Source organism: Molothrus aeneus, chromosome Z (assembly GCF_037042795.1).
Source record: "Molothrus aeneus isolate 106 chromosome Z, BPBGC_Maene_1.0, whole genome shotgun sequence".
Lineage (NCBI taxonomy): Eukaryota > Metazoa > Chordata > Aves > Passeriformes > Icteridae > Molothrus > Molothrus aeneus.
Window position 1 is genome coordinate 56,733,533 of NC_089680.1, and position 71,349 is coordinate 56,804,881.

Sequence of the window (71,349 nt, forward strand, 5' to 3'; positions counted from 1 at the left end):
GCCCTTAAGGACAGAGACTTTGACACTGCTGCAGAAATCTTTGTGGCCCCCGTGCAATTCACCCTGAGGGGGGAAAATCCACAATGGGAGCCCCTAGATCATTCGGAAATTAAGGAACTGCGCCGTACGTACCGCTGCAGAATGGGCTGGGGTCCCCCTACTTCAGTAATTTGTTAAGAGCAAGCTTTACTATTCACCTCATGACTCCTCATGATGGTAAATTTTTTGCACATCTGTTACTCACACCGACACAATATGCTATATTTATGCCGCAATGGAAAAAAGGACTGGAAAATTTAATTGCAACATATGCAGGGCATGCAAGCCAAGCCCTGGCTGCCTTAACTGTTGACCACCTTGCGGGGGAGGGGGCGCATACCAGCCCTAATGGCCAAGGCACCTTACAGAGAGAAGCCCTACAGGGTATTAGGGCAGCTCACCTGGCATTCCTTAAGGTTCCTGATGCCAAAACTCCGCAACAGTTCCTTCATGAATATCAAACAAGGTCCACAAGAGCCTTACGTGCAGTTTGTGGACAAATGGAAACAAATATTGGAGAGACAAATCGATAGCGAGCAAGCCAGGGAGATTATACTCCTCAAGCTGGCCGTCGAGAACACCAACCTGGACTGTAAGCAGCTTTTAAAATCTTTACCCCCTGAACCTGAACCCACTTTACTCCAAATGATACAAGCGTGCAACCGCTTGGGGACATTACAACACACCACAGCAGTCACAAATCAAGCTGTGGGGCAAGGCATAGTGGATGCTTTTGCCACCATGAAATTAACCCCTGGGAAACAGCTGGCTTGTTTTGGCTGCGGGGAATGTGGACATATCCGCAGAGACTGCCAAAGAACGCAGAAACCTAAAGCTCCGGGCGTATGCCCTTGCTGCTGGAAAGGCCCTCCCCTTGCTAATAGATGTCGCTCCAAGTTCCACCAGAATGGCCAGCCTTTGCAGGGAAACTTCTCTCGCCGCGCGGGACGGCGACGCCCGAGGACACAAATTCCGCAGCCGACCAGCAGCTGGGAGCAACCGTGAACTTCCAATCGGCCCTGCCCCTGCCCGCCGAGCAACTGTGGCTGACTCACAACCAGCCACCCCAGGCAGCGCAGGAACGGACCTGGCAACCTCCGACACAGTAACATTGCTTGATTCATCTGTCCATTTGCTTCCCACAGGAGTTTTCAGACCGTCAGGATAGAATATGCACACTTTGATTATAGGCAGATCTTCCACCTCGATAACGATAACAGGGTTGTTTGTTCTCCCTGGGGCTATAGACTCTGATTCCCTTGGGGAAATAAAGATCATGGCTTGGACCCCCCCCCATCCGCCCTGTGTAGGAGCAATATAGCTCAACTTAAACCCTTTCCTGCGGCACCCCTGCCTGCACCCCTGGTAGCTGAATAAAGGGAGGGGGGTTTCGGTTCTACAGGGGTCCCACAGATTTTAGGGGCACAATGTATTACCTCTGAGCGTCCAACATGCCAATGCAAAGTGACTCTGAAAGGTAAAGACATAGTCCTGGCAGGACTCATTGATACAGGAGCCAATGTGATTGTTATCTCAAAAAGCCACTGATGTGAGTAGCCACTGATGGCTGTGCCTCAGATACTTTAGGGCGTGGGTGGGAACCATTAAAGTGAGCAGAGCCAACACTTAGTGCAGATAGCAGGGCCTGATAAGCAGATAGCCACAGTAAAACCTTTTGTGCTTTCTGTTCCTCTGGTTTTGTGGGGAAGGGATGTCTTAACACAGTGGGGGATTTTTATGCATTCAAATTTTCATATAGGGGTTATTGGGATGTGGGACACCCCCAAACTGACTTGGAAGACTTCTGATCCTGTGTGGGTGAACCAGTGGCTCCTGTCATTAGACAAACTGTGCATATTACAAGAACTTGTACAAATACAGCTGGAAAACGGACATATGGTCCCGTCTAATAGCACTTGGAATTCCCCTGTGTTTGTGATTAGAAAGCGATTTGGGGGGTGGAGGCTGTTGCATGACTGGCAGAAAATAAATGAAGTAATAGAAGAAATGGGAGCCCTCCAGCCGGGGGTCCCTTCCCCTCCCATGATCCCCAGAAACTGGCATTTGACAGTGATTGATTTAAAAACTTGTTTCTTTGATATTCCACTGCATCCAGACGATGCGCCAAAATTCATCTTTTCTGTGCCAACCATTAATATGCAGGAGCCACTAATTCGATATCATTGGACAGTATTACTGCAAGGCGTGCGCAACAGCCCCACTATTTGCCAACGTTATGTTACAAGGACCCTATGTCCGATCTGGGAACGTATGCCCGATGTTCTGTTGTACATTACATGGATGATATTTTGATCTCTGCAGAAACTGTGATTGGAATTGAAGAAGCTGTGCTGACTGTCAGCCAGGCTGTCACATTGCCAGGTCTGACCATTGCTTCTGGAAAGGTTAAAAAGACCTGTTATAAATGATCAAATCGGTAGCCACATTTATGAAAAATTTAACAAAGATTTATGAGATAAATAACAAAAATAGAAATTTCAAAAAAAAAGGAAAAATTACCACAGCCAAGACAGCGTCAGTCCCGGGAACAGCGCTGGGTGACCTAGGGTTCCGGCTGACAGAGAGACAGCGTTTCCCCAGAGGTACACCCCGAGTGCTTCCAATGGCCAGCTTATATACAGTTTATTCTGCCTGGGGCAGGGATGACCACATATTTCTTTGTGTTCCTTCTTAGGTATAGTTGAATCCATACAGATGTAGAAACAGACAGAGGCGAGCTCAGAGATGCAGAGGAATGTCTGAGTGTCCAGGCAGAAGATGCATTCACATGTACTAGTTTCTGAGTACTGCGATGAAGTAATGTCCAGGTGTATGTCTTGTGAGCTCCTCGAGACATTCCATTCTGGGAAGGTCCTGATGCTATCTCCCGAAGTCAGAGCCAGAGGAAATCGCCCATAACAGCCAGGGACCATTCCATTCATACGCTAACAGACCTGATATTATCTTACTGCTGTCGGGGACCTGGTTAAAATAAGAATAGAACTCTCTTCCTAGCCAGAGTGGTCAGAAACATAACTTTTGATCTTTCCAATATTTTATACACATATAGATATCTACTTCTATAGCATGAATTATCTCTACCATATACTACAGAGCCGTATTTCCCCATGGAAATATCTGGGCTGGCGCATTGGAACACACTCAATTTCGGCACAACCTTTGCAAATTTTAGCTGAAATCAAAACTCTGCACGATGCACAAAAATTACTAGGGACTATAAACTGGGTTCATCCCTTGCTTGGAATTTCAAATGCAGAATTGGAGCCATTGTTTGCCCAGCTAAAGAGAGAGCCTGACCTCTTATCACCTAGACATTTGGACACAAAGGCACAAGCTGTGCTTCAAAAGGTAGCTGATGCTATCTCACAGAGACAGTCAGCTTGCTGGGCTCCAGAGTTACCACTTTGGCTAATATTCTAAACCCTGACAGGCAAGCACGTGCCTTGATATTTCGGTGGGACTCAGAAAAACCAGACCATCTCTTAATTATTGAATGGGTCTTTTTGCCAAACACTACGCCCAAGACTATTTCCATGCAAGATGAATTTATGGCCGTGTTAATTGTCAAAGCTCGTCAAAGACTAACCTCCTTGGCTGGAAGGGATTTTGACCGCATCTTTTTACCTCTTACAATGTTCTATTTGGACTGGTTGCTACAGAAATCTGAGAAATTGCAAATTGCTTTAGCAGATTACCCAGGGCAGATATCTATCCATCCACCTAGGCACAAGATGTTAAGCTGTTCTTTTAACTTGGTCCCAAAGCCACGGAGAAGTGAGACTCCTTTGCAAGCTATGACAATATTCACGGATGGTTCTGGGAAAACCCATAAATCAGTGATTGTGTGGAGGGATTCTGATACCGGAACCTGGCAATCTGATATTGCTGTTTTTGAAGGGTCTCCACAAATTGTAGAATTAGCTGCTGTAGTCAGAGTGTTTCAGAAATTCAGCTCACCTTTTAACCTAATAACAGACTCTGCCTATGTAGCCGAAATTGTGCCTAGAGCAGAAGCCTCTGTCTTAAAACAAGTTAGAAATGATGTTCTTTTTTACTGGTTGAAACTACTAGTTTTTCTTTTGGATCAAAGGGCTGCTCCTTACTTTGTTATGCATATAAGGTCGCATTCCAATTTGCCTGGGTTTCTTACAGAAGGCAACACCCAGGCAGACTTGTTAACCTTCTTGGTGCAACATGTTTTACCAAACAAAATAGAGCACGCTCAGGTAAATCACTCATTTTTTCACCAGAACGCTGGGGCTTTAGTAAGGCTTTTTGAGCTTACTCCAGAACAAGCTTCTGGTATCATTGCTACGTGTCCTGATTGTCAGCATTGCTCTCTTCCTCATGCACAGGGATCAACCTGAGAGGCTTACAGAGCCTACAAATTTGGCAAACAGACGTGACACACTTTCCTGAATTTGGTCGTTTGAAATTTGTGCATGCTTCCATTGATACCTTTTCAGGTGCTCTGTTTGCCTCAGCCCACACAGGAGAAACAGCACAGAACACTTGTCATCATTTCACTGCTGCCTTTGCCACATTAGGAATTCCGCAACAGATTAAGACAGATAATGGCCCCGCATACATTTCCCATAAAGTTGCAAATTTTTTCTCTTTATGGGGAATTACCCACAAGACAGGCATGCCCCACTCACCCAGCAGGCAGGCCATTATAGAGCAAGCCCATGGCTCCCTCAAGCATCTCCTGGCCCAACAGAAGGCAGGAGCCAGAGATACACCTGCTGAAAGGCTACAGGAAGCCCTATATGTTTTTAATTTTTTTAACTGTTCCATGATGGATTTAAATCCCCCTATGACTAGGCATTTTGCATCATCCACATCTCTTTCCTGCAAGGAAAAACCACTGGTACTGATCCGTGACCTAGAATCTGGCAAAATCCTTGGCCCCTACCCTTTGGTCACATGGCGGGGGGGAGGAGGGGGGGTTTGCTTGTGTTTCCACAGAAAAGGGACCTCGTTGGATCCCTGCAAGAAATGTGAAACCATTCTGGGAACCTCTAACAGCACCTGACAGAGACCAGGCCGCTACCCAGCTCTCAGAAGAGGAGGGGGAGGAGGAACCACACAGAGACTGCAGCTCATGACCAACATCTTCTGTCCCACCTGCAAAGGAAACTGTGGACCTTGGGTTTTATGTCAATGTAAAAAGTGTGGAGATTGGTGGTATCACGGAGCCCTTTTGGCAAAAGCATGGTGTGCATCATGTTGTGACGTGGAGTTACAAATAAAGTATAAAGCCATTGAATTTGTAATTGTAGTAGGCCACGAGGAAAGGGATAGCCCTCGCCTCCCGATTCTCAGGAGGGAAGTTTTGAGGGAAGCTGAAAATAGCCATCTTTGCAAAGTAGAGTGCAAATAAAAAAATTTAGTGCCTTTTATCTGGCCAGTCCCTGAACAAGCTTGGGAGAGGGCAAAAAGGGAATGTGCTAAAAGATATGCTTGGAAATTAAAATCAAAAAAGGGGGTTTTTGCTGCAACATAGAATGGAGTTAAAATGGATGCTCTGCTTATGCTTGTTAGCACTGCTTCGTTTTATTAACGCAGCTTGGCCTGTTGACCAACCCAAAACAAATGTTTGGATAACTCTAGCCAATGCAACAAAACAAGATACCCTATGCTTGGCCACTGCATCCCCAGAAAATCCATTTTCAACCTGTCTAGTCAGCCTTGCCATTAGACAATTGGCCAATACCAAAAAATACTGAAAGTGTGGTGCAGAGTTCAAATGCTGTTGATGCATGGGATCAGTGGACCCCCTACCTTCCTGAAGCACCCTTGGAGCCCCAAGAATTAGAGCTCCTGGGTCCTGTAAAAATGGATTTTTGTGTTGATTTTAAATACACAGGAAGAAATCAGTCTAAAGCTTGGGATGTTTCTCCCTATCACCCTGTATATAAGAATCAAACCTTTTGGTGTAATTACAATTCTGGCAGCCCTTCTAAATCTAGCAATGCCCCCCTAAGGCTGCCATCAGGAATGTTTTTGGTCTGTGGAGATCAGGCCTGGGCTGCTATCCCTTCGCACGTACAAGGAGGTTCCTGTAGTCTGGGACGATTGACTGTGCTAACACCTAACACATCCATGATTTTACAGCACAAATATCCCCACAGAATAAGGTGCAGTTTACATGCATTTGATAAATACTGCAATGATGAAGTGTCTCTGTGGTCTGAGACCCAAATGAATTTGGCCTACTTACTTTTGCCAAAATTGGCTGCAAAAAAGGCCTTAATCCGATTAAATGAGATGGCTTGCTGGCTGGCAAAACAGACAAATGCCACTAGCTCTGCTTTGTCAAACCTATTAATGGATGTGTGTAGTATAAGGCATGCTACTTTGCAAAACAGAGCTGCAATAGATTTTTTTGCTCCTAGCACAAGGTCATGGCTGCGAAGATTTTGATAGAATGTGTTGCATGAAGCTTTCTGATCACTTGGAATCTATCCATAAAAGCAAACAACAGATGAAGGATAGTGTGTTTAAACTATGAGTAGAATCTAGATTTTGGCTAGATAACCTGTTTAGTGGCTGGGGTTTAGCTCCCTGGCTAAAGGATTTCTTTAGGATAGGTATGCATGTGGTGATTTTGATAATAATTATATGAATCCTGATACCTTGCTTGCTTCAATGTGTGCAGAGATTAATTAATAAGACCATTAAAGGAGTGGTTTTGGTTGACACAGAAGGGGGAGATATTGGGGTGCACGAGACAGAGAGTACTTTGGACCTTATTGGCATAAGAGAATTGATAGATAAAATGCCTTGGCAAAAGCAGACGGAACTTTGAAAATTAGATCTAGATAGCAAGAAGATTTAATTAGACAGGTTTACCAGAAAAAGAAAATCCTATAGAACAATGCAAGCAAGAGATGCTGCTATATGCATAAGTTTGTGTATGTGATTTTAACCTAATTATTGTGGTACACCTTACTAGTCTCCCTAAAATAATATATAAGTGCTTGTATCCCACAATAACATCGGATTCTGATCACTGAGTCAGCCTCCCTGTCTTTCTCCATTGCTGACAGTGGGACAGATGTTTGCCCAAGCTCCGTGATCCCTGTAAGATTCCGTGCAGAAATTTGGATAGCCACATCCCAGTACAAATGAGATGCAGTCATTCCCTTCTCTGTCAAAATCTTGAGGCAGACGCAGGAGGCATCTTGAAAGTGGAACAAAATCCTGCTGGGAGGGGGAAAAAAGTGCATGCAACTCCTCTGCAAATCAACTCTGTTCACCTCATGAGCCTTGGCTTAGCTTGCTTTCCTGGTGACTCAGCGCAGACATGTCCTCTGATGGTGGACAGCACAGTGCCTTGAAAGGAGCTTTACCTGGGCTCTTCCCACTTCGAATGCTGAGGGAGGCATCTGAAAATCTATGCAATTGCTGAAGGGCCCAGAACTACCTTGAAATTCTCTTGCTGAAACACTGCACTTGTTACCCAGAAGAGTTCCCTCCATTTGAAAGTATTTCATTTTCCCCATTTCCAAGTCAGCTCACAGCAACCAGCCACGTGTAGGGCTTAGAGAAGGAAGCATGGCACCTTAGCATGGAAAGCCCAGTGTGGGCCCTCAGGGCAGAGCACTTTGGTGCCCCAAAGGTTTAAGAGAGGCCACTGTTAGGAGGATGTCCCATCTCAGCCCTCCTTTACTCTTCTATACCAAGTGATTGCCAGCAAGGGGGGACAAGCAGGGCCTGGTCCCTCCTCCTGCCCTGCTCTGAACTGCAGCTGGCACTGTGGGGCACCAGGGCACAGGGGAATAACATCTCTGCAAGGCAGGTAGGGCGGTGTGGGGCAGCTGTCAGGGGGTGCGTGGGGCGGGGCGGGGGAGGGCCCCTCTGCCAAGGGGGAGGGCCTTGGGCCGCCTGGAAGCAGCGCAAAGCCAGGAATGGGACAGCCTGTCGAATGGGACAGCCTGTCGGGAGCACACAGCTTCCAAGGCACTGAGCAGCTTAGGCACGCCGTGACACAGGAGGGAACATTCCAGGGCTCTGGAGGCTTTGGAGTTTGTATTGCCAGTCCTGCTAAAACCAAGGGCTCCATCAGAGCATCTTCTTGAGACATAAACTTCAAGGAATTTAGGGATTTTAGAGGGGCTGAGGTTTTAGTTAGAGATAAGGTTTATTAGAGTTAATTAAAATAAACGGGTAGGCCTTGATGAAGTTAAGAGTTAGTAGTTAACTAGTAATTGAGGCAGGGAATGGGAGTTCTACCAAGGGTTCATTTGTCATATTTGCATTGAAATGGTAGAAAGGTCAGAACGAGGAAGACTTCATTTACTTCCTCATTTTGGGACCCCTCCCCATGAAAGGGACCACATACCCATTTAAAGGAGCAAACTGCGCATGCTTAATAGCTTTTGAATTAATTACCATACGAAGCAGGGAATGGGATGTACCAAAGTTATGACTATGCATTTGTATTTTGGGTATTCTATACTTGTATAGATAAAAGGACTCTGTAATCACCTGTAAATTGCGGTGTGTATTTGGGAGTTGTCCTGCACGCTGCCCAGCGTTGCAATAAACATACACTTTCTAGCATTAAACTGTTAGAGAGTCTTTGTCTGACACAGTTGGATATCGGTACTAGATCAATATCCATATTTTTGATAAATCATCTGGCGAGCCAGGTAGCAAATCTTCTCTCTCTGGCCGTGGGGCCAGTGGGGGTCCAGGACTCCTCTGGGTGCCCACCAGAAATTTCCGGGAAGAGGGATCCTGCGATCCCACTGACTACCTGGGGAAAGACCAGAACCTACTGGAAACAAAATATATGTTTCTATTTGGGGAAAGGTACCTTATTATATAAGCAGTAAATAAGACACGAGAGATGTCTCATTGCAGTGGTCTGGTAACTTGTGTCCCGTAGTGGGGATCTGGGGATGCGTGTCCCATAGTGGGGACCCAGGGGTCTGGTAGTCTGTGTCTCCTAGTGGAGACGGCGGCAGCAGTGTTGTGAATTTGGATCGGAGCAGTGGTGGCTCCAGTTTCAGTCTGTAGTCTCAAGGTGCACCTCCGTGATCCATCATTTGAGTGGCTAGTCCAAATTTTTGGGACACGAAGGGTCCCGTTGTGGGTTGCAGACAGTCTTGGTTGTGGCCCCACTCTGTGTGTGTATTGTAAACGGATCTATGTTTGTTTGGTGGTTTTGTGATTTTGTGTGTTTGGTTTGTAGAAAACTATTTATGTACCGTATTTGCTGTGGTTTGTGAGAGTTTGTGTTGTAAGTATTATAATTTGTCTGATTTGGGGTGTGTTATTAACACACCCTTTGTAAGTGTTTTTGAGAGTTTTATAAGCTTGAAGTTGCAAAAGGTTTTTGAAACCGCCACCTGATTTGTGGAGGGACACTTTGTTTGGGAGAGCGGACTGATTTAAAGTGTTTGTACTGTGCTTGGACTGCGTGTTAGAGGGGAATTAGGCTATGTGTGGGCCTGGGTAGTATGTGTTTTTGGCTGTAAAATTTTACTTGATGTATTGTTAGGTGAAAAGGGCTTTGAGTGAGGTAAATTCGTTCACTTCTTAGTTAAAAGAGTCCTGGTTATCTGGGAGTCATTTGTTTCTCAGTAACAGGAGGGGAGTCCAGGCTTTGTAGCCTCGGGATATGTCTTTTTAACCCCTGAGAGAGTTTGGCAAGTCAGTGTTTTGATGATTTTTACTTTTATGTGAGGTTTGCAGTGGCTGGAGTGTGTGGTAATACTTTAAACTGTTGGTGGCTTACTCTCCCCCCCCACTTCTTGTGGAGGGATTTGTGCTGTGCGCCGGCCAAAATTTGTGTGATTTTTAGCAAGACCTTGTTAAATTTTTTGTTGAATGTGTTTGGGGTCATGAAAAAACCCCTAGCTGTTTTCTTTGTGAGCCTAAACTATTTGTGTTTGGAGTCGGTCTCTGCCAGAAAAAGAAACTCAGGCTTTGGTTGAATGCAGAAAGCAGAGCGCCCCGAAGTACTGCTGGGAGAGGCAGCCGAGGGGTTTCTTTGGTGCCGAGGTACGCAGTTGAACTCCGTGGTTTGTAACATTTTTGATCTTAGGGTGAGAGAAATTTGGTGGGGAATCCGAAAAGCTTTGGAACGGGTTATAGTAGTGATTCACACAGTTCTCGGTGCAGCGAGGAATCGTGAAATTTCTGCCGAAACTCGGCTGATACTTTGCAAGGTTCCCATCTGTTCTTTGGTTACAGTGGGACAAGAGATAGCCTTGGCTTTCAGCTGCACACTCGCTACAGTGTATGAAAAGTTACTTACAATTTTTAAACGTATTTTAATAGCAATATACCCAGAGCAAAGCATAACAGAGGACCTGATTTAATAAGTAATTAATAACCTGCACCTTGGGTAGAGTGCCTGACTACATTGTGTGGTTTTCTTAGATTGAATAAAAAGGAGGTTCCCCCCCCGCCACTTTTGTCTAACTGCGAGTTCTTTCTTTAGCTGCTGCTCCGAACCCTGTTTTGAAGGACATATTGCTAGCCCTTTCTTTTAAAGGAAAGAGAAAAATTAATTAACAAGCTGTTTTATCCCTTTTGATTGCTAGCACAACTATATGACCAGGAACAGGAGGCACAAGAATCCAGAGCTTGGTTCAGGGGTATTCCCCTGCCCAGAGGAAGATTGCTACTGTAACCCATGGATTGTGTTTCCGTGTGCAGTCTGTGGGTCCCACAAAGGTATAGGTAGCTAATACCTAAGAGAGGAACTTGTGCTCCCTGTCTTACAAAAGAACAAAAGACTACCCAGACAGCTATACAGATTTTGTTGGCAATTGGTTGGGAGGCCCACAGCAGCAGTAAAATATTCGAGTTGTGGGAAAATGGGGTTTCAGGAACCTTAAAGAAACCAGTGGAAATTCTTAGAGTTGAGTGTGGCCAGCATATTTTTGTACCAGAGGGAACCCAAGTGAAACTAAAGAACTGGGATAAGGTCAAAAGACGTTGTGAAAAATAAAATCTTAAGCTTTGGGGGCAAATGAAAGCAAAGAGATTCCCAGAGGAAGACCTCTAGGGTGTATCTTAACACACTAGAAAGAGCTGGTGGGCTATGGTGGGAGTGAAACTAAAAGAGAACTTGTCAAATTTTGCACACAGTGGTGGACACTCAATAGACCTGATGGAGGACTGAAGTGGCCAGCAAGTGGTACACTGGACTATGAGACACTATTACAGTTAATGCTTTTCCTTAGGCGTGAACAGAAGTGGCAAGAGGTGACTTATGCTGATATCAGCCTTCAAAGTCACCCCAAGTGGCAAAGGGATTGTGGGATTAGGCCACCATCTGATCCACTGGTACTGGCTCTTGGAAAGGATAATAAAGCTAACAGGGAAGAGCTCAAACGGTGTTGTAGCACATGCTCAATAAATCAAAGATGCTCACACCCAAGTAAAGTGCATCCAACAGAGATCTTAGAACAAGAGATGGTAGAGGCACTTTTACCACCCCCTAGAAAACAGGAAGGAGGGAGGGTAGAGGAATGAGTAAAATCAGAACCCTCACCAACTTTAGCCTGCCCTAACTTATCTTCTGGTTCATCTGCCCTGGGAAAAACAGTAACTGAGGTAGAGGTTTCCCCACCAACTCCTGACTCAAGGGAACCATGGAGGCTTTACCCACCGTTGCCTAGTAGCGATAGTGAATGGGATGAATCTGAACCAAGCCCCAAGCTTTCCCCACAAGGTCTGATAGCATTAAGGACCAGAAAGCAAACCAGAATGAACTCACAAATAGCCAGAAAACAAACTAAAGGAGTTATACAAGTACCCTTAAGGCAAGCTACAACCCCTAACAGGGAACCAAAGATAATTAAGGTCCCCTTTTTCTCAATGGATTTGGAGGCTTGGGAAAGGACTGCTAAGGGTTATCAGAATGACCCAATAGGGGTTGCTAAAAGGTTGAAGTTTATGATTAAGCAGCATTCACCTGATTGGGCAGACATGCAGTTACTACTTGATGCCTTAACAGAAACAGAGAAGCAGTTGGTTTTGAAGGTAGCCAAAGATTTAGCTGAAGATGCTTGTGTACCAGCACAAGAGTATACCAAAGATCTATTTCCTCTTCAGGATCCGATGTGGGATCCCAATGAACCCAATGAATTAGCACAACTTAAGAGATACCGAGACTTTATAGTGAAAGGACTAGAACGAGCAATTCCTAAAACCATAAATTGGTCAGCCTTATATGCTGCTAAACAAGGTCCCTCTCAAACACCTTCTGAACTTTTAGATCACCTGCGGGACACAAGGCGGTGATATACCACCCTGGACCCTGGATCAGATGAAGGGACACAACAACTAAAAAATTTATTTTTAGGACAATCCACAGGAGATATCAGGTGGAAACTCCAGAAGATCCGGGGCGCAAATAGCCAGGACTTGGAGACTGTATTGGATGAAGCATGGAGAGTCTTTAGTAATCAAGAAGAAGGGTCTAGATAAGGGATGAAGAAATTAGTAGCAGTAGTAAGGGAGGGAGAAAGGGAGAAACATGAGCAAGACCCGCCAAGACAAGGACCACCCTGACTCGGAAAAGATGTGCATTTTGCAAGAAATTTGGACACTGGAAAAACCAGTGCCCAGAACAAAGAAGGGGTGATGAACAGAGAAATGGCGATTGGAGAGGAGAAAGGGTGGTTGTTCATATGAAGGAGGACTGAGGAGGACCGGAGAGCCCTACCCTAGGGGACCCTCTGGTTATAGTTAAACTGAGGAATGAAGAAAAGGAAGTGGAAGTTTTAGTGGACACAGGGGCAGCATTTTCAGTGTTGAATAAGGCCCTAATACCTCTAACAAATTATTATGTTATAGTAAAGAGGGCTACTGGTCAATCTGAAAGAGCATATTTTTGCAAACCATTAAGGTATAAATTGGGAAAGCAACGGGGGATTCATTGATTCTTATATATGCCTAATGCTCCATCTGCACTTTTGGGCAGGGATCTGCTAGAGCAATTGGATGCAAAAATAATATTTAAAACCAGAGAAATTAGTTTAGTTTAGAGGTAATGGACCAACAATATGTGGAGTTGTTAAGCCTAATGTTAATAACCAAAGAAACTGAAATTTCTCTTGAAGAAGAGGAAATTTCAAGAAAATAATGGATCAGGTATTCCCTGGGGTATGGGCTTCTAATATACCAGGCAGAGCAAAGAATGCATTATCCATAGAAATCAAGCTCAAAGAAGGAGAACGACCCGTGAGGGGTAAACAATACCCCCTAAAGAAGGAAGACAGAGAAGGGATTAGCCCAATCATAGAAAACTTTTTGCAAACAGGACTGTTAAAAGAATGCCAATCTGATTTTAACACTCCCATTATGCCAGTAAAGAGGCCTGATGGGTGATACGGGTTAGTACAAGATCTAAGGGCTGTTCACAAAATAACTGAAGACTTGTATCCAGTAGTTGCTAATCCTTCCCTATACCTTGTTAACGCGTTTAACACCTGAACTAGCCTGGTTTACCATTTTAGATTTAATGGATGTTTTCTTTTGCCTCCCTCTCCATGAAGCCAGCCAGAAGATTTTTGCATTTGAATGGGAGAATCCCAAAACTGGATGGAGGAACCAGCTCACATGGTGTGTACTACCAAAGGGGTATGAGAACTCCCCCACTATATTTGGGGAGACACTTGCCAAGGATTTAGAGTCTTGGCAACCTCCACCAGGAGAAGGACAGTTGCTCCAGTATGAGGATGACCTCCTGATAGCTGCCCAGACCCAGGAGACATGTGGACTGAACAGTAAGCATCCTAAACTTTTTGGGCCTACAGGGGTATCAAGTCTCCCAGAAGAAAGCCCAAACGGTGAGGCAAACAGTTGTTTACCTAGGCTGTGAGGTGAGTGCTGAACAAAGGACCTTGGGGCAGGATCACAAAGAAGCAATATGCCAGACCCTGAGACCTCAGACAGTGAAAGAACTGAGAACCCTTTTAGGCATGACTGGGTGGTGCAGGCCATGGATTTATAACTATAGGTTGCTTGTTAAACCTTTATATGCCCTGATCACAGAAGGGAGCAGAGATCTTCAGTAGACAAAAGAAGCAACCCAAGCCTTCAACCAGCTAAAGAAGGCCCTCATGTCAGCTCCAGCTCTGGGACTTCCAGATGCGAGTAAACCATTTTTCCTGTTTCCCACGAAAAACAAGGGATTGCCTTCGGAATATTAGCACAGAACTTAGGCTCATACCAGAGAGCAGTGGCTTATCTCTCCAAACAGCTGGACACAGCAGCTAAAGGATGGCCAAGGTGTTTCAGAGCCGTTGCAGCAGTGGCAGTGAACATCCAAGAAGCGCGCAAATTCACCCCAGGCCAGAAGATGACGGTGCTAATATCCCACACAGTGTCTGCAGTCCTTGAGGCAAAAGGGGGACATTGGCTCGTCCCACAGAGGTTTCTGAAGTACCAAGCTATACTAGTAGAACAAGATGATGTTGAAATCGCGGTAACTAACATTGTGAGCCCAGCTTCCTTCCTCAGCGGGAGTATGGGAGAACCAGTGATCCATGACTGTCTAGAGACCACTGAAGCCACCTACTCCAGCTGCCCAGATCTGAAGGACACCCCACCTGAAGATGCTGAGACCTGGTTTACTGATGGAAGCAGCTATGTCATCAGTGAAAAAAGGCATGCTGGGTATGTGGTTACCACAAGCAGAGAGGTAATAGAGTCCCTGGACCTTTGCCAGCAAACACCTCTGCACAAAAGGCTGAAATAGTTGCCTTAACTTGAGCCTTAGAGCTGGCGAAAGGAAAAGAGATTAACATCTACACAGACTCAAGGTATGCATTTGGAGTGGTTCATGTACATGGAGCCATTTGGAGAGAGAGAGGACTGTTGAATTCACAAGGGAAGAATATTAAACATGCACAAGAGATACTGAGAGTACTAGATGCAGTACAACCACCTAAGAATGCAGCCATCATGCACATTAAGGCACACCACAAAAAGAGCTCTGAATTGGAAGAAGGAAGCATGCTGGCAGAAAGAGAGGCAAAAGACACAGCCAAAGCTGAGGTATTTGAGGAGACAATTGAGGCAACATCGATCCCAGATGGAAAAATTTCAAAATATTGAAGGTAAGCCAGTGTACAATAAAAAGGATAAGAAACTTATTAAAACAGAAAAAGCAAATTATAATCAAGAAGGATGGCCTGTAACAGAGGAAGGGAAACTTGTAATGCCTTCCTACTTGCTGTAGTCATTAGTGCAAAAGGAACGTGAAAAAACACATTGGAGAGTAGATCCCCTCTATAACCATCTGAAAGGAAAATTATGGCCAGGAACCTACAGGGCACAGTAATTCAGATAACTCATCAGTGTAGCCTTTGCCTCCAAACTAATCCTAAAAACATCCCAAAGCCTAAAGTTGGACAATCTGGGAAAGGTTGCAGACCTGGGCAACAGTGGTAAATCAGTGGTAAATCAATTTCACAGAATTACCCAGGAAGGGGGGATATCATTATCTCCTGGTATTGACTGATACCTTTTCAGGTTGGCCAGAAACTTTCCCTACTAGGACAGCTAAGGCATGAGAGGTAACTGTGGGAATCCATAAAATCAGAAGGTTTTGGGAAAACTGCAGAAGACAGGCCCTCAGTTACAGCCGAATACTGAGCAGTGCTAAAGCAGCAGAAAAGATATCTAAGCTATAGAGAAGACATGGGAAATAGAACAATAGAGCTGTGTAGTTTAGCTTTCTAAGTTGCACCAAGTTTATTTAGTAGATATTTAGAAGGTTAAATGTGAATGGTGCTCTGTGCTTTGTCTCTTATAAACGGGCTATTGTATGCGAGAATAGGTCACCATTGTTTTAACCAAAGCTACGTGTGCTTAAGGTGATTGGATAGAACGACTGTCAGTATGCTTTTGCTCTATGTAATTGGCTAAGACAGCTTTATGGTATGTTGTAACATTAAGTTTCTTTAGCCTGCTGCCTGACCAGCGAGCTGTTAGCATCCCTTCATTGCTGTTATCATCTCTTCATTGCCTTAACCCTGTAATGAGACTGATGCTGAAAATAAATAGCTCAAGACGCTTGTCATAGCAGCCCCGTCCCGTTTGTGTCTGTATATGAACTGCCGGCGCACAGTAACCAAAGTGCTGTTGCAAGAAATAATACTGAAGTTTGGAGTTCCAGCCACCATATCCTCAGATAGAGGGCCGCACTTTATTTCCAAAATTTTGCAACAAATTAGCCACCACCTGGGAACAGACTGGGAGCTGCTCCATATCATCCTCAATCGAGTGGGCAGGTGGAAAAGATGAATCATTTGATTAAGCAGCAAATTGTAAGATTGGGACAGGAAGCAAACCTACCTTGGCCCCAGGCTCTCCCATTAGCATTATTGCAAATTTGGAAAAAAACAAGGACAAAAGAAAAATTGAGCCCCTTTGAAATATTATGGGAGACCATATGCAGTTCAAGGAGGAAACCCTACACAAGTATATGGTAGCCCTGAATAAACAACAGAGAGAAATTGAAAAATATGTGGCTGGAGCTCAAAACAGATAATTAGATGGACCAGTACACGATGTACAACCTGGGGATTATGTATATGTTAAATCTTTTGCAGAAAAGACCCTGGAACTGCAGTGGCAAGGACCATTCCAAGTGCTCCTCACCACCTTTACTACAATCAAAATCAAAGAACAGAAGGCCTGGACCCATCACTCCCAAGTGAAGAAAGCCCCTGAGAGAGTCCGGAAAGTGACACCAGGCGACAATGAACTGAGGCTGAAGCTCACCCGGAACAGCGAATAAATGGACTTAGAGAAATCATAGACATAATGGAGAAGGTCGTAACCATTATATCCATTGCCATGGTTGGAACAGGAGCCAATGCAATACCATGGGGTACAACGTAACTGGAATATACTGGTGCCAAGGGAGGGCCTACGATTCCCACTCTCCTAAGGCCATAAATGAGATTCTAAAGGTCACGAATGCACGTTTATGAGAAGGGAGAAATGTTTAGGGATGTAACTGTGCATTTGTGCAAGATGGCTTCCATGAGGCTTACCATCCTCCTGTGAAACTCATTCGGATTAGCTCTGAATGCTGTGACAAATGTTTGAGTAAGTGTCCAGAGTTTAGACTAAAAATAGAGGGGTGTGCAGTAAGAAGGTATGATCTTGACTTTAACATCACTCAAGTGTGTACTGAATATCCTAAGAACAAGACCAGAACTACCCCACCAATGCAAAAGAAAGCTGTTATTGGCCCAAAAGCCAATTATTCCAGAAGTAGAAGAGGAGCCTACAGTTCCTATGATTCCTAGAATTGGGCCGTATGCTATTAAGAAAACAGGAATTCGGAGACTGCTGGTTAATCCAGAATGGTCTCTGAAGCGAGGTAGGAATGGGAATACAAGTAAATGCTTCGGACATCTGACCAGAGTGTGGCCAATTTCTCAGAAATCCTTTCATGGACTGGACCACTTGGCTTCAGAAATGATTGCCCTCTAACTTTAAGAGTAAAAGGGATCTCACTGGGCTGCTAGAGACTGGACTGAGAGTGCTAAATACCATAGATTCAGAAGTGTTGCTGAAAAAATTAACCACAGTGGGAAGTGACTTGGTTAAACTACAGCAACCTTTTCTATCCTCCCTACTAGCAATAGGTGACAACCATTGGAAGTTATCCAAAGTGTTACCAGAATGGGAGAACACTGAAGAACAGGATCATGAGGTAATAATTAATGCATTAGGCACAGCCAGTGAAAACGTTTCGCTACGTCTTGGGTGTACTCAAGCACAACTGTGGATGCAGTCAGTGGCCACTGCAGTCATCAGGGAAGGCAGAGAAGGAATATTCCCTACTGAACTCCCCAAAATTTTTGGGATAGTGCATCCAATATGGAAAGGGAACCGCAAGCTTGGTGGACTTTGGTTAATTTCACTTATAACCCTGTGACTAGTAAAGTAACAGCCTTTGTTTTAACAATACATAATGCATCAGTGAGTTTAATTCACCCAGCAGTTCCCCTGAGATTAAACCAGGAGGGGACTGCGTTGTATCCTTCTGAACATAGAACATGGGCACAAGAAATTAGAGGAAAGTGGCAAACCATCAACCTAGAGCCCTGCTCTATGAGGAAACAACTGCGAGGGGACATTAGAAGGTGATAGAGACACATGTTTGGACACAGAGCAAAGCATTTGCCACATTCAAATGCATTCAGGGAATCAGACAACTTTGCTTGTATATATAAGACAAGGTTTGTGTCTGTCTAAGGACAGCATGCCCCACTGTAATGATAGACAATCTAAGCATGAATGAGACTCAGTTTAATTTATATGTCTGTAAATTTGTCAAAATTGAAGGATGTGACTTCTCCTAGTGGGCACCTGCAGTGTCACACCAGTATATAAAAGCCAGCTTAGTTACTGTGCAAGAAATAGTGCCTGTGCCCATAGGAATGAATTTGACTTTAGCTGCTCAGTTGTTGAAACATGAAGAACTGAGAGAAATTTTGAAAGGGATTAGAGATGCAGGGAAAAAGACCTTAATCACTATAGACCATGACACAGAAACCATCAAAGGAGTTTTTAAATGATTTGAGGAACCCTTGTCTCATCATTGGTGGGATGTGCTTTTTGGATGGTCACCAACAGCGACTGGCATACTTAATGCTTTATTTCATCCTATTATTGTGTTGCTTATTTTAGTTACTATAGGCTTAATTTTGTCTATTGCAATACTTGTTTGGAATTGGAAGTTAGTAAGACAGATGACGGCCCTAATTTCACTACCAAAAGCAGATGGTTTTGTCTTGAGAGACACTAGGCACATGTCTTGGGCAGATGAAGAAGAATCTGCATATTGAGTAAAAGAATTTACTCATTCCAAAGAAGAAGTGGGGAATGAGACATGAAATTTAAGGAATTTAGGGATTTTGGAGGAGCTGAGGTTTTAGTTAGAGATAAGCTTTATTAGAGTTAATTAGAAAAAATGGGTAGGCCTTGATGAAGTTAAGAGTTAGAAGTTAACTAATAATTGATTGCTTGTCAACATAACGTTTGGTTAGCTGTGTTTATAATGAAGACTATAGAGACTGATAAATAGCTTTTAGGAACACAAGACAATTGTAGGCCTCTTCTGTTCGGAAATCAGTTGAAGACGGGGAATGGGAGTTCTACCAAGGGTTCATTTGTCATATTTGCATTGAAAAGGTAGGAAGGTCAGAACGAGGAAGACTTCATTTACTTCCTCATTTTGGGACCCCTCCCCATGAAAGGGACCACATACCCATTTAAAGGAGCAAACTGCGCATGCTTAATAGCTTTTGAACTAATTACCATACGAAGCAGGGAATGGGATGTACCAAAGTTATGACTATGCATTTGTATTTTGGGTATTCTATACTTGTATAGATAAAAGGACTCTGTAATCACCTGTAAATTGCGGTGTGTATTTGGGAGTTGTCCTGCACGCTGCCCAGCGTTGCAATAAACATACACTTTCTAGCATTAAACTGTTAGAGAGTCTTTGTCTGACACAGTTGGATATCGGTACTAGATCAATATCCGTACTTTTAATAAATCATTCTGGTTACTTCACCATCGTCATTGCCATCATTCTGTACTCCAGGTGGCCAGATAAGGCTGACAGCTCACAGACAGCTGACATCTGCTGCATCCCAGCTTCTTCTTTGCTAGTTTCATTCTTCTTAGGACAATTCTTTCATTTCTCCTTCAAGGATAATTCTGAGCTTCCCTAAATCAACAATACTCTTCTCTTATCTAAGCAATTCATCAGGAATGAAGCTTTCTAGGCTCTATAGTCCTAACTGAAAAAAGCCTCGCCAAGGAAACCTCAAATCATTACATTTCTGTGAGCGTGTTCACAGGGCTTCTTGGATGAGGGAAGAGACGAGAATGTTGACTCCATGATCACAAGGCTTGATTAATTACTTTATGATATATATATTACATTATCACTATACTAAAAAGAAAAAGAAGGACAGGTTTTCTCAGAAGCTAACTAAGCCAAGAATAGAAAAGAAAGGAATGATAACAAACGCAGCTCTCTCAGACTCTGTCCGAGATAACCCAGTCCTCGATTGGCCATTAATTATAAACATCCAAGATGGGCCAATCACAGGTGCACCTGTTGCATTCCACAGCAGCAGATAACCATTGTTTACATTCTGTCTCTGAGGACTCATAGCTTCTCAGAAGGAAAAATCCTAAAGAAAGGATTTTTAGTGAAAAGATGTCTGCTACACATTTCCTATCGATGGCAAAGCTCCTTAGAAAACTCAAGGGATGGCTGAAGCTCTGCTTAAAGATGATACATTCCCTTTTCCCTCCTCTCAGCTGGCGGGGCAAAAGGGCCTCCTCAGACACAGCCATCTCCTCTCCAGTCCTCCTGCACTTGCTTTTCCCAATTAAGGCAAGCAAAACTGCCTACCTCACTATGTTCTTTGGGCCTCTGAAAGGGACTGTCCACTTAGCTACAGCCTGGCAAGGAAGGGAGTCTTACAACACTCTGGATATTTTTGACTTTTATTGCCTCTCTGGCTGAAACAAAGTATCCCCTCACTACTTCTCCATCTTCATCATTCTGTCCTGCAGGTGGCCTGTCCAGGCTGACAGCTTGGAGTGCCTGCAGGGTCCAGCTCCGCTGCAGACCAGCTTTTCCTCTCACAGCTTAATTCTTATTATGAAAATTCTTTCATTTCTACTTAAAAGATACCTCAGAGCTTCCCTAAATTAACAACACTCTATTCTAAGCTAAACAATTATCCTCTATTATCTAAGCTATCCACATTCTATAGTCCTTAAAAGCTGATCCCTATATTTCCTAATTTTTTTAAACTTTCAACTTTTTGAGAAAGAAGAACAACAGAGCTTTAAATTGAACCTAACAACACACCTAACCGAACCTAACCAAACCTAACCTAACCAAACCTAACAGCTAAACTGAGCAAATATCAAAACTATCACGTTTCCTATCTACGGCACAGCTCCTCTTAATACTCAGGGGATGGCTGGAGCTCTGCCGAGAGATGACACATCCCCTTTTCCCTCCTCTCGGCTGGCGGGGCACAAGGACCTCCTCAGGCGCAGGTGTCTCCTCTCCAGTCTTCCTGCACTTGCTTGGCTGAGATGATCAGAGCAGCCAGGCTGGAGGCAGGATTGCCTGAGGTCACAAAGGGATGCTGCCCAGAGGAAAAAGAACAAAGAAAGGAACTCTTACTTTCCAGGATCCCATCCTCACGGGTTCAAGCAGGATTCCCTGGCTACCAGGAAGACACACAAAGAGCACCAAGGGCAGCATGTCCCCCTGCGCCTTCCTGTGCTGGGAGCTGTCTGTGCCACGTGGCCCACACTCCTCCTCATCCCTCCCTGCAGGTGTCCTCAGCTCCCAGGGCTTTTGGCCCCTTTGCTTTTTCTTACCTGCAGGAGTTCCTGGGCAGACCAGCGCCTGTCCTCGTCTGCCTGCAGGCAGCAGCGGAGGAAGTCGCGCAGGAGAGCCGAGTGGTGCCTGGGGTGCTGCAGTTTTGGGGGCCCGTTCCTTTCTATCAGCTCAAAAACCTACAGCACATGGATGCAAGAGGACACTCCACCTGCTCCTTTGCTAGCCACACAGAGCTCTCTCCACACAGAGCCCTCTTGCTAAGCTGCACCTTACCCTGAGACGGGCTTCCCGCTGGTAAGGAGCTTCCCCTTCCACCATTTCCAGCCCCACGATCCCCAGGGACCAGATGTCCACTTTGGGGCCGTAGGCTTCTCCTCTCACCACCTCCGGTGCCATCCAGCTGGGAGTGCCGACGCTGGAGCTGCGCTTGCTGCGCTCAGGGCTGAGCTGAGCACAGAGGCCAAAGTCACCTGAGGACAAAAACAAAGCCTGTCAAAGCCAGCTACCACTGGCAAAGGGGCCAAAACCATTGCCCACTCCAAGCCTGACCAGGCCATGCTGAATCTAGCTGAAAAAGCAGCTGAGCTCTCCTTCCATGTGGCTGGAGCCAGGCAAATAAGGCATTGGTCACTTCAAAAACACCCTGATGATTCACGCACTGGCCAAGCGGCGCTTCTGCCCAAGTGGCAGTCACCAAAATGTGAGTGCAAGGCATATGCTGGAAATGCTGCAGCCCAGCAGGGATACCCACCCAACTTGACAGATCCATCCATGCCCACAAGAACGTTGCTGCTTTTGATGTCCCTATGGATGACTTGGCGGGAATGAAGGAAATGCAGTCCTTGCAGGCACTGAGAGAGAAAAAGGAGGGAGGGAAAGTTAACGTGCAGGATCTGATTTCATCCCACCAGCAAGGAAAGAGCTCAACGGGATTGACGGCTTTCTCAGGGAATTGTGAGTGAGGGTGCAGCACCATGGTGCTGTCACCAAGAAGAGCTTGCTGCTTCAACACTCTTGGAAGTTTTTTCTAGATTTCCAAGCAAAGGCATCTGGTCTCCCAGAAGTTCCACCAGCCTTCGGTAGGAAGCGCGTCACCTTTGGCTGGGAGGCGGCACGGCAAAGATTTTTGGGGAAGCCTAGTGGCAGCAGAGGAGGAAGCAGCACCTTCGAGCTGTTCCAGAATCCCTCGCCATCTGGGCTGCAATGCTAGCCTTTGAAGCTGAGGACAGCTCTTTGCCCTCAGCTTGAAATTCTGCCACCTGCATGCTGCCTTCCAGTGGCAAGCAATGTAGGACAGACAGACAGGCTCCAGGCAAACATTCCCAGGCAAAGCTGAGAAGAGGAAGCAAGTGAAACCAAGCGACAGAGCGAGCGCCAGCGCCAGAGGACAGACAGGATGGAAGAGTGCAAGAACAGAGCCTGAGGAGTGCGGGGACACCGGCAGGCAGTTCACTTCCCATGCTCTTTCTTCTCCTGTGTGTTGTGACAGCAGCAGCAGCAGCAGCAGCAGCAGCAAAAGAAAGGTGAGAGCAAGAAATCTCAGCTCTCCTTAACCTCCAGCTGACAAGCAGCATCCTGGGCAGGCCTGGGGAAGCACAAGCAGGATCCCTCACCTCCCGACAGACAGCGCCTATCTGTCCTTCCTCCAGGTACACTGCCCTGAGCACATCAAACAAGGTGCCGCCGTCCATGAACTCCATGGCCAGCCAGAGCTCCGCATCCACCAGGTAGCTGAAAGAAGAAAACCACGGCATGGAGAGACAGCAATGGGCACAGCCTCAGTCACCCCAGGGCCTGAGCCAGGTTTTTGCAACTGCTCTCCAAGCTACATGTGCCACAAGAGATTATTGAACACCAGCTCCACCTCCTCCCACGCTCTGGAGACAAGCAGAGAAATCATCACCAGCTCCGTTCTCTGCCAGTGACCAAAGGGCATCGCCTCTTCTGGCTTGCACGAGCTAAAGCTACATTGACATGAGAATACGCCAACCTGTCTAAGTAGGTAACGATATTGGGATTCCTATTGTCCCTCATGGCCAGGATTTCATTGGCAGCCAGCTCCTCGGACATCTCCTCCTCGAGTGACATGATCTTGATTGCCACCTGAAATGACATTGGCGACCGTTACCTTGAGAAGACGCACCCTGCTGGAGATCACAAGGAGCACGGAGCGAGTGCTGGCGCAATGAGGCAGCGGGCTGTGCCAAAGTGCCTTGTCACTAGACAGCAGAGCTTAGCAGAAGCACCAAAGGCCATCCCAAATGCATTCTGCCCCCTGAGCCTAGACTGCACTTCAGAGGAACAGCCTCTGCTGCAGACATGGAGCAGCCATCCAAACCTCCAGGCAGAGCTCACAGCAGCGGGGAAAGCGCTCCAGAGCTGCAAAATGGCATGGGGCTGTTGGCACTTTACCTGTTGTCCGCTGCTGGTGTCAAGGGCTTTATAAACAGCTCCAAACCCCCTAGAAAGTCAAAGCAGCAGAAAGAGCCCTTTATCCCTTGGCAGTGAAAGCAAGCCCAGGCAGCAGATCTCCCCAGGCTGCCTGGACGCCTTCCTTAGAAAATGCCTGGCTGCGGCGTCTCTCTGGCCAGCAGCACGTGAGCCCGTGAGCCCTCTGCCATGCGGGGCAGGCTGTCCAAGGGAACACTAAGGTCCAGCATGAAGACCAAGGGCCGCTGGAAATCGCCAAGGCCCACACCCAGCCAGGCAATTTCCAAACCTAAGGGGGAACTCTCTCCTTGTGCGGGTGTGCATGCATGTGTGTGTCAAAAAAGTGAGAACAATTAGAGTCAGAAGACTGTCCTTGAGAATCTGACATTTCTTGAATGGCAAGGTGCTCTTTCAGGCCAGAAAGCTGCAGGGCAGGGGGTTTCCCAGCTCCTGCTCCTCGTTGCTGCAAGCAAGACACTGCCAGCATCAACTTGTCTTTGATGAGGCCTTTGGATTGCTCTGACCGAGCAGTCCAGGCAGGCAACAGGAGGTCAAGCCAGAGCCTGACCATGATTGGACCTTGCCTGACTTCACACTTGATATTGCACTGGCCAAAGACCTGGCCCACACTTTTGTAAAATGAGCCGATGTCACACTTACCCTCGTCCGAGTTCTTCAAATGCCGTGTATTTGCTCATTGGCTGGCCCAGACTCGCGATGCTCCCTGAAAGACAGAAGCAGTGCAGGGCGCTCACTCGCACACAGAGACGCCACTCCCCAGAGCGTCCCAAAGACAGCCCCACTGCTGGCAGCTCTGAGCCCTTTGCGGTCCCTTGGCCTCCAGCGGCTGAGACCAACACGTGGGAGGGCCATCTTCTTGACCTTTCATCAGATGGCCTTTCCAAGAAGGCCTTTATTTCTTTCAAGCGCAGCATCCCATGCGATAAGCCAAAATGATGAGCCCTTAAGAAGGGGGCCCTAAGAGGTAACCAAGGGCCTTTGCAGCCTCTGCAGTCACACCCACCATCACTGGCAGGTCCACTGCCAGGGGCACAAAGTGTCTGAGCTGGAGGAGGAGTAAGAAGGAGAGCCAGAAAACAGCTGGGGCCAGAGAGCTCCCTGGGGCCTAGTCACTTGCTAGGTGCCAGCCTTCTGCTCAAGCAGAAACAAGCTCGGCTTTTGTCTTTGGCCCAGAAGGCAGCCCAGGCACAGCCAAGCCAGGCCCAGCTGCCCTCACAGGCAGCAGGGACTCCCTGAGCGCTGCCACGCTGCCTCAGAGCACAACAACAGCTTCTGCAGAGAGGCCTAAGTGCCTCTGAGACCGAGGGGCAACTTCTGGCGCAGCCTACACCCAGACACGCACACAACACACTGCTCTGGCAGACAAGAAATGCACCGGACGTACTCAGTGTCTTCAGGCCCTGCTCCTCCCTCATCTCGGGCTGCTGGGCTGCGCTGCTGCAGGAAGTGCCAGCAGCGGGGGGCGAGCTGGCTGCTGCAGGCCATGCTGGTCCAGCGGCACCAGGTTGAATTGCAGAGCCCGTCTTGAGCTGGGACAAGAAAGGATTGCCCGTCAGAAGGGTGGCTGGCACACATGCCCCGCGGAGCGCACGGCAAAAGCAAGGCCTTGGGAAGGTGCTGTCAGCCACCGCCAGGCCTCTCCAGCTAGGCCGTTTCCCACGTCCCCTTCTCAAAGGCAACTTTGGGAAAAGCCCAAAGGCTACTTGGATCCAGCCCCTCACAGCCACCTCCATGCTCCATGTTTTCAGCTTTTCTGCAAGACACTGGCAACAAGGTATTGCTGGGGCTGCCAAGATCCAGAAAGAGATCAGAGCAGGGCCCCAGAGCCTTGTTGCTTTCCTCCTCCTGTCTTTCCCTGGGCAATGAAATCAGCCCGGAGCTGGCATGCAACGGTCTGCTCAGAAGCCCGCAGTGTGTCCCTTCTCTGATCTGTTTCACGGATTTCCCCTCTCTATGGCAGCCTTTAGGGAGCGGCCCTTTGGAGCCGCCTTCCAGCCCTGCCCAGACCCACTCGCCCTTTACAATGCAGGGCTGCCAAGGATTCTCCTCTCCAAACTCTGCTCTGACTGGCTGGAAGCGAAGCACAGCCTGAAGCTAATTAGTCCATTAGGAGAGGGCAGGTCCCTTCCAGGGCCCAGTGTCTCCCAGGTATCCTGCAAGGCTGTCAATTGTGTCTTTGGGCCGCTCTGTCCGCTGACCATGGGCAGCCTGCACTGACAAGGGGCTGACTCCTACACTGAGAATCATTGAATGCTGCCTCCTGTCTGATCCCAAGAGACATTGTCGGGCCCTCTCAGCATCCCAGCTTAAATGTCAAACTTCCGAACCCATTGGCCGGGGCTCCCTGGCTTGCCTGAAGCAGCACTATGTCATGGCAGGAAGACAGACCGTCAGAATTTTCAGCCAAGAGCAACAAGGGCTGCTCCAAAACGGGAAGCCTGGCCCTGCACCAAAGGCAGTGCCAAGCTCAGCTGCCACTTACTGGCTCTGCAAGTTCAGGCTGTGGAGGGACAGCAGCTGGAGGCTTGATGTTCCTTTGCTGCTCTTCAGCCTCTTCCTCAATGACAGAGGCAGCCAGAGGAGCAGCTGACCCTGCTGTTGAGCCCTGCAGACAGACAGAAGTGAGAGAGATGGGCAAAAGCCAATCCCTTAGGAGCTGCTTTCTACTGAGCTGGGAAAGGACCCAGAAGAAGGGGAAATCATAGACTTTGATACAAGTGGGACTCTGAGTCACGAAAACCCGAGGAAGTTGGCTGAACGAGCTGCTACTCCATCTTGCTGTGCATTTGAACTTCCCTGCTGCCTAGAAGCAGCAAGATGCCTTGGAGCTGTCCCATTTGCCTTTCATCTCTTGAAAGGCTCTTCACTGGAAAATCAGCAAACAGCCAGGGCTCCCTCTGCTACTGCTGATGCCACCGGGCAGCTGGCCTTCCTTTCAGCCTCCCACGCTGGCACTCCACACTCGACTGCAACAGGCCAAGCTGGCAGAATTGCTGCACAATTCTCACACGCCAGCAACGTCTCAGCTTCCTTCGCCACTCACCAAAGGACAGGCTTGTCTCCATCCGCGTGTCAGGTGACCTGCAGCGAGCAAGGCAAAAGGAACCAGAGGCCCTTAGAAAAGTGCCCGTGCTGGCGACTCCCACAGCACAAGGCAGTCCCAACACAGAGCATTTCCCTTTCCCAACATGACTCCAGGAGCAACAGCTCTTTCCCACAGCCAGCAAGAGAACAACAAGGACGCTATAGTAGGCTCTGTCTACATTTGGGCCTCTTTTGCCAAGAGAGAAATAGAAACACAGTGGTGGAAATGCCCGCTGCTCTTCAAAAGTTTGAGCTTCTCTTGTGCCCAACAGCTCAAGCAGCATTTTCCTCTTCTCTTTCCTGCATTTTAGATCTCTATTCTTTTAAATTGCATGCCCTAATTCCCATCCCTTGGCTGAAGATGATAGCCCAGCAAAGCTTCCACAAAGGGCCCCTTCCCTGTGGCAGCTCCCTGCTGAAGCAGCCCAGGAACAGCTGCTGGGCTCAGCAGCAAACCCTCCCTGCATTGGAGTTTGTGCTGCATGGCCGAGGGAATCGCAGTCTTGGCACACCATCAAAAGGTCAAGTCACGCAGCCAAGGCCTCTAAGGGGCAGAATTTGGAGGGAAAGGTGCTTTCCTTTGCTCCTGGAGAGAACCACTGAGTTAGTGGAAGTACTTCTGAGGATCTCCCCTCAGAGTCTGCAATTTGCAGCTTGTCTCGCTTGAAGCAGCAAGCTGAGGAAATGACGGACTCTGCTGCCACACACTCTCTCGGGGAGGGAAGGCAACCGCTGCAGGTTGCACGGCAAATACTCTGCACCCGCCACCCTCTACAGATTCCCGCTTTTTAGCTGATGCTGCTGGCGGGACATTGACCAAAGCAGAGGCACCTTCATGGCCATTTTGTTCCCAAATAAACTCGGTCACTGGTGCGGCATCAGGAGCAGAGAGAAGCAAAAGCTGGGCGATGCCAGCCCCAGGAGAAACCTTTACTTACGAGTCAGCTGGGTCAGGTAGTAGCCAGAATAGACAACGGAAAAGACGGTGCAAACCGCGGCACAGACTTGCCCGATCATTTTGGCAGCACTGTGCGGGTTTGCACGCTGAATGCCACCCAAGGGAAAGCCAAGACTCCTCTCGGGGTGCAAGCCGTCTGCTGAGAACTCCTTGCGCATGAGGATCCTCCTGCAGGGAGCGAGCAGAAGAGCTGCTCTGGACAACCAGGCCTTGTGCGTACCGGGACAACACTGTGCTGACAGCACTGTGACATGGCACCGCTCCTTTGACCTCACAATAGCAGCTGCTCTGTGGCTTTCTTGTGCCCAGCAAGCCAACCTTCTGTACAGCTGATGTGAAAGAAAAGCCTGGGAAGTTCTCCTCACTCATAAAGCAGCAGCAAATGTCCTCCCAGCCCATAAGGCAGTGCTCAAAGCATCCCAGGGCAACTCAGAAAATGCACCAACCCAAGCGGCATCCAAGGAACCCAAGCAAACAAGACTTTTGGTCCCAAAAGCTTTGACTGAAAGCAAGTCTGCTTCTTTTAGATGGCATCCTAGCTGGTTCTGAAAAGCCTAACTTCTTCAATGACATTTAGGGGGCAAAAGAAGCAAAGATAATAAATTTCCAGGACTATTGTTGGCTGCAGTCACTTCTTGAGACGCGGGAGCATGCTGACCTTTGCTCTGACTTGCTTTGGAGGCTGACCTCCCTTTGTGGAGGGAGACCCTGGCTTAGCTCTTGACGCAAAGCTTCTCTGGTCCTGCTTGCTGTTTCTCTGGCAGCTGAAAGTCTCAGAACATCTGGAAGAGACGTGCGCTGATTCTTGGGCTGCCACACTTGTGGCGTGTCGGAGCTCAGGCAGCAGCCTGCGGCCCACTGCTCTGCAATGGCCTGCAGGGGTTGAGCCTAATGGAGGCCCCTTTGGAACAGTCCAAAGCTGCAGTGGTATATTGGGGTGCATGAGACAGACAGTACTTTGGACTTTATTAGCATAGAGAACTGATAGATAAAATGCCTTGGTAAAATGCCTTGAAAGCATGTTGCTATATGCATAAGTTTTGTATGTGATTTCAACCTAATCATTGTAGTACACCTTACTACTCTCCCTAAAATAGTATATAAGTATTTGTATCCCACAATGAAATCGGATTCTGATCACCAAATCAGTCTCCCCATCTCTCTCCATTGCCGAAAATTGGTGCCCTGTTTGAGGAAATGAATTGGCCTGATTGGCGGGCAGTCGGTGAGGCCCTGGAACTGATCGTGACGGTGAGAGAACCGCGTTTGGGCCCGCAATCCCTGTCTGCTGCAACTTGACAGGTGAGCCAGGGGATCTAAAGGAATGGGAAAGGAAATGTCCAAAGAGAGAGACGTCTATGAAACCATGCTTGCCCTTCTGGACAGGCGTGGCTCCCCCATCCCAAAGCATGACCATAAGTCACTTCTACGATGGGTGTCACACATGGTCTCTAACACTACCCCTTCTTCTGTATTTACTCCCCACTTCTGGGACAAGGTCGGTATAAAGCTCTATGACCTTGCTATGCTGCCTGTCCACGAGCTAGAGCTCCGAATGCTTCCTGCTTGGAAGGCGGTCATGGACGCAATTAAAAAAGAGGGAAGGAACGGGGAAGCCTGCGAGGCTACAGATTATGAGGCTACCCTGAGATGGCCCCGGCAATTGCGCTGGATCAAAACCTGCCCAGATCCTGCTCCCCATCCTCCGTCCGCACGCCCTCCCCAGTGAGTGCCAGGGATAGAGCCCGGTCGCCACCCCAGTCCCACCGCCACACTGCCAGCCATCCCAGAGCTGCCGGGCTCTTATGGCTTATGCAACAGACACTGACTCTAGCAGTGAAGCGGAGCTGGACTCTTTCAACCCTGACCCTGGAAAAGATGCGAGCTTACTCCCTTCAGATACGCGTAACAATTGGTTATGGATAAAAAGGAAAGCCCTTAAGGACAGAGACTTTGACACTGCTGCAGAAATCTTTGTGGCCCTTGCGCAATTCGGCCCGATGGGCGTAAATGCACAATGGGTGCTCCTAGATCACTCAGAAAATTAAGGAACTGCACCATACCGCTGTGGAATATGGACTGAAGTGCCCATATTTTAGTAATTTGTTAAGAGCAACCTTTACTACTCACCTCATGACTCCTCATGATGTTAAGTTTTTTGCAAATCTGTTGCTCACACCAACACAATATGCTATATTTATGCCGCAATGGAAAAAAGGACTGGAAAATTTAATTGCAACATATGCAGGGCATGCAAGCCAAGCCCTGGCTGCCTTACCTGTTGACCACCTTGTGGAGGAGGGGGCACATAATGTTATAAAAAAAAAATCTGCCAATTATTTTTCTGAGAAAAAGGTTACAAAAACCAGTCAGACCACTGTGGCTGCTAAAGCACTACCTGTATGTTACGATAATTACAAGTCGTTGTCGTAAATGTTTTTTTTTTTTTTTGTATCAGTAAAGGAGGGCCCGCTGGCTCTTCTCCCGAGACAGTGAAGGGCGGGGACCTCCCAGACAGTGAGGAGAAGGGACAAGACGTACGTGGGGGAGCATGCAAAATAGGACCAGCATGCCATGAGAGGCTACTACTCCAAAGGTACTGAAAAGACCCCCAAAACAACGAGCCAATATAGAGTTGAGAAATTAGAGTGATGTCAGAATGTGAGGAACAAAGTGCTGAGCCTGCAGAGATGCTGGAGACCTTCGTGGCCCCTCACCCGGAAAAGTCATCGCGAAACCAGGAGCCAGAGAAAAAAGTCAGAAAGGTCTACATCTAGCTCATGCCCATGACGGCTCCCACGAGGACTGGACTCTTAGCTTTGCTCCTAGTTGACAAAGCTGTGCATATCCTCCTCCTCCAAGTCACCCTTGGAGAGACGACGGAGACAGCAGACCTGTCCAGCTTCCCAGTCTTGAGCTGATCACTTTTAATAAAGACATTAAAAGGAGAAAAGTCTTCTGCCCTGTTTATTTCAGCTGGGAGCCCTAATGGCCAAGGTACCTTACCGAGAGAAGCCTTACGTGCAGTGTGTGGACAAATGGAAACAAATATTGGAGAGACAAATCAATAGCGAGCAAGCCAGGGAGATTATACTCCTCAAGCTGGCCGTCGAGAACACCAACCCTGGACTGTAAGCAGTTTTTAAAATCTTTACCCCCTGAACCTGAACCCACTTTACTCCAAATGATACAAGCATGCAACTGCTTGGGGACATTACAACACACCACAGCAGTCACAAATCAAGCTGTGGGGCAAGGCATAGTGGATGCTTTTGCCACCATGAAATTAACCCCTGGGAAACAGCTGGCTTGTTTTGGCTGCGGGGAATGTGGACATATCCGCAGAGACTGCCAAAGAACGCAGAAACCTAAAGCTCCGGGTGTATGCCCTTGCTGCTGGAAAGGCCCTCCCCTTGCTAATAGATGTCGCTCCAAGTTCCACCAGAATGGCCAGCCTTTGCAGGGAAACTTCTCTCGCCGGGCGGGACGGCGACGCGCGAGGACACAAATTCCGCAGCCGACGCAGCAGCTGGGAGCAACCGTGAACTTCCAATCGGCCCTGCCCCTGCCCGCCGAGCAACTGTGGCTGACTCACAACCAGCCACCCCAGGCAGCGCAGGAACGGACCTGGCAACCTCCGACACAGTAACATTGCTTGATTCATCTGTCCATTTGCTTCCCACAGGAGTTTTCGGACTGTCACGATAGAATATGCACACTTTGATTATAGGCAGATCTTCCACCTCGATAACAGGGTTGTTTGTTCTTCCTGGGGCTATAGACTCTGATTCCCTTGGGGAAATAAAGATCATGGCTTGGACCCCCCCCATCCGCCCTGTGTAGGAGCAATATAGCTCAACTTAAACCCTTTCCTGCAGCACCCCTGCCTGCACCCCCGGTAGCTGAATAAAGGGGTTTCGGTTCTACAGGGGTCCCACAGATTTTAGGGACACAATGTATTACCTCTGAGCGTCCAACATGCCAATGCAAGGGGACTCCGAAAGGCAGAGACACTCCTAACAGGATTCATTGATACAGGAGCTGGTGTGACTGTTATCTGAAGGAGCCAGTAGCCCAATGAGTGCCCATTAACGACTCAGGGACTCTCCGGCGTTGGTGGAAGGAGAGAAAGCTTGCAGAACCAACACTTGGTGCAAATACCAGCGCCTGATGGCCACAGTTAAACCTTTTGCGATGTCTGTCCCCCTGGTTTTGTGGGGGTAAGATTTTTTAACACAGTGGAGAATTTTGATGCATTTAGATTTTGTACAGGAGTCATTTGGGACACTCGACACCCCCACAGCGGCCCCAGCTGAAGTGCCCCAGGCACTTTCAGGCATTGGAAGGAGCAGCCCAGCTCTCAGAAGCCACAGTTCATACAGATCGAAAGCCCTGAAGGACACCTAGCCCTGGTCAATGTTCCAGTTACTTGCCTTTTTTTGTAACAAGGTATTTGTTGTGAATTCTTTGGTATAGCTATTTAGTACTATATTACTAAATCTCTTTTAGTTTAGCCTTCAATGTTTATATGCCATTACTGTTACTAAGCCAAACTTAAATCTATCCTACAAGAAATCTTTAAAAGCTGCTGCAGGGCTTGCAGCCCCACCGGCCTGGCACCAGCCAGTGTTGAGATTTATCTTCCAACTTGTGATTTTTAACAGGATTGTTACTAGAAAAATTCAAAGGTGTTGGTATAGAGGTGGTGTCTTTTTACCTATTAATAACATAGCAAAACTGCATGGTTCACTGAGAGTAATTAGGTAAGTGATAAATTCAAGATTCTTTGGCTGACATTCAAGACAAATCTTGAACTTTATCTGTAGTGATTTTTTGAGATTTAATTCCACTGTCAGCTTTGTTAAGTGCTTGCTTTTTACTCCATATTTCTAACGAGGTAATTTTATTGTATAGATTTCAGTACAGTTGTTTACTCACCTGTTGTTCACTTTGATGTTTAACTCTTATATGACAAAATTTCAGTAACATTTTTGTAATAATAGAGTTTAAAAAAGTTAATTCTTGTTAAGATTGATTTTTGTTTAGTTTCAGTGATGTTAACTTTAAGTTCTTTTAGAGATACTTTAATAAGTCTTAGTGAAGTTGATTTTAAGTTTTGTTGAAGTATACCTCTTTGAGTTATAAGACATAATTCCTTTGCTATACAAGTGAATGACATAAAGTCTGAATGAATTTTGTCAAAATTTGCTCATTTAAATTACAAGATAACACTATTTTGCTATAGAAATAAGAACAGTTTTTGCTATTTTATTTTTTATAAGTAATACTGAAGAGTGAGAAACAATTCCATATTATGACTGTAATTAGTTATGAGTTATTTAATGCCTTCTTTTACTTTTTTGCTTTAATGTCATATATGTCTAGGGAAATATAACCTCGATTTCTTAAGACCATTTTTACTGATATAGTAAGTAACCCTGACTATGGTGTTGATTTTGTGATGTGAATTCCCTGTCTTTTTATTACAAACATTATTTATTTGCTATTTGTCTATGGTACCCTTAACTAACTATTTAACTAACGATAAATGAGAAAGCCAGCTACTTTACAAACCTTCACTTATTGTTCTCTAACTATTTATAAGACATATATTATTTTTCTAACTACTATTACTAAGAGGTTTCTAAAATCTATTAAAAAGACTCATCCAGTTAAAAGCCTAGACCCTAGCCAAGTCCTAGCTTTAACTAGTAGAGAAAATTTTCTGCACAAAAATTACATTCAAGTAATTTTGACTTACCGAATTTAGAGCTATAACAGCTAAACCTCCTTTTAAGGTGAACATAGAAATCTTACCTGAGAATGATTTTCCAAGCCCTCACTTTAAAAAAATAAAGCTTGCCGATTACTACAGACTGTAAGTCATGGAACAATATTAAAGAAATTGATAATGTATTGTTTTAAATCACCATTCTATTTTTCATGTGCTACTAATCCTATCTATTATCTGATTTATTTTGACTTAGTCTAAGTTTATTGGTATGTTACATATTGTTTTGCCTTGATGTTACCTTCATGTTCATCATGAGAAACACACATGTTATTAAAAACCAAAAAAGAGGGGAGAATATAGCTCCTCCAGAACTTTACACTAAAAAATTTTTTTTGAAAGTAGATCAAAACACATCAAATTGGATCTCTTACCTTCCTGAAACACCATACGTGGAACCCTGAGAATTAGAATTCCTGGGTTCTGTGAAATTGGATTTTTGTGTTCATTTTAAATACATGGGAAGGAATCAGTCTAAAAATGCTTCTCCCTATCACCTTGTGTATAAGAATCAAAACTTTTAGCACAATTACACTTCTGGCAGCCTTTCTAAATACAGTAAGGCAGCTGCCATTGGGATTGCCTTTAGTTTATAAACATCAAGCCTGAGCCTTTTAGTAGCTGGAGTTTTAAAGTAAAGGATTCTTTTTAGGATAGGTATGTATGTGGTAATTGTGATAATAATTATATGAATCCTGATACCTTGCTTGCTTCAATGTGTGCAGAGATTAATTAATAAGACCATTAAAGGAGTGGTTTTGGTTGACACAGAAGGGGGAGATATTGGGGTGCACGAGACAGAGAGTACTTTGGACCTTATTGGCATAAGAGAATTGATAGATAAAATGCCTTGGCAAAAGCAAATGGAACTTTGAAAATTAGATCTAGATAGCAAGAAGATTTAATTAGACAGGTTTACTAGAAAAAGAAAACCCTATAGAACAATGCAAGCAAGAGATGTTGTTATATGCATGTTTGTGTATGTGAATTCAACCTAAACATTGTAGTACACCTTACTAGTCTCCCTAAAATAGTCTATAGGTGCTTGTATCCCACAAGAAAATCGGATTGTGATCACCCAGTCAGTCTCCCAGTCTCTCTCCATCGACAACAAGCAGCCATCTCAAAGGGCAGACAAATGAGGCTCTCCTGCACTTCAGCTGTGCCACGCAGCTACACAGCCCTGGGCAGACACCGCGGAGCACAGGGACAACAGAAGGCACAGAAGGAGGGACAAACCACTCAAGCACACAGACTTTTCATGATTGCTGAGCCCCAGACAACCCCAAGAGTGATGTCACCCACCAGTCCTGTACTGTTGACAAAGAGCAGGTACAGCGGGTGTTTTGCCTCGCTGGCCAGGGTCCTGCCAGGCACTTTCCTCTCCGTTCTCCTGTACTGCCAGCAGATGTGCCCACCTTCTTGGTTGTACTCTCAGAGCCTCATACCTATTAGCCACGGCCACCTGGGAGGCGGGAGCTGTGGGAGCTGTGGAGATGTGCCGGCTACACCGAGCAGGAACCAAAAGCATCTATGGGCACAGCTGAAAGCCTGGATCTGCACAGGATGTTCTGGCTGTGTCACGATCCGCTCACGCGAGTGGGGAGTTGTGATGGTTCATTTTCCTGATCTCAGAGTGCAAAACACAGCACAGTGGGGATTTCAGTATTAATCCAAACAAATGCACCTTTATTGAATGAGCACAGCAAATGCAATAGAGGGATTAAGGGAGAAGAAAAGGATAGAGAAAGGGGGAGAGAGAAAGAGAGAGAGGGGATATAGCTAGCAAGCGTAGAAAGACAAAGTCCTCGTAGTCCAGCTGATGGAGTTTGTCTAGTCACGTCGGGAAGATCTCAAAGGTTCTGGTTAACTTGAGGTTCTGTTATAGTCCATTGCTGAGCGGGGAGAACCAGATCTTCTATTGAAATCGCTGAGGGGGAAAAAGATACAATAAAGAACAGATGTAACAGGTAGTCCATGTTCTCAGCAGCTGGCGAGGACCACTGTCTTCTCGGTCCAGTGGCCACACCTGCAGGCAAATATCTCTCTTTGGTCAGGTTGGCTCCCCCACACAGCTCCCCTGTGTTGGGGGTTTCAGTCTCAGCCCTTGGGAAGGGGGAGCTGGGGGGAGCTTCTCCGTAGAGGGGTCTCATGTCTCAGTCCTTGAGAGAGAGGCTTCTTCCATCTCAGTCCGTCCGTTACGGTGGTTGAAAAGCAGATGAGGGGTCTTCTTTGGACTACCAAAGGTTACCCCAGAAAAGTCCAACCAGGCCAAGAGGTGGGAAAATTCCTGGGCTATTGTCGCCAAGCAGGTGCAAGCACACGGGGGGCCTTGCCCCCTGGCAGGCCCTGCTGGAAGCAGTCACTGTAGACACAGCTGCAAACAATCGCCTGGCAGGCCAGAACTCTGCTCAGGGGTGTGACCGTGTTCACAGGGCTTCTTGGATGAGGGAAGAGATGAGAATATTGACTCCATGTTCAGAAGGCTTGATTTATTATTTTATGGTATATATATTACATTATCACTATAATCACTAAAAAGAAATAGAAAGGAAAAGGTTTTCTCAGAAGCTAACTAAGCTAAGAATAGAAAAGAAAAGAATGATAACAAAGGCAGCTCTCTCGCACTCTGTCCGAGATAGCCCGGTCCTCGATTGGCCATTAATTATAAACATCCAAGATGGGCCAATCACAGGTGCACCTGTTGCATTCCACAGCAGCAGATAACCATTGTTTACATTCTGTCTCTGAGGACTCATAGCTTCTCAGAAGGAAAAATCCTAAGGAAAGGATTTTCAGTGAAAAGATGCCTGTGACACAGGGGCCTCAGGATTTTTGGCTTTCATCCACCCTTGGCAGGCCAGGATTCTGATCAGGCTCCTCAGGGTCCCGATGTCGGTCCTTGAAACGGTTGTGAGGCAAATGAGGGGAACTTCAGACCGTCTCTCACAGGCTGCCCTGCTCTTCACTGGCTTTTGGCTGGAAATGCATTTGCACTTTCTTCCTCCTCCCAAAGTCCTCGGCCGGGCAAAAACTGGCCAAAGGGCAGCATTCCAAAGACAGTGTAGGTTGGAGTTGATAAAGGAAGGAAACCGTTCCCAATTCCAAGCCACACCAGAATGCCCTTAGGAGGGACTTTCCATCTTTAAGAAAGAATGACCAATTCAGAAGAAAATGTAGAGCCTTATTTATTCCCAGGCTGACATGGAAGGGAACCTTCCAACAGGCATGAGGGTGTATGGGACTATTATTGTGAGTCCAGCTCCAAGCTGCCATTGCAGAAAGTAATCCTGAAGTGGTCCTGGTCATCTCTTCTGTTTCCTCGATTGCTTCGCTGCACGTTTCCTTCATTTTCATTTGAAAAGCCCTTAGAGTGGGGATTTAGATGGCGGGGGTGGGGCATGTGATCTGGAGAAGGAATAACAGAAGTACAAACGGTCATAGAAACAACACCAGCATTAAATCAGCCGCACAGCCAATCATTTTCTCTGAAGTGTTCTGTCTCCAATGACTGGTGACAAGTCAGGAGTCTAAAGGGAATCTAGGAAGCCAAGCGTTCTCATCAGTTTGGCCAGACTAGCACACACACCTTCAATGAGTTAATGTCTAGGCTGCAGCCTTCTGCTGCTCACAAAACAACCCCTGCTGTTGTCTTTACTGCACAGGGAAGCTCAGGCAAAGCCCACCCACTCCCAGCTTTTGCCTTTAAGGCAAAAGGAATGCCCCAAGTGCTCCCTGCCTGCATCCAAGCACCACAATGGCTTCTGTAGGGAGTCCAAAATGTCTGTCCAACACCAAAGCAAGGAGGAACATGTGCTACAGCTCATGCTGAGGCACCCACACAGTACACTGCTCGATCAGACAAAGGATGCACAGGACGTACTCAGCAGCTTCAGGCACCTCCTCAGCAGCCTGACTGGCAGCCCACTCCCACAGCTCTAGCCTGGCTCTGCAGGGGGCTTCCTGTGGGACCTCCCTCCTTCTGAGACAAAGCTCTGGCTTTCCCATTCTCTTTGGGCCTGCAACACCATTGCTGCCTTCCTCAAACCTGCGCTCTGGTAGCCTCTCACCTGACCGGTCCTTGCCCTCTTGGCACCAAGGTCTCTCCAGCACTGTTTACCAAGGGCCAGCTAAGAGACAATGCCACCCAGACAGACAGCGTCCAGAGAAACAGTGCCCATAAGGAGCGCAGAGCAGTCCAAAACAACACACAAGCTCTCTTTTCACAGCCTTTGCCTTTTGACTGGCTCTGCTTCGTACCTCTTCTTGTTCAGCTTGCATGGTGGCAACTTCCTGCTTCGTCTCAAGCAGCCTTTTCTCCTGCTCCTTCTGTACCTCTGCCAGGAGGTTTGCCCCTTGTGCCAGCAGCTGCTGTGCCTCCAAACGCTGCCCTTCCAGCTCCTGGTGAGGGGAGGAAGACACTTCCACATGAAGTCCCAGCCATCTCCCCCAAGAATCAGTGGAAGCTTCATGCCTTGCACCACCCCCCACCTGAAAAGTGCACATCAGTAGTGACTTTGTGCCCTCCAGCAAGCCAAAAGTTAGAGGGAGTGTCAGCAGCTGGGAGAAAAGGAGATGACACCTTGCTTTCCTGCTCTGATGGCTGCCTGTTCCCTGGCCCCTCTCTCCTCAAGATTTCTACCTGCTCTCAGAGGCTCTGTTCTCCAAGTGCTGAAGTGGTCCTTGTCATCTCCTTTGCTTCCTGCATTTCCTTGCTGCAGGGATGACAGCAATCGGCCTGTCAGAAGAGGCTTAAGAGAGGCTCTGCTGATTGAAGAAATGGATGCTGCCCAAAGGGAAAAAGAAACAAAACAAACCAAATTAAAAGAGACAAAGGAAAAAGGAGCCATTCTTTTCAAAACTGAGTTCCTAACAGGGTCAAGCTGGATTCTTCAAGCACCCAGAAATACACAGACATCGGACTGAGGGCACCAGCAGCACATCTGCCTTCATGTCCAGGATGCTGCTATTGCAGGAAACATGGCCCAGAACTGCACTAGTCCATTCCTCAAGGTGTCGTCACTCTCTGGGATTTTGGTCCTGATATCACTGTGGGATTGCTGCCTGCTGTCCAAAGATTTTGTTCCTTTCAGGAAAGCCAACAGACTTATTCAAGATCCTCTTTGCTCTAGACATGGGCTATTTGAATGTCCAAGAGAGAAGTGGGGCCTAAGACATTCCTCAAGAGACTCCCAAGAGCTCTGAAAAATATTGATCCCACGTGTTGTTCTCAGAACCGCTGGACAGGCAGGTGTTCAGCAGCAAGCCAGGAGCAAGGACACAAGCAGCAGGGCACAGATGTGCTCAGCTCTGGCTTGCAGGAACAGCGGTGTCTGCCTCGGCATGCATCCCCTATCCTGGATGCCAGCTGGCATCTTCCTTCACAGCAGGCACAGCCAAGGAAGTGGCCCCATCACCAGCTCCTTGTCTGCCACAAAACCTGGCAGCAAAGCCACAGCAAATCTCATCTACTTGACCGGGCCAGGCAGCACATGGGGCTGGCACAAATCCTGCACAGCTGTCCCCGTTTGCCTGGCAGAAACCTCTAAGAGTGGGCTGGGATGGACAAGCTGGGTGCCCTCGGGTGCTCCCAGTGAGCTCTCCCACAGCCCCTGCTATTGCACTGACCAATCTAAAACCACTTGGCAGGGATTGCCTTCATTGTGTTCCTCAAGCCCCCGTCCTTGGCATTGCAATAGTTCAGTTCCTTTGCTACCAGGTAAACCTGAATACACCACCTGAGAGCAAAAGAGGGCCACAGAAAAGACCAGAAGGTGGGAATTCTCCTCTAAGGAACAGCAGTGAGAGTTGTGCTTGTTTAGCCTGGAGAAGAGCAAGCCCCAAGGACACCTTTCCATAGTTGTAGGGGCTTCTAAGAAAGATGGGGACATATCTATTAGCAGGGCCAATTGCAAGAGGACAAGGGGCAACGGTTTGAAGCTAAAAGACACTCAATTCACATTGGCTCTAAGGAAGAAGCTGTTTATGAGGAGAATGCTGGAACACTGGCACAGGCTGCCCAGAGAGCTGGGAGGAGCCCCAAGCCTGGCAACATTCAGGGTTGGATGGGACTGTGAGCAACCTGATCTACTTGAAGATGTCCTTGCCAGGGGCCATGGCTTTGGAGTAGATGACCTTCACTGGTCCCTTCCAACCTCAAGCAGTCTTGGATCCTACTTGGTTTCCATTTGAAAAGCATCCAGAGCAGAGATTACTATGTGGGGGCCCATCTGATTGCCTGGAGTTTGGCCGAGGAGCAAACCCTGGCAGGGAACAGCTGTTTGGCCTGCAGCCCCTTTGCCTTGTACCTGCAGAAGTTCCTTGGCAGAGCCTCGCCTGTCCACATCCATCTGCAGGCAGCAGCCCAGAAATTCACACAAGCCACGGGGTAGCCTGAGCTGGTGCAGATTTGGTACCCCGATCTTGCCTATCAGGTAGTTGGCCTGAAGTGAAAGGAAACAGGAGACTCTACGTGATTCTTCCATAGCCTTCAGTGCTCACCTAGACGCCATCTTTTAAGCTGCAGTCTGCAGTGGCAATTTCTTGCCTTAGCAGATGGTTAGACATGAGCCTTCTCTCCCAAAGGAAGAAAGCTGCCAGTGCAGCCCCAGCTATTCCAAGCTGCACCAGGTCTAGCCTTGACAGCTGATGTGAGCCCCAGGGACGGTTTTAAAAGTGGGCCTTGGTGGAAGCACTTCAGGCTGTGGGAATGGGATTTTGTTTAATAGACAAGGACCAGAAGGACACGGCTATCTGAGCGTATTTGCACCTTACCCTGTCACTGTTTTCCCGAATATAAGGAGCCTCTCCTTTGGCCATTTCAAGTCCCACGATGCCAAGGGACCAGGTGTCCACTTTGGGGCCGTAGGGCTCTCCTCTCACCACCTCGGGTGCCATCCAGCAGGTGGTGCCGACCATTGACCTCCGTTTACTCTGCTCAGGGCTGAGCAGAGCACAGAGGCCAAAATCAGCTGAGGAGAAAAACAAACACTGCTTCAAGTAGGAAACCAAGGAAAAGAGTTCCTCACTCTCCGTCCCAGAATGAAGTGGGTGAATCGAGCTGGGCTCTCTTTCCTCAGGGCTGCAGCCAAGGACATTTGTCCACTTAACAATTGTCCACTTAACAACCCACCCACCATTCCCACCCTGGCTTTTCCTCATTCCCCTGGACGTTTACACTGTAACTCTCTCCCTTTGGAAGGAACACACACAAACCAAAGTTACTCTTGGCACCTTGTTGCCCTCTAGACCACTCAGCACCCTCCAGCTGCGCCCTGGGCTTGCAGAGCACTCCCTGCACTCTCACCAGCGCCACTGCTGGGCACCCGGCAGCCACTCCCAAGCAGCCCCACACCACCTCCCCGGAGCGCTGCGCCTGACCGGGAATACCCACCCAACTTGACGGAGCCATCCCGGCCCAGAAGGATGTTGTCACTTTTGATGTCTCTGTGGATCACCTGGTTGGCATGAAGGAAAGCCAGGCCTTGCAAGCACTGCGAGAGAAAAAAGAAACAGGAAGCCAAGTTACCCTGATCTGATTTCTTCACAAGCAAAAGGAGGCTGCTCCTGAAGATTCACAGATCCCAAAGGAGCAGAGAGCACTGGCAAGAGGAAGAGCTTGCTGCTGCAACACTAGGAGAGCAGGATCTTTCCAAAGGAGGCATATTAGCTTTTGAGGGGAAACATCAGTTGTTGCTGGAGACTGTCCCCTGCAAGGGCAGTCAGAATGACCGCTGCTGCAGCGGATGCGCTCTCCCCATCTGGAGGACAAACAAGGGTTTGCCAAAAGAGAAAAAGTCCCTGCCTTGGGCACCAAGGGGATCACTGTCGGGTGGGAGACTGGAGGACAAGGGTTATACAGCTGCCTTGACAGAAACTTGAAGTAGCTAACTGGTCAGTTTTCAGCAGCAAGCACCATGCTGGGTGCTATGCCATCCTTTGGAGTGGAGACCTGTGACAGGTGAGTCTCTCTTTGGCTTTGCCGCTGGTTGAAAACTCGCACACCAGCACCTTTGCACTTACAGGTAAAGAAGGCAATGCAGAAAGGTTCTGGGCAAAGGCTTGGAGAGGCACAGGGCAGAACAGAAAATAAAAATGAAAAAGAGACAGGGAGTTCAACAACAGTAGCTAAGAGTAAAGAACAGACTACAGTAAGGACAGGCACACTGGCAGGCAGTTCAGTGCAGATGCTCCTTCTTCTCTGAAGCATGAGAGCAACACAGAGAGAAAGCTCTGAACATGGAATCACTCACTTAGCATCACTTTCAAAGGATAAGCCCGTCCAAGCCATCCCAAGCACAAGCAGGACCCCTTACCTCCCGACACACTGTTGCTATGTGTCCTACAGCCATCCTTCCCAGGCTGACCACATCAGCTAAGGAGCCTCCATCCATATATTCCAACACTAGCAGGACAGCGTCTTGGACAAGGAAGCTGCAAGATGAAAGCAACAGCGCGGAGCTGAATGTGCACAGCTAAATTGCCGAATGGAAGAAAAGACTGCAGCTGAGTTTTGTTTCCAGGTCACTGGGAAATGAAGACGGAATCAAATGAAGAAACACTCCACCCAGGCTATCCAGTGCCTGCCATCTGTGCTGCCCCAATGAGGAAGGCACACCCGTGGAAAATGAGACAGCTTAGGTGGCAAGAAGGGGAAAAAGGCAGTTTGGTGAGGGCAAAGATCAATCTGGAAGCGGACACATGCCAGCAGCTGCTTCATCATCTTCATACACAAACTGCACCATTAACTCCAGCAGCAAGGAGACACAGTTTTCACAGCTTTTACTCAGGGCACGTGGGTGTGCAGCACTGCCAACACCCTTTGGAAAACTTTGCAGAAAGGACAGTCACCAACAGGAAAAACAATTTCAAACCTGGCAAACTATGTGCCTCCTAGCCTAGTCTTTTGGCATGCAAGGCAATGGAAAATAGTGGGAACAATGCAAAGGAAATCATCTCTGGGATACCTTCTCAGCACTTCTCCTCCAACACTTGGAAAAAATCACGCCCCAAAACAGCAAAACAATGTGCAGCCAGTGAACATACAGGCTGCTGGCTTAGGAAGAGAGCCAGGTTTCTGAGATCAATCTTCAAGCTGTTTATGCCAGGAACCACTGATGGGGACAAAATGCAATCTCCTCCCATGCCTCGTACGGGAGTGGACTGATGTTAATTAAAAGATCCATTTTCTGCCAGAACCACTTACCTTTCAATGTAAGTGACAATGTTGGGGTTTCTATTTTCCCGCATGACCAGGATTTCCTTCAACACTTTCTTACAACTCTGGCGCTGGAGATTAAGTTGCTTTATGGCCACCTACGATGACATCGAAAGCCATAAGGGACAGACATCACCAGAGCCTCTTTCTCCGTGCACTCACGGGCCTGGATGCCTTGACACCTCGGTCAAAAGGGACTCTAAACCATCAACCACAAAGCGCTAACAGCACTCTCTGCACCCACAGACTTCTCTAAGAGACTTTGTTTAGCACTACTATCATCACTTACACACATCTTGCAAGCCAAAAATAATTTTGCTCCTTTGAAGACAAATGGAAACCACTGGAAATACGGTAGCATTTCTAGGGGCTTTGACCAGCCTTTCAGAGACGGCTGCCATTTCCATTGTGTGCCAAAGTAAACACACAGATACGTGACAGGGAAAGTGCTGTCCAAAGAAGAACTCCAAAGCGACTCAAAGTAAGTTACAATCCTAGAACATCCTAACTTCTTCAGTTTGGGTTTTGCAACTCTGAAGAACAATCCTGAACAAGGTTAAGACTTGAAATTATTTAATGGGTTTAAAAATGAATAACCCTTTCTGTGGTACAATGTGGATGCGCCCCAGGTTATAAGCACAGGGCTTTGGTCTTTTGGATGCCTCCTAGACCTCCCTCCAAGTGCAGTTCCTGAGCCCAGCGCTGCCGGTGGATAAGGAAGTACCTTATCTAATTCCTTACCATTAAGAAAGATGGAATGTATGTGCTGAGAGCCAAAAACCAGAATTCAGAACTCTGAACTTTTAGCCCCAAAGAGCCGCAGGATGCTCCAAAACATGCCATGTCTGTTCAGTACAAAACGCATCTCTCTAGTGGAATGTCACTGACACAGGATCAACACAAGGTTGTACTATTTAAGGCTCTTCATCAACTTCTTCTCATTGATCTATGCGTGTGTGTGTGTGTGTGTGTGTGTGTGTGTGTGTGTGTGCGTATGTGAGTGAGTAAGTGAACTAGGTTCCCTAGGACTGAAAGGCAAAACTATGCTCCACACCAGATCTCTCCTTCTTTAGGTCTTGCATTATATTTTCCAACTGAACCATATGATAGAAAACAAAATATCTGTGTGTCTGAACTGATATTTTGTTTGAATTTGGCCGGAATGCTCGTTCCTTCTATCAGCTATCTTTTTCTATGCATATTTATCCAGTAGGTCCAAAGCTAGGGTGTCCTTCTCTGAAAGACACCACTGCCATCCTTGCATTCATTCAGGTAGGTGGGAAGGACAAAGTCTGTCCAAAATGCATTTTGCAGCCTGCCTCTAGACAGGATGCTTCTGCGGGACAGCCTTTGCAGCAAAGACAGGCAGCCCAAAGCTCTGGCCACAGATCACATCCCAAGGGAAAGCACTCAAGAGCTGCAAAATCCGCATGGGCACTTACCGCTTGTCCTGTGGCAGCGTTGAAGGCCCTATAAACAGCTCCAAAACCCCTAGAAACAGAGCAGTGGCAAGAACAAAGAAGTTGTTCAGTGCTCAGAAGCAAAAGGCAGCCCAGGGCAGGAGCTCTCTGCTGCCTGCAGTGCCTCTAAAACACTGGGCTTTGTCTGCTCTTCAGCCAATGGCCCAGCGGCCCAGCAGCCCTCTGCCATGCAGAGTGTCCCAGAGAAAAGCTGGGTCCAACAGGAAGAAAAAGGGCTGCTACTAATCTCAAATGTACACACTAGATTATGCATGCAGGGGTGTTCTTTGCCTTTTCCTTCTCGTGTCTGTGCCTGTGGCGTGCCTGTCCAGCCAATGAAACACACAGGCCTGCTGGGCCTTCTCGCCACTCTCTTTTGATCCTACCTGCCAAACTCAGGCAACACCACACAGCCTCTCTTATTTTCCCAACCACTGAATATTTTTATCAGCAAAATACTACTAAGAAATGCTACTGAGAGCTGTTATCTAACAGCTATCAGGTGGGAAACTGCTCTCTCAGGTTTTTCTTCTTTCATGAGTGTGGCCGTATTACTTGGAATCATACAAAACCATGTCTCCTGGAAAAACAGGCAAACTGGTGGCACATCTTGGAGGACAGGAGGGCTTCCAGGTCCTGCTCCTTGAGGCAGCCAAGACATTGTCAGCATCCAATTATCTTTGATGATGCCTTGTACTGCCTCAGCACTGAGACAGGGACAATCTAAAGCTAGGGTCTGAAGATGCTTGCAGCTTGCCTGACTTCCCATGTGATCTTGCACCACCAAAATTCCTGGCCCATGGTTCTGTAGAAGTAAGCCTGGCTGCACTCACCCACTGCCAATACGTCTCCATCCTATGTACTTCTTTTCCGGACCTCCCACACTCACAACACGGCCTGAAAGAAACAAATTGCAAGAAGCAAACTTCAAAACAGAGATCCTGACTTCCAGGACAGCTGAAACCCAGCTCCACTCTCTGGGGCTCTGAGCAATTTCTGGTCGCTTGGCTAACAATAACATCAACAAGAACAACAACAACAACAACAGCAGCCCCAGCAAGACAGGCAGCTCTGGCCTGCACAGAGTCTGATTCTCCCACACTCCTTTGGAGGGTTGCCTTGAGGGGAAACTAAGCCCATGGAAAAACCATCAGAACAGAGACCTGAAAAGAACGGACACCACGGCAAGTGGTTGTCATCTACAAACGGGAAGGAGGGCTGAAAACTCTGGACCCTTCATTTTCTTGGCAAGAAACACTCTCTTGTGAGATTCAACAAAAGGTTTCATACTTCCAAGGATTAAATGCACGCTGGCATCTGGGATGAATTTTTATCAACATCTGCTTTTTGCAGAGCAGAAAGAATATTGCAAAGTGAACCCCAGGAGAAGAGGGGATTTTCTCTACTTCTCAGCAGTTTGCCTAAAGAAGGCCTTGACATTTTTAGAGAACAGCAGCTCATGCTGTGCTACATCCAAGAACAATGGCTGAAGGAATTAGAACCCTTTTCATTTATGAGCAGGCTAAGTTCTGAAGACTACTTTGCCCGTTCCCCATGTAGTGAAGAACTACAAGGCCTTGTCTTCAGCCTGGGCAGCAGCAGTCACTAGCACTGCACTCGGCCCCCTAAAACCACCCACGGGTCCCATCTTCCCACAGGGCACAGCCCAGACGGGCCACAAGGACAGCGCCGCTCCTCAGGCGCTGCCGTGACACAGACACCTGCACAAATGAGATGCCGATCCTCTCACGAGTCCAGGTGAAGGCAGCTGAAACCTCACAGCTAAGGAAGGCTGCAGCCTCTGCAGTCACACCACTGTCAGTGGCAGGGCAGGTATGACAAAAAGCTGGGCAAAGCCCACGAATGGCCACTGACAGCCACTGTGAAGAAGCCAGAGCCAGAGCCAGCTGCGTTACAAGCTGTTGACTGTGGAATCCTCTGATTCTTTGCCCCTCAGGGAAATTCCCAAAGCCCTCCCTTGAAGGGAGGAATACTTACAATAGAGTTCCACCCCACCTGGGCAGACAGAAAAGTCTTCCTCATGGACTCTCGTGTAACACTGATCCATCCCACTTCCTTTCCCCACAGGTCCCAACTTTCCCTGGTTTCTTCTTTCCCTGTTTCCTCATTGGTTGTGGTATCCCTGGTGGATGGCCCCTTCTTCCCTGACAGCCAATTCCCTTTGCCCTTCCCCTTGGTACCGCCCTTGTACCCGCCCCTATTGAAACCTTGTGCAGAGGACATGGCTCATCTTTTCTCTCTGGTTCCCATTTGGCATGTTTAAAAAAGCCTGGCTGGAACTGACCTTATAAAAGGCCTCTCTGCCTCTGTGTGCTGAGCTTGCCGTGGTGAGTGTGGTGTGTGTGGACTTGACTAGCTTCCTGAATGCTTACCCAAGTGGCTTTTCCCCAGGAGATGCAGACACTTGAGTGAACTGGGCTCTGTTCTGTACCTGACCGGTTATTCTCTGACAGCACTGCACCGGCAGCTCTTACTAGTTGTAAGAAGCAACTCAGTTGTAGTGCAGAGTCACTAAGCCTTGGTGTGCTTTCCTAGACTGCGTGAATCTGTGCCGGGATTGAGGCCAATGCTCAATATTCCAAGAATATTTACCAGCTGGGCATTAGCAGTGACAAAGTGCCTGGTACGGGAGGAACGTGCAACAGAGGGGCTGCAGGCTTCCTCCTGAGAATTGCCCGCCGGGCAGTTTTATCTGACCACGCCACATAGATGTGTCTCCTTGATGCGTCTTCCTAAGGACACAACTAAAATATCAAACAGGGATTGTAACAAAATGTCCTGGTTTTCTTCTTTTGGGGCACTTCAAAACAACTCTTCCTCTCAGATACCTTGGGATTGTTCTAAGAATGGAACTTTTTAACTTGTAGTGCATACTGAAAAAGACCTCTTCCACTCTTATTTGTGCTGTCACCTGATGTTCTCTTCAAGGAGGTCAGGCTGACCAAAATGTAGAATTCTTATCAAACCAAACCATAGAAGGAATAGTAGAAGTACTGAAAGTCATAAAAATAACACCAGCATTAAATCAGCCGCACAGCCAATCAATTTCTCTGAAGTATTTAGTCTTCAATGACTGGTGACAAGTCAGGAGTCTAAAGGGAATCCAGGAAGCCAAGTGTTCTCATCCGTTTGGCAGGACTAGCACACACACCTTCACTGACTCAATGACCTTCACTGAGTCAATGACTTCTGCTGCTCGGGACACAATCCCAGCTCTTGTCTTTACTGCACAAGGAAGCTCAGGTAAAGCCCACCCACTCCCAGCTTCTGCCTCAAAGGCAAAAGGAACGCCTCAAAGTGCTCCCTGGCTGCCCCCAAGCACAACACTGGCTTCTGTAGGGAGTCCAAAATGTCAGTCTGACACCAGAGTGAGGAGGAGCACATGCTACAGCTCATGCTGAGGCACACACACTATAATACGCTGCTGGATTGCACAGGAAATCCCCAGGACATACTCAGCAGCTTCAGGAAGTGCTTCTCTCTCTCCTGGCTCAAGCGGGGCGAACTGCTTACGCTCCGGTTTTCAGGCTGCGGAGAGGAGGCTTCTTCAGAGGATGCTGCTGCTGCTGCTGCGGCAGCTTTGATGGCAGATCCTGCGGCCCTCTGGGACAAGAAATTTGTTTGTGTCAGAAGGGAGCCTGGCAGAGATGGCCCAGACACAGCATTTCAAAGGCAAGCCCTTGGGAACAACACTGGTGTTAGGCTGCAAGCTGAGCTGTCAACTCTTCCTCCTCAAGTCAAACCCAAAGAGCAGTCAGAGACTACAGCTTGTCACAGCCAGCCATAGGAGAGACTGTGACAGGGAAAGAACAGCTTTACATTTCACCCCGTCCTGAGGACTGCATTCACCGTGGACAAGGACAACTTGTTCAGAATCTGTGTGGATCACCATGCTCACCTGAGCAAACCCCTCAAAAAACAAAGCAAGCTCTAAGAGGCCAGCAGAAATACATGCACAGGATTGCTGGCCCACCAGCCAAGGCACCAGCCTTGCTGCCCAGGGCAGCAGCTGAGATTCAGTGGCCCAGTAAGTGTCCCTCTGACCAGCTGCCATGGAGACCACAGAGCGTGGCGCTCAGAGACATTTCCCCATCCACCTGCTGCTCTGCAGGGGAAAGGCAACAAGGGCAGAGACCACTTGTTGCATGAGTGCACTGCCTCCTGCTCTTTCACTCACCTGCTTTTGTTCAGCCAGCCTGTACTGCAGCAGGACCTTGTGCATCCTTTGCATTTCTTCTTGGTGCCTCTTCTCCATTGCCTCCATCTTCCTCTGAGCTTCCTGCAGTTCTGCCTGCAGCTTGTCCTTGATATTCCATCAAGAGAAATCTTACTGGCACCTGCCATCACGCTCAGGTTTCCTCTTTGCCAGTCCCAAAAGCGCTTCTATTCAGCCACTTCCTTCTGCTTCTCTACCCAGCTCTAGCCCTTCCATCCTAGCTCTTCTTCCTGGTGCTCAGGGCTGGAGCCTGGAAGCACAGTGCCAGGCTCTGTGCACCCTTCAGGTGCGTATTGTTCCTTACCAGTTTTTGCAGGAGCTTTTTTTCTTCCACTTTCTGAGCATGTTGCCAGAGTCTCAGAGCCTTCCTGCACTGCTCCTCTGCCCAGCGGAGCTGTTGAGCCGCGTCTTCACTTTGCTGCTGGCTGAGAGATCTTACAGCCAGCAGCTCACGACGAAGGCCCCTCACATCCTCTGCAAACATGACACACGGCAAGAGTCAGAGACTCCACAAGCAGAGGAACGTGCTGAGCTGAAGCCCTTTCCGTTTCAGGCAAGGAGGGACCTGCCCTCAGCTCCTTCGCTCCTCAGGAGCCTTGCGGACTGAGCTGGCTTGGGAGCAGCTGCACTAGGCAGGGCCATCAGCAGAAACAAAGCGCACGAGGCTCTCACCGAGTGTGGCCTCCTGGGCCTGCGTGGCTGCGCGCACTTGGGCTTGCACACGGCTCCTGGCCATCTCCAGCTCCGATATGTGCTGCTGAGCCTCCAGCAGGCTGCTTTGCAGGCTCTCCTTCTCTGACCTACAAGGTGTGAAGATGAAGAGCAATTGTTCCTGGCACACAGGGGCAGTTTCTCCAGTAACAGGTGCCTTAAGATCCTACACCTTAGTATGGAAAACGGCTTGCATGGCAATTCAGATACAGCAGGACTATTTTACCATTTCACATAGCAAAGCAGGCCCCTTCAGGTAACGGGGCAGCCTTTCCTCGTGACCTAGACCAGCACAGAACGCCCCCCTGAGTTTGATCTCAGCAGCCAAAGCTCAAATTGCTGTTGCCTGACCTATCACACATGGGTATATCTGCAAAGGAGCAAAAGCCCAGCCTCTGCTCACAGCCCTGAGCTCATCAGCACTTCCAAGTCACTCTGCAGGGGGACAGAACAGTGCTCTCCTGGCTGACTTGTCAATGTCTCATGCCATTCATAGTGTACGGACCGGTACTTTGTTTGCCAGGCACTCTCTGAGTAAAAGGGACTAAGGGAATTCACCAAACGATACAGTGAAGCCTCCGGCTTTCAGCAGCATGAGTAGGGAAGCCGAATTAGGTTTTTATCTGAAGAAGAACTATCTCAGGGTAGAAACCGTTTCCTGCTATTTAAATGACTGCAATTTGACGAACAAGACCACTCGCTACCTTTATTTTTGGCTAACTAAGCCAGCAGTGCCCAAATATCTTGGCACTCTTTAAAAAGGAAGAAGCAGCAGCCAAAGGGACTTTGACAGGTTTCAGAGGTGGATGGACAAGTGGGCAAGAATCAGTGCTCAGCAAGAATCCCCAGACACTGTCAAGAAGTCACAAGACCTTTCCCTTCTGCTGCTGCTGCTGTTTGTAAGCAGATCTAGGGCCCGCACTATTACTTTACAAGAGTGAGCTCTGAAGGGTCTCAAGATTTTCAGCATGACCCTCCAGCTCCACCTGAGGCATCAGCACCCTACTCACAACATTCACATGGAAGAGCCTTGAATTCCAAAAATCCCATGTCAAACTACTTGGCAAGGAAAGATTGATGGTCAGATGCACCCAAGGAGAAAGCAAAACAGAGGGAAACTTCCAGTTTTAGCAAACATCTGCACGGTTTCCCTGGTACTCAATGCAGTGCCAAGTTGGCTTGCTTTGCACTTGTCACAGGAATGTGCAAGGGCTCCCAAGCAGGTACTCAAAAAGATCTGTGAGAGCTTGAGCTGGCAGAAAAATAACATTCAGATCACAGTATCCTTTTCTTTTTGCTTGTGTCCCTTTGATACTCTGTCCGAGAAACATCTGGAGAGCACACAGCAGGCTGTAAATCCTGACATCATGCCCAGCACCTTTGTAATTACAGACCTTCAATAATGTCCCACCCAGGGTCTCCTCCCTGCCCTTACCTGGCCTCTGCCAGCTGCTCTGAAAGGCCTCGTAGGTCCCGCTCCGTGGCTGCCAGTCGGGCTTCCAGGGCAGCGTTCTCCTGCGCCAGCACCGCCTTCTCTCTGCACACCTGGCGAGAGAACTCCTGGAGCAGCTTCTCCAGACCCCTGCGGGCTGGCCGCTGTGGGCGGCAAACCTGGAAGTGGGGGGGCACCATTTTTCAAGAGGAACAGCAACAACAACAGCACAGTCTCTGTCTCAGCTTGCTGCCAGAAGCAGCATTCGGGGGGTCTTGCTAGGACAAATCCCTCTCCCACAAGTGCTGCCTAGGAGCAAGGGGAGCGTACCTTTGGCACTGCCAGAGGAACGGCTTCCTTCAGCAGATCCCTCTGAGGCTGCCATTCCTCCTCCGTCTGTGCCACCACTTTAGACACCGTCTGTAGTGAGGAGTGGCGCTTTCTCTCAAATGCAGCCAACTCCTTCCATCTAGGACAAGCAGACAGACAAACAAGCCTTTAATTGCAACACGGTCTCCTTGCAAGACCAGGACTACATACCATGTCCCACGTAAGGCAGTCTCAGGGGCTTCCAACAGCCCCCTACTTCCACCTCAAGAGAATGCTGCAATTCCCTCCCTAGACCAGTATCTCTCTTTGTCCTTTGTGCAGGTGAAAGAGTCACCACTGAGGAAGTCAAACAAGCTTCCACAAGGCACAGAACATTTCCAGAAAGCTCAGGTACTCTCAGCGTAGCAGCTTCCTGCCTGCTGATTACAGAGCTTCCTGCCTGCTCCGTTCTGATTACAGTGGCTACCAGACTTGCAAAAGGTTTTCTTTGGCTAAGACACACTTGGGAAGTCCAGATGAGTACTCCCACAATTCCTCTTACTTTCTCCAGTGAAACAAAGAAAGAGCCTGCAAGCTTTAACTTGGGGAGGAGGTGGGTATGATTTTCCAATCCAATTATGGATTAAAGGATGGTTTAGGCTGGCAGAGACCCCAGGAAGCATCTAGCTCAGTCTTCAGTTCCAAGCAATTGGGGTCAGCATCTGGACAGGCTGCTCAAGGCCCTATCCACCTGGGGCTTCTGAATTTCCAGGTGTGGAATCTGCACAAGCTCTCTGAGGTGCTTGTTCTGCTGCATGACTGCCTTTGCAGTTCAATGCTTTGCTGTCCTTAAGCCCAGCCTGAACCTCCCTTGCTTTTTACTCTGGTCTAGTTCGGAATGCTTTTTGTCAAGGTTTAAGAAGTGAGTCCCAGCAGGCAGCTCTGCTCTAGCTGGGTCAGCAGCCAGACCTGCTCACAGGTTGCCTTCCCCCGTCTGTGCTGAGCAAGTCAGGATGAGAAAGCCAAATTTGTTCTTTGACACTGGGCCTCCTAAAGCCCAGCAATGCCCACCCTTGCTGAGAGAAAGCAAAAAAGCTTAACACACACCTGAACTCCCGGGCGCCGCACACTCTATCCGTGCTCTCCTGCCGCTCCGCCTTTCCTGCCTGGGCCGAGGAGTCCTGACTGGCAAGAGCCTCTCCTAGCGGGGCCTGCAAGGAATGGGCAGGGAAAAAGCACAAACAAGCAATAAGGAGCAGGGAAGTTGGCTCCTGAGAGCTGGCAGAAGCAGCAAGCAGAGACACAGCTCACCTGAAGGCAAAAGCTCTTGTGTGGGGCTGTTCATGTGGTATTTATGTGGTGTTTACTAACTCACCAACTAACCCTTGAGTTGCTCTGGAAGTGTCTGAGTAGAAGCAGGGAACATTTCCCTGCTCTGCTCTGCTCAAGTGGCTTCCCCTCAGGATTTCAGGCCTTAGAGAGCAGCCAATAGGAACTGCATTCCAGCCCTTCACAGACAGACCTTGTCTCTGCCACGCAGAGCTGCTCAGGAGTTTTCTCAACCAATTTGGGTCACGTCAAAGTCAAGGGTGCAGTCAAAGCAGTGCCTGTAGCTACCTAGATAGGATGTGGAGAGGGGTAGGTCCCTGCAGGCAACAGTGGCTCCTCCACACCCCACAAGGCTGTGAACTGCGCCTTGGGACCTCTCTCTCTGCTGACAGCAGGGAGCCTGCACAGACTCTGGGCACAAAGGGGCTGCCTTTCACAGCAGTGGCACTAAAGGACATCATGCTACCGCATATCTGACACCAAGGGAAGTTCACAGTCCCTGTGAGAATGCCAGGACAATGATGCCTGCATGTGAAAGTTCAGATGCCATTTCCCGTGGGTGGTCCGTGGCTGGGCTGAAGAGCTAGGTCATGGCAGGACTCCAGCCCACAGCATCCTCAGCCACAAAGGGCAAGTGCTGCCTGCTCAGAAGCTTGCAGCCCTGCACTGCACCAAAGCTTTGCACTGAAGCAACCAAAGCTGCCACTGATTGCTACAGGATGCTCAGGCCCTGGACTGACAACACCTTTGTTGTCCTTTGCCTCCCCTTTAGCCTCTGGAGGAAGAGAGCGAGCCAGAGCAGGTTCTGCTGCTGCGGTGCTGCTCTGCAGACAGGCAGCAGCATGAGGGACAGGGAGGAACCTGTCATTTGGAACCTGACTTCTCCTGAGCTCTATCCCCAGATGTCCTGAAGAGAAGTCATGAATTTGGATAAAAGTGGGATGCTCACTCATTAAAACGCAATTCAAGTGGGCTAATGAGACGAATGTTTAGACAGGATTGCACATGCTTCTGAAGGAGCTACTTTAGCTAGGCTATAATTAGCATGCAGCCTCCTGTCTGCAAAGCTTGACTTTCATTAGTTCAAAGCTCTTCAGTGGAAAAGGAGGAAACTGATGGAATCCTTCTGGTCATGTTCATGCAGACTTTGATGTGGACTTTCCTTCGGCCTGCCAGGCCAAGCCCACAGCTTTCTCCAAATCCTCAGACAGCAGGAATGTCAAGGGTGCCCTTCTCACTCACCGAACCCTGGACTTCACTCCTTCCACGCCTGATGCAACCTGCCGGGGGCAAGGGAAAATGAACCAGGCACTGTTAGAAAACTGTTTGTGCTGAGGAATCCCACAGAACAAGTTCACCCAAGCAGAGAGCATTTCCTTTCACAACATCCCTCCCGGAGCAACACTTCTTTAGCACAGCAAGCAGGACAGCAGGCCAATACCCTAGGCTGTGTCTACCTTTTGCTCGGCTTTGCCACTAAGGAACTAGGAACTTGGTCGTGAAGATGCAAATTGTTCCTTAGCAGTCAGTGCCTGCATGGGAGCTCATTGTCCAGCGTACAGCTAAAGCAGCTTTTTTCTCCTCTCTTTCCTGGACTTGCTTTTTCTTTTTGTACATTGCATGCAGCATGTCCCTCATGGTTGCTGTAAACAATTGCCCACAAAAGCTTCCAGCAAACCCCTCTTAGCGCTTGCAGTTCTCTTGGGACACAGCACAGGCCCAGCTCCGGGCTTCAGGAGCACACACAAACTGCTCGGCACTTTGCCCTTCAGCGCAAAGCCAGTGGCTCTTGTAGCACACAGAGGGGCCCAGTTAGACAGGCACATCCTTTAAGGAGGGAATGCAGAAAAAAGATGCTTTTCCTCAGCTCTGCAGAGAAGCGCACTGGAAACTGGAGCCACCACTGCTCCGATCCAAATTCACAACACTGCTGCCGCCGTCTCCACTAGGAGACACAGACTACCAGACCCCTGGGTCCCCACTATGGGACACGCATCCCCAGATCCCCACTACGGGACACAAGTTACCAGACCACTGCAATGAGACATCTCTCGTGTCTTATTTACTGCTTATATAATAAGGTACCTTTCCCCAAATAGAAACATACATTTTGTTTCCAGCAGGTTCTGGTCTTTCCCCAGGTAGTCAGTGGGATCGCAGGATCCCTCTTCCCGGAAATTTCTGGTGGGCGCCCAGAGGAGTCCTGGACCCCCACTGGCCCCACGGCCAGAGAAAGAAGATTTGCTACCTGGCTCGCCAGATGATTTATCAAAAATATGGATATTGATCTAGTACCGATATCCAACTGTGTCAGACAAAGACTCTCTAACAGTTTAATGCTAGAAAGTGTATGTTTATTGCAACGCTGGGCAGCGTGCAGGACAACTCCCAAATACACACCGCAATTTACAGGTGATTACAGAGTCCTTTTATCTATACAAGTATAGAATACCCAAAATACAAATGCATAGTCATAACTTTGGTACATCCCATTCCCTGCTTCGTATGGTAATTAGTTCAAAAGCTATTAAGCATGCGCAGTTTGCTCCTTTAAATGGGTATGTGGTCCCTTTCATGGGGAGGGATCCCAAAATGAGGAAGTAAATGAAGTCTTCCTCGTTCTGACCTTCCTACCATTTCAATGCAAATATGACAAATGAACCCTTGGTAGAACTCCCATTCCCTGCCTCAATTACTAGTTAACTACTAACTCTTAACTTCATCAAGGCCTACCCATTTATTTTAATTAACTCTAATAAACCTTATCTCTAACTAAAACCTCAGCCCCTCTAAAATCCCTAAATTCCTTGAAGTTTATGTCTCAAGAAGATGCTCTGATGGAGCCCTTGGTTTTAGCAGGACTGGCAATACAAACTCCAAAGCCTCCAGAGCCCTGGAATGTTCCCTCCTGTGTCACGGCGTGCCTAAGCTGCTCAGTGCCTTGGAAGCTGTGTGCTCCCGACAGGCTGTCCCATTCCTGGCTTTGCGCTGCTTCCAGGCGGCCCAAGGCCCTCCCCCTTGGCAGAGGGGCCCTCCCCCGCCCCGCCCCACGCACCCCCTGACAGCTGCCCCACACCGCCCTACCTGCCTTGCAGAGATGTTATTCCCCTGTGCCCTGGTGCCCCACAGTGCCAGCTGCAGTTCAGAGCAGGGCAGGAGGAGGGACCAGGCCCTGCTTGTCCCCCCTTGCTGGCAATCACTTGGTATAGAAGAGTAAAGGAGGGCTGAGATGGGACATCCTCCTAACAGTGGCCTCTCTTAAACCTTTGGGGCACCAAAGTGCTCTGCCCTGAGGGCCCACACTGGGCTTTCCATGCTAAGGTGCCATGCTTCCTTCTCTAAGCCCTACACGTGGCTGGTTGCTGTGAGCTGACTTGGAAATGGGGAAAATGAGATACTTTCAAATGGAGGGAACTCTTCTGGGTAACAAGTGCAGTGTTTCAGCAAGAGAATTTCAAGGTAGTTCTGGGCCCTTCAGCAATTGCATAGATTTTCAGATGCCTCCCTCAGCATTCGAAGTGGGAAGAGCCCAGGTAAAGCTCCTTTCAAGGCACTGTGCTGTCCACCATCAGAGGACATGTCTGCGCTGAGTCACCAGGAAAGCAAGCTAAGCCAAGGCTCATGAGGTGAACAGAGTTGATTTGCAGAGGAGTTGCATGCACTTTTTTCCCCCTCCCACCAGGATTTTGTTCCACTTTCAAGATGCCTCCTGTGTCTGCCTCAAGATTTGGACAGAAAAGGGAATGACTGCATCTCATTTGTACTGGGATGTGGCTATCCAAATTTCTGCACGGAATCTTACAGGGATCACGGAGCTTGGGCAAACATCTGTCCCACTGTCAGCAGTGGAGAAAGACAGGGAGGCTGACTCAGTGATCAGAATCCGATGTTATTGTGGGATACAAGCACTTATATACTATTTTAGGGAGACTAGTAAGGTGTACCACAATAATTAGGTTAAAATCACATACACAAACTTATGTATATAGCAGCATCTCTTGCTTGCATTGTTCTATAGGATTTTCTTTTTCTGGTAAACCTGTCTCATTAAATCTTCTTGCTATCTAGATCTAATTTTCAAAGTTCCGTTTGCTTTTGCCAAGGCATTTTATCTATCAATTCTCTTATGCCAATAAGGTCCAAAGTACTCTCTGTCTCGTGCACCCCAATATCTCCCCCTTCTGTGTCAACCAAAACCACTCCTTTAATGGTCTTATTAATTAATCTCTGCACACATTGAAGCAAGCAAGGTGTCAGGATTCATATAATTATTATCAAAATCACCACATGCATACCTATCCTAAAGAAATCCTTTAGCCAGGGAGCTAAACCCCAGCCACTAAACAGGTTATCTAGCCAAAATCCAGATTCTACTCATAGTTTAAACACACTATCCTTCATCTGTTGTTTGCTTTTATGGATAGATTCCAAGTGATCAGAAAGGTTCATGCAACACATTCTATCAAAATCTTCGCAGCCATGACCTTGTGCTAGGAGCAAAAAAATCTATTGCAGGTCTGTTTTGCAAAGTAGCATGCCTTATACTACACACATCCATTAATAGGTTTGACAAAGCAGAGCTAGTGGCATTTGTCTGTTTTGCCAGCCAGCAAGCCATCTCATTTAATCGGATTAAGGCCTTTTTTGCAGCCAATTTTGGCAAAAGTAAGTAGGCCAAATTCATTTGGGTCTCAGACCACAGAGACACTTCATCATTGCAGTATTTATCAAATGCATGTAAACTGCACCTTATTCTGTGGGGATATTTGTGCTGTAAAATCATGGATGTGTTAGGTGTTAGCACAGTCAATCGTCCCAGACTACAGGAACCTCCTTGTACGTGCGAAGGGATAGCAGCCCAGGCCTGATCTCCACAGACCAAAAACATTCCTGATGGCAGCCTTAGGGGGGCATTGCTAGATTTAGAAGGGCTGCCAGAATTGTAATTACACCAAAAGGTTTGATTCTTATATACAGGGTGATAGGGAGAAACATCCCAAGCTTTAGACTGATTTCTTCCTGTGTATTTAAAATCAACACAAAAATCCATTTTTACAGGACCCAGGAGCTCTAATTCTTGGGGCTCCAAGGGTGCTTCAGGAAGGTAGGGGGTCCACTGATCCCATGCATCAACAGCATTTGAACTCTGCACCACACTTTCAGTATTTTTTGGTATTGGCCAATTGTCTAATGGCAAGGCTGACTAGACAGGTTGAAAATGGATTTTCTGGGGATGCAGTGGCCAAGCATAGGGTATCTTGTTTTGTTGCATTGGCTAGAGTTATCCAAACATTTGTTTTGGGTTGGTCAACAGGCCAAGCTGCGTTAATAAAACGAAGCAGTGCTAACAAGCATAAGCAGAGCATCCATTTTAACTCCATTCTATGTTGCAGCAAAAACCCCCTTTTTTGATTTTAATTTCCAAGCATATCTTTTAGCACATTCCCTTTTTGTCCTCTCCCAAGCTTGTTCAGGGACTGGCCAGATATAAGGCACTAAATTTTTTTATTTGCACTCTACTTTGCAAAGATGGCTATTTTCAGCTTCCCTCAAAACTTCCCTCCTGAGAATAGGGAGGTGAGGGCTATCCCTTTCCTGGTGGCCTACTACAATTAAAAATTCAGTGGCTTTATACTTTATTTGTAACTCCACGTCATAACATGATGCACACCATGCTTTTGCCAAAAGGGCTCCGTGATACCACCGATCTCCACACTTTTTACATTGACATAAAACCCAAGGTCCACAGTTTCCTTTGCAGGTGGGACAGAAGATGTTGGTCATGAGCTGCAGTCTCTGTGTGGTTCCTCCTCCCCCTCCTCTTCTGAGAGCTGGGTAGCGGCCTGGTCTCTGTCAGGTGCTGTTAGAGGTTCCCAGAATGGTTTCACATTTCTTGCAGGGATCCAACGAGGTCCCTTTTCTGTGGAAACACAAGCAAACCCCCCCTCCTCCCCCCCGCCATGTGACCAAAGGGTAGGGGCCAAGGATTTTGCCAGATTCTAGGTCACGGATCAGTACCAGTGGTTTTTCCTTGCAGGAAAGAGATGTGGATGATGCAAAATGCCTAGTCATAGGGGGATTTAAATCCATCATGGAACAGTTAAAAAAATTAAAAACATATAAGGCTTCCTGTAGCCTTTCAGCAGGTGTATCTCTGGCTCCTGCCTTCTGTTGGGCCAGGAGATGCTTGAGGGAGCCATGGGCTTGCTCTATAATGGCCTGCCTGCTGGGTGAGTGGGGCATGCCTGTCTTGTGGGTAATTCCCCATAAAGAGAAAAAATTTGCAACTTTATGGGAAATGTATGCGGGGCCATTATCTGTCTTAATCTGTTGCGGAATTCCTAATGTGGCAAAGGCAGCAGTGAAATGATGACAAGTGTTCTGTGCTGTTTCTCCTGTGTGGGCTGAGGCAAACAGAGCACCTGAAAAGGTATCAATGGAAGCATGCACAAATTTCAAACGACCAAATTCAGGAAAGTGTGTCACGTCTGTTTGCCAAATTTGTAGGCTCTGTAAGCCTCTCAGGTTGACCCCTGTGCATTAGAAAGAGAGCAATGCTGACAATCAGGACACGTAGCAATGATACCAGAAGCTTGTTCTGGAGTAAGCTCAAAAAGCCTTACTAAAGCCCCAGCGTTCTGGTGAAAAAATGAGTGATTTACCTGAGCGTGCTCTATTTTGTTTGGTAAAACATGTTGCACCAAGAAGGTTAACAAGTCTGCCTGGGTGTTGCCTTCTGTAAGAAACCCAGGCAAATTGGAATGCGACCTTATATGCATAACAAAGTAAGGAGCAGCCCTTTGATCCAAAAGAAAAACTAGTAGTTTCAACCAGTAAAAAAGAACATCATTTCTAACTTGTTTTAAGACAGAGGCTTCTGCTCTAGGCACAATTTCGGCTACATAGGCAGAGTCTGTTATTAGGTTAAAAGGTGAGCTGAATTTCTGAAACACTCTGACTACAGCAGCTAATTCTACAATTTGTGGAGACCCTTCAAAAACAGCAATATCAGATTGCCAGGTTCCGGTATCAGAATCCCTCCACACAATCACTGATTTATGGGTTTTCCCAGAACCATCCGTGAATATTGTCATAGCTTGCAAAGGAGTCTCACTTCTCCGTGGCTTTGGGACCAAGTTAAAAGAACAGCTTAACATCTTGTGCCTAGGTGGATGGATAGATATCTGCCCTGGGTAATCTGCTAAAGCAATTTGCAATTTCTCAGATTTCTGTAGCAACCAGTCCAAATAGAACATTGTAAGAGGTAAAAAGATGCGGTCAAAATCCCTTCCAGCCAAGGAGGTTAGTCTTTGACGAGCTTTGACAATTAACACGGCCACAAGTTCATCTTGCATGGAAATAGTCTTGGGCGTATTGTTTGGCAAAAAGACCCATTCAATAATTAAGAGATGGTCTGGTTTTTCTGAGTCCCACTGAAATATCAAGGCACGTGCTTGCCTGTCAGGGTTTAGAATATTAGCCAAAGTGGTAACTCTGGAGCCCAGCAAGCTGACTGTCTCTGTGAGATAGCATCAGCTACCTTTTGAAGCACAGCTTGTGCCTTTGTGTCCAAATGTCTAGGTGATAAGAGGTCAGGCTCTCTCTTTAGCTGGGCAAACAATGGCTCCAATTCTGCATTTGAAATTCCAAGCAAGGGATGAACCCAGTTTATAGTCCCTAGTAATTTTTGTGCATCGTGCAGAGTTTTGATTTCAGCTAAAATTTGCAAAGGTTGTGCCGAAATTGAGTGTGTTCCAATGCGCCAGCCCAGATATTTCCATGGGGAAATACGGCTCTGTAGTATATGGTAGAGATAATTCATGCTATAGAAGTAGATATCTATATGTGTATAAAATATTGGAAAGATCAAAAGTTATGTTTCTGACCACTCTGGCTAGGAAGAGAGTTCTATTCTTATTTTAACCAGGTCCCGGACAGCAGTAAGATAATATCAGGTCTGTTAGCGTATGAATGGAACGGTCCCTGGCTGTTATGGGCGATTTCCTCTCAGGACCTTCCCAGAATGGAATGTCTCGAGGAGCTCACAAGACATACACCTGGACATTACTTCATCGCGGTACTCAGAAACTAGTACATGTGAATGCATCTTCTGCCTGGACACTCAGACATTCCTCTGCATCTCTGAGCTCGCCTCTGTCTGTTTCTACATCTGTATGGATTCAACTATACCTAAGAAGGAACACAAAGAAATATGTGGTCATCCCTGCCCCAGGCAGAATAAACTGTATATAAGCTGGCCACAGGAAGCACTCGGGGTGTACCTCTGGGGAAACGCTGTCTCTCTGTCAGCTGGAACCCTAGGTCACCCAGCGCTGTTCCCGGGACTGACGCTGTCTTGGCTATGGTAATTTTTCCTTTTTTTGAAATTTCTATTTTTGTTATTGATCTCATAAATCTTTGTTAAATTTTTCATAAATTTGGCTACCGATTTGATCATTTATAACAGGTCTTTTTAACCTTTTCAGAAGCAATGGTCAGACCTGGCAATGTGACAGCCTGGCTGACAGTCAGCACAGCTTCTTCAATTCCAATCACAGTTTCTGCAGAGATCAAAATATCATCCATGTAATGTACAACAGAACATCGGGCATACGTTCCCAGATCGGACATAGGGTCCTTGTAACATAACGTTGGCAAATAGTGGGGCTGTTGCGCACGCCTTGCAGTAATACTGTCCAATGATATCGAATTAGTGGCTCCTGCATATTAATGGTTGGCACAGAAAAGATGAATTTTGGCGCATCGTCTGGATGCAGTGGAATATCAAAGAAACAAGTTTTTAAATCAATCACTGTCAAATGCCAGTTTCTGGGGATCATGGGAGGGGAAGGGACCCCCGGCTGGAGGGCTCCCATTTCTTCTATTACTTCATTTATTTTCCGCGAGTCATGCAACAGCCTCCACCCCCCAAATCGCTTTCTAATCACAAACACAGGGGAATTCCAAGTGCTATTAGACGGGACCATATGTCCGTTTTCCAGCTGTATTTGTACAAGTTCTTGTAATATGCACAGTTTGTCTAATGACAGGAGCCACTGGTTCACCCACACAGGATCAGAAGTCTTCCAAGTCAGTTTGGGGGTGTCCCACATCCCAATAACCCCTATATGAAAATTTGAATGCATAAAAATCCCCCACTGTGTTAAGACATCCCTTCCCCACAAAACCAGAGGAACAGAAAGCACCAAAGGTTTTACTGTGGCTATCTGCTTATCAGGCCCTGCTATCTGCACTGTGTTGGCTCTGCTCACTTTAATGGTTCCCACCCACGCCCTAAAGTATCTGAGGCACAGCCATCAGTGGCTACTCACCGGGCTATTGGCTTTTTGAGATAACAATCACATTGGCTCCTGTATCAATGAGTCCTGCCAGGACTATGTCTTTACCTTTCAGAGTCACTTTGCATTGGCATGTTGGACGCTCAGAGGTAATACATTGTGTCCCTAAAATCTGTGGGACCCCTGTAGAACTGAAACCCCCTCCCTTTATTCAGCTACCGGGGCTGCAGGCAGGGGTGCTGCAGGAAAGAGTTTAAGTTGAGCTATATTGCTCCTACACAGGGCGGATGGGGGGGGTCCAAGCCATGATCTTTATTTCCCCAAGGGAATCAGAGTCTATAGCCCCAGGGAGAACAAACAACCCTGTTATCGTTATCGAGGTGGAAGATCTGCCTATAATCAAAGTGTGCATATTCTATCCTGACGGTCTGAAAACTCCTGTGGGAAGCAAATGGACAGATGAATCAAGCAATGTTACTGTGTCGGAGGTTGCCAGGTCCGTTCCTGCGCTGCCTGGGGTGGCTGGTTGTGAGTCAGCCACAGTTGCTCGGCGGGCAGGGGCAGGGCCGATTGGAAGTTCACGGTTGCTCCCAGCTGCTGCGTCGGCTGCGGAATTTGTGTCCTCGCGCGTCGCCGTCCCGCCCGGCGAGAGAAGTTTCCCTGCAAAGGCTGGCCATTCTGGTGGAACTTGGAGCGACATCTATTAGCAAGGGGAGGGCCTTTCCAGCAGCAAGGGCATACACCCGGAGCTTTAGGTTTCTGCGTTCTTTGGCAGTCTCTGCGGATATGTCCACATTCCCCGCAGCCAAAACAAGCCAGCTGTTTCCCAGGGGTTAATTTCATGGTGGCAAAAGCATCCACTATGCCTTGCCCCACAGCTTGATTTGTGACTGCTGTGGTGTGTTGTCCCCAAGCGGTTGCACGCTTGTATCATTTGGAGTAAAGTGGGTTCAGGTTCAGGGGGTAAAGATTTTAAAAGCTGCTTACAGTCCAGGTTGGGGTTCTCGACGGCCAGTTTGAGGAGTATAATCTCCCTGGCTTGCTCGCTATTGATTTGTCTCTCCAATATTTGTTTCCATTTGTCCACAAACTGCACGTAAGGCTCTTGTGGACCTTGTTTGATATTCATGAAGGAACTGTTGCGGAGTTTTGGCATCGGGAACCTTAAGGAATGCCACGTGAGCTGCCCTAATATCCTGTAGGGCTTCTCTCTGTAAGGTGCCTTGGCCATTAGGGCTGGTATGCGCCCCCTCCCCCACAACTGTGGTCAACAGTTAAGGCAGCCAGGGCTTGGCTTGCATGCCCTGCATACGTTGCAATTAAATTTTCCAGTCCTTTTTTCCATTGCGGCATAAATATAGCATATTGTGTCGGTGTGAGTAACAGATGTGCAAAAAATTTACCATCATGAGGAGTCATGAGGTGAATAGTAAAGGTTGCTCTTAACAACTTACTGAAGTAGGGGGACCCCAGCCCATTCTGCAGCGGTACGTACGGCGCAGTTCCTTAATTTCCGAATGATCTAGGGGCTCCCATTGTGGATTTTCCCCCCTCAGGGTGAATTGCACCGGGGCCACAAATATTTCTGCAGCAGTGTCAAAATCTCTGTCCTTAAGGGCTTTCCTTTTTATCCATAACCAATTGTTACGCGTATCTGAAGGGAGTAAGCTCACATCTTTCCCAGGGTCAGGGTTGAAAGAGTCCAGCTCCCCTTCACTGCTAGAGTCAGTGTCTGTCGCATAAGCCGTAAGAGCCTGGCACCTCTGGGATGGCTGGCGGTGTGGCGGTTTGACTGGGGGTGGCGACCGGGCTCTATCCCTGGCACTCGCTGGGGAGGGCGTGCGGACGGGGGATGGGGAGCAGGATCTGAGCAGGTTTTGATCCGGCGCAGTTGCCGGGGCCGTCTCAGGGTAGCCTCATAATCTGTAGCCTCGCAGTCTTCCCTGCACCCTCCCAGTTTTTAATTGCCTCCATGACCGCCTTCCAAGCAGGAAGCATTCGGAGCTCTGGCTCGTGGACAGGCAGCATAGCAAGGCCATAGAGCTTTATACCGACCTTGTCCCAGAAGTGGGGAGTAAATACGGAAGAAGGGGTAGTGTTGGGGACCATGCGTGACACCCATCGTAGAAGTGACTTAAGGTCATGCTTTGGGATGGGGGAGCCACGCCTGTCCAGAAGGGCAAGCATGGTTTCATAGACGTCTCTCTCTTTGGACATTTCCTTTCCCATTCCTTTAGATCCCCTGGCTCACCTGTCAAGTTGCAGCAGACAGGGATTGCGGGCCCAAACGCGGTTCTCTCACCGTCACGATCAGTTCCAGGGCCTCATCGACTGGCCGCCAGTCAGGCCGGGTTTTCTTCCTCACTTGGGGCACCGAATGTCGGCGATGGAGAGAGATGGGGAGACTGAATCAGCGATCAGAATCCAATTTCATTGTGGGATACAAGTACTTATATACTATTTTAGAGAGACTAGTAATGTGTACTACAATGATTAGGTTGAAGTCACATACACAAACTTATGCATATAACAACATCTCTTGCTTGCATTGTTTAATAAGATTTTCTTTTTCTGGTAAACCTATCTAATTAAACCTTCTGACTATCGAGATCTAATTTTCAAAGTTCTGTTTGCTTCTGCTGAGGAATTTTATCTATTGTTCTCATATGCTAATAAGGTCCAAAGTGTTCTCTGTCTCGTGCACCCCAATAGCTGCTCATGGCAGCCTTTTCATTCTGCAAGCTCTGTCTGGAGAGTGAGTTCCCCCCTGTTTGGTCCTGGAGACCAGGGCCTGTCATCTGCAGTCCCAGGTGGCACCAAGGGCTGCCCAGTGCCTCAGGCTGGTGTGACCCTAGCGCAAACAACAGGAGACAGTGGTAAGCGGTTGTTCCTAAAGTCACAGGGACAATGTGCCGCGTGTGTCCTTTGTCCAGCCAGCCCCAGACCTAGGGATCAGATGCAGGCACTGCTGCTGCTGCTGCCGCTGAAGTCAGCGAGGATTTGGTAGTTGGTTTCCGTCCCCACAGAACGGGTCACTTATGAAGCCAGGTGCTGATGGTGCCCTGCAGATCTTTGGGCTGCACGGCTGTGAGGGAACAGTCCCTTGTTGTTATTCTTCATCAGAGAAAGCCCTGCTGGCAAGTTTTGCGTTCATGGAATATTAATCCCAATATTTCCGGGTGGGACGTGCCTGGCCTCGTCTGGCCCTTGCTGCTGGGCCAAAGGCAGCAGCTGTGCTGTTTCACCTCAGAGATACCTTTGGCCGGCTGGATGCTGCAGCTAGGCACTCGGAACAAATCCAGGCATAGTAGAAACTCAGTTTACCTCTGGTGGAAAAGGTTCAGGCGACGGTGAAGAGAAAAAGGAGAGGATTCTATCAAAGAGTTTTCATCCAGAGTTTTATTCCAGGATGATAGACCTCTGAATCTTGTAACAGCTCCCAACAGAATCCCGACTGCATAGTCCCGTCTCCTTTTAAACCCGGGGACAGGGGAAGGGGAAAGCAGAGGTTGGCACACCTGGGGGGTTGGGATAGGTGAAACAGGAAATGGCATCACACTGAAACATGCGTTAACAGAGCAAACCGGGAGTGCACGAGTCTCTTCCATCTGTGTCTGTGAGAGTGGTGACCTTTGAGGTTAAGTGGGACAAAGTCAATTGCTTGTGGTCCCTCTGTGTATCTCCATGTTTGGTAATGCTGCTTGTTTGGTAAATCTGCCCGTAGCACAGCAGCAGGGGAAAAAGCCTCTCAGCTCTGCAGGTGTGATAAGCTGCCACTGATGCACAGAAAAACTGCATGTTGTCTTTATGAGGAAGAGAAGAACTGGTTTAGCAGTGAGAGAAGGTGGAATGATTCTTCTGATCTTTCCTTCTGTCTCGTACAGGCAGATCTCTGTGGCTCATAGGTGTGCCCCCGACCGGCAGCAAACGGGGGAATCCCCGGTGCCACAGCCAGCTGGGGCCATGAGATGCCGGGACCCACTGGGAGCATAGCCCTGGGTGGGCTCAGCTGCAAAGTGTGGGCAGACTGTGTCTTGGAGGTAGGTGCCACAGGCAAATCCATCAGTTTTGCCTCACCAGTGGCCAGGTCACGGAGGATGCTCTCTGGTTTGATATCAGCTGCAGGACCCTACAGCTCCTGCAGTCTTGCACAGTCTGAGCACCTGGAGGAACAGCCCCTGCACCACCTCCTCCAACACGGAGCCCCCATGCCAGAAGGAAATCAAAGAGGTCCTGCGACCACTCAGGGCACTCCATCACCAACAAGAAGTTCTTAGGGAGCTCACATCAATCCAAGAGCTGAACAACACCATGGAACCCAGTGGACACTTTGTCCAGCAGCTCCATCTCCCTGTGTACGTGGGTTCCGTCGGGCTGCAAGAAGACCACAAAGCTGTCAGTGAGGCTGATGCCGTGCCAGGGGTCTGGAAGCCCTCACCCAGCTCAGGATGCTCTGAGCCCTCCACTGAGCTCACGCCGCTATCCCTCCAGGCGCCCTGGCAGCTTCCACTCTGCCGGGCCTGGGCTTACCCTTCCTGTCTTGTGCCGGGTTCTGCCGCTGGCCCCGGTCACTCACCAGCTCGCCCTAATGACGGATGCGATCCCGCGGCACACTTTTGATGGCCACCTGCGAGCCAAGGGGAGCAGCGGGCTGAGCTCGGATCCCGGCCTGCCGAGCCCCGCCCTCCATCTCCTCTGCCCCCCGCCATCCCCTCCACCCACCCGGGTACCGTCCGCCGTCCACGTCCCCGAGCAGACGGTGCCGAAGCCGCTGTGCAGCAGCAGCAGCAGCAGTGAACCCAGCGGAATCGCTCTTGCAGGGCCTCCTGCGCTTTCCCTGCGGGTGAGACGCGGCTGTCGGCGTTCGGGCCGGGGCTGGGAACGGTCCCCGGCACCCCCCTACAGCTCCCCAAGCGCCCTGGGCCGGGCTTCCCCATCTGAACGGGGCACCAGCGGCTCGGGGCGGGCGGCTGCTCTGTCCAGCTGCGGAGCTCGGTCTGGGGAAAGTGCTGCCGACTCCTCCATGGACTTCATCATTTGAGCAATGCTGCTCCAATCCGCAGACCATGAAACAAAAAGGGAAAAATCACCCACTTGCAAGAATGCCCAGAGTGTGCAGTGAAAAGAGGAAAAAAATGGACCCTTGCACAAGTCCCAGACTTAGATGCAACTCAAATGGAAAAATAAAGACGCTTGCATGATTTGCAGGCTGTGCAAAAAAAGGAGAACGGAAGGACACTTACACTAGTTCTCAGACTGTACAGCAAAACAGGGGGAAAAAAAAGGGACACCTGCACAAATCCCCAGACTGTACAAGAGAAAGGAAGAAAAAGGGAGGCCTGCATGTGTCTGCAGACTCTACAATCGCAGAGAACAAAAAGGATGCCTGCACACACCGTGCTGGGCAAGAGACACCCCCTTTTTACCTGAAGCTTTTGGCAGGAGCTTTACCAAACATTTGGCATTTTTATGCCATTTTGGTTTATATATGCTGCCCCAGCAGAAAACTTCTACTTACCCGTCGCACCATTAAAAACTTTGTGCGATAACACCAACAAGAAAGCCCTGCCAACTGCTCTGTGGATTCACTCCATCATTTGATCAGTGCTGCTCGAGTCTGCAGGCCAGGATACAAAATGGAACAAGAACCCACTTGCACAAGTCCCCAGACTGTGCAAGGAAAAGGGGAAAAAGGGGACACCCGCAGCAATCAGCCGACTGTAGAAGAAGAAGGCAAAAATAAAAGACACCTGCACATATCTGAAAACCCTACAATCAGAGAGGATGGAAAAAAGGATGCCTGCATTTGTCCACAGATTTTACAACATCAGGCGACACAAAGGACTCCTTTGACAGGGCGCACACTGTCCCAAAGCAGCACAAAACCTGCTTGCAGTGCATAACCCATAGCTCAAAGGATCCAAGAGTAACACAGAACAGGCACCAAGCCCACACCCCCTGTACTTTGGCCACCAGTGCTTCTGACTAAAACTAGCTCCCTAAATTGGAATGCCTGTCATTCCTGCCCATTTCCTGCATGGACTAACATCAACCAGCACATCCTAGGGCTCACTGAAGGAAGAACGACTTTCTACTGGGGAAAAAATGCTGACTAACAAACCACCCATATGTGTTTGCAGGACACTGGAGCAGCGTTTGTGTTGTCAATATGGCAGGGACACGTCCTCTGCATGGGGCCGTGCCCATGTCCTGTGCATGGCAATCGGTGCCCTTGGAGCAGCCCTCACATTGGGGCTGCACCCATGGGCGCATTTGCCCGTTCTCTCCACTTCCACCAGCTCCCAAGTCAGCCCTTCTCTGGAAAAAGTTCTCTATCCAACACTGAGCTCGTAGTGCCTTTGCAAAATCCCACTTCCTTTGGCTTGTGGGAAACCTGCAAGTTCAGATTCCTCCGTGGATGTGGTTTGAAATCTCTGTCATGCCCATTTTGGATACCTGCTGCACAGTACTGCATTTTTCAGTCATTTGCTGCACTCTCATTTCTGGCCTGCAGGAGCTGAGTCAATTGATCCTGGTTTTCCTCAGCTAACTTAGTCTTTTCTTTTCTGGGCTGCACAGCTCACTGAACCCCAAACTCCACGTCTATCGAGGACAGCTGCAAGCACCAAATGGGGCAGACGATCCCAAGTGCAGGTTCTGTGGAATTCTCCTCCGTCATTTCGTTCTAGACCTCCTCAGAACGTGCCTCAGGCGCCAGCCTCACAGGTAACAGGAGAAGGCCGCAAGTCAAGAGCAGGAGTTCAGCCAATGGCTACAGGAAGCAGTGGAATTTGGAAGGCAGGTGAGTGCTGGAGATGGTGGAGGCCTGCCAAGCTGCCTGCTCTTGTCTTGCTGCTGAAATCCTGAACTGCAGTGATCTTGAGAGCAGTACTTGAGCCTAATTCCCACTGGAATCAGCATTTCTTACGTGGATTGGCATTTGCTGAGGAACTGCTTATACTGCTCATCCTCTTGGCAGCTAACCCGGGCCATGTGTTAGAAAGGAGGAAGCTAAGTGAGTCTGTGGCGTTTCCTGGCAGGAACAAAGCCCTGTGACAGCAAGCAGCATTCTCAGGCTGCTCTCAGGGGAAACAAGCTGAAGACACCTGGGTAAAGGAGTGAATACGATTGTGAGCCATGCTGGTCTGCAATAGCAAGGTCCCAGACATGAAGGTAAGGGGCACGTAGTGTCCTCGTGTCCTGTTTCTGCATCTTTCTGGGAAGCAGAGGAATCCTGCCTCCGCCTGTGAGGAATTCAGCCTGGGAACGAATAGTTCCCTTCTGGTTTGGCTTTTGCCTTTTTTCCTTTTGGACAGCATTGCTTTGTAACATCAGCTGAGCCTGTCCCCAGGGTGCCTGATTTGACCCTGTCGGCAAAGGAAGTGCAGGAAACCTGGAGAGGAGGCACCTGTGCTTGAGGAGGCTGTGTGGCCTGCTAGCTCAGCACAGGACTGGGAATGAAAACAGCTAAATCCTGCACTCCATGGGAAGGTTCCCTTGCCGGTCAGCGTGCGCTGAAGCTGTGCTTTGCCCTGGCGCTGTGCCTTGCGGACGGACAGTCCCGTTCGTGGCTGCGCAGCTGCCCGAGGCTCTCCTCCCTCACAGAGGGGCCCCGGCCCGCCCCGGGCGCCCCCTGGCGGCTGCCCCGCCCCGCCCGCCCCGCGCAGGGACGCTCCCTTTTCATGGCGCCGCCCAGCGGCAGCTGCCCCTCACTGCAGGCACGGAGGAGGGACCGGGCCCTGCTGCTCCTCCTGTCACGTGTCTCCCTTCTTTTCCAAGACAGAAGAAGGCTCGAAAGGAAGCGTTTTCCAGCTGTGTCCCTCTGCTTTACTTGCTGCGGGCCGACAGTCTCCCCTGAAGGTGGCCCTAGTGCGTCCATAAGTGCTTGCGCAGGAAAAGGCGCCTTCCTTCTCCCACCAGCTGTCATTCCTGCCTCAAAAGCACCGCCCAGCTCTGGAAGGAGAAACAGCCCGCGGCACAGGGGTGCCATCCCTGTTCTGCCGGAGCTGTCTCGCACAGCAGCAGCAGCAGCGGCAGCAGCAGCAGCAGCAGCAGCAGCAGCAGCAGCAGGGCTTGCCTTGGCTTCACCTGGGAAGCCAGAAGCCTCTGTACATCAGCACGTTCCCAGGCTGCGTCAGCTCCTGATGCTGGCTGAATCCTGCTAGCTCTGACCATTTCCAAAATGTTATAGAGGCAGAAGTGTCGACATACATGCAGAGCAACCAGCGTCCAATAAATGTGTATAACTATGGGGGTTTCTGTGGCATTATTAGGGCTTTCGTGCTGATAGTGCCTCCTGCACAGCCTGTGTGCAATGCCATTGCTGGGCCAGCTTCCTCCCCAAGCTGTCACCCCCATTCTCTGGCTGCGGTTGCATCTCAAAGCACAGTTGCCCAAGTTCCTGAGTTCCAGCTCTCAGGCTGGAGCACCAATCCGTGCTGTTGCACATGAACAAATGATCTGTCTCCACTTCACTTTGCTGACAGAGACCACTTTTGCTAAGACATAGGATGTAGAAAGTAGAGGAAAAAATTGTTTGGAAACTCTTGGGGTGGGGGCAGGCTGCTAGAGCTTTCTGTTGCTTTCCTTTGAGGAAACGGCAGTGTTTTGTCAATGGCGGGCAGAAAACGGTATGCATGGCACTGGGGACAGTTTTAAGAGTGCTGCATAAGTGAAACTCTTCCCTGATCTCTAGCCTAGAGGAAATTGAGGTCACTCAGCAACATTTTAAAGCTTGGGGATTATGACACCAGTAAGGCGCAAATGTGCTGTCTGTAGATCCAAAGGTGTTCCTCATCTAATCAGAGATTTCTTGAGAATTGTCCTGACTTTCAGTCTGACACGCAGAGGGAATCTGCATCAGGACAATATGCAGCCTCCCACATGTCACATGTGGTGCCTGACCTGCTGCTCTCTCTGCTACACTTGCTGGGCTCATGCCAGTGGTGGTCCTGGGGCTGGGAAACACGTGGACTTGTGTAGAGCCCTTCCAAAATGCTACCATGGCTGCAAAAGCAGGCAAAGAGCAAAAGCCCAGATCTTTCTCCCTTCTTTTTAGTTTTTAACTAAGAAAGAAAATCACAAGTGGTTTTCCAGGCACTTGCTGCTAATGCTGAAGCAATTATTTTTAGGAGGGAGACAAAAACTGGTTTCAAGGGCAGAGGAGAGGAGGGGGAAGGAAGCTTCCGAACTTTGGAAAGCTTGTGGTGGCTCTGTTTTCCTGAGCCTGCCTTCCTCAGGTGTGCCCACCAGCTGAGCTATTTGGTCTCTGCCTCATAACTCCCTTTTAGCTGGGACTTGCCCATTTTGGTGCACTGGTTTCCTCCCCCCACCAGCTTCTACGTCGTCCCACATTGGGATTTTACGTTCTTTTCCTTCTTCCTGTGCGTCCATTAGAGTCAGATCCCTGTGACTGCCAGATGCCTACTCCAGGGAAGCTGCCAGAAGTGAGGCACAGGCCCCAAAGGCTTCTTTGAGGTGCCGTCATTGTGCAGCAGCAGTGTGCTGCGTGTGCAGCAGGTTGGTTACTTGGCTTTTTCTCCCACTCAGGTGTCATTCTTCCTTCAGCGAGCCCTACAATTTGCTGGTTGATGTTAGCCATGCAGCAAATGGGCAGGAATGACAGGCATTCCAAT

At 48.3% G+C, this 71,349-nt stretch overlaps 1 protein-coding gene across 1 annotated transcript; it reads right to left on the reverse strand.

The window, feature by feature from the left end:
• Positions 1-21,134: 21,134 nt before the first annotated feature.
• LOC136569222 (serine/threonine-protein kinase PAK 3-like) lies at positions 21,135-27,988 on the reverse strand. Its single transcript, XM_066569573.1, has 12 exons — positions 27,910-27,988; positions 26,931-26,968; positions 26,370-26,492; positions 25,272-25,416; positions 24,527-24,590; positions 23,849-23,897; positions 23,427-23,539; positions 23,050-23,167; positions 22,188-22,287; positions 21,710-21,906; positions 21,475-21,612; positions 21,135-21,236 (listed from the first exon to the last, which is right to left on the reverse strand). The coding sequence occupies exons 1-12, from the start codon at positions 27,986-27,988 to the stop codon at positions 21,135-21,137; spliced, it is 1,266 nt and encodes a 421-aa protein (XP_066425670.1).
• Positions 27,989-71,349: the final 43,361 nt, after the last annotated feature.

Coding starts and splice junctions, on each gene's coding strand:
- LOC136569222 (XM_066569573.1), bottom strand. CDS start 27,988: ATGATCGGGCAAGTCTGTGCCGCGGTTTGCACCGTCTTTTCCGTTGTC. Junction 26,493..26,930: donor GGAGACAAGCCTGTCCTTTG/GTGAGTGGCGAA, acceptor GTCTGTCTGCAG/GGCTCAACAGCAGGGTCAGC. Junction 21,613..21,709: donor AGCGGGAAGCCCGTCTCAGG/GTAAGGTGCAGC, acceptor CATGTGCTGTAG/GTTTTTGAGCTGATAGAAAG.